Below are 72089 nucleotides of genomic sequence, written 5' to 3'. Positions count from 1 at the left end.
TTTGTTTTCATGGAAGCATTTTAGGATTCAAAACTAATTTGTTCTTGGTTTCCCTTTTTAGGATGACAAAGTTGAACAAACTCGATTTCGCTTCACTATGGACACTACTCGAGCATATGGTTGAAAATAACCCAAGAAATCTATGGATTGCGCTTGAAGAGCGCTTTGGGAATATCCAAGACTCCCAACTTTCGAATGGTGTAAGAGATGACAAAATCTCTGCCTTACAGACTATAAGTCAGTACTTGAGTATTATTCGGAAATCCTTAGTAATAGACCTATGATGCGATCCTGTAATCAGAATGTTATAGACGAGGAATTGCAGCAAGAATTGAAACCAATAACTCTCTAGGTATACCATGAAAAATCAGATAATAAGAAGGTGATACCTGACCATAGCAGAAAACTGAAACCAGGGGATAGCCATTCTCCATGGCTATGCGAACAAATCATCTTCTCGTCTTAAGGAATACTTTCTACAAAGTATGCAAAAGATGAGCATTAGACCTGTGAGCATTTATGTATAAGAAAAGTAAATAAAAATACAGGTCAAAGCAAGAAAGAAACAAAGAGTAACTGACAGAAACCGACCCTAGTTTCACCCTGAAACCCGACTACCAGTATGTGGGATCCACCTTAGGTGAAATTTTACCAAAAAATCGGCAGAACCTCCCCTAAAATGGACCAACCCAAAGTTTACAAAAAACCAGGACATGAACAAAACTAAACTCACAACCACAAATACATTCCAAATATTTACATTCCAGGTATAAATTACATTATGAAAATAACTCCACCTTAAAACCGTCAAAGCATTCAAGTTCTCAAGCACTAACAATTCCCTAAATTGAACTAGTTATCAGAGGAATTCTACATAATTAAGTTGATATCATACAAAGGTAGGTTAAGTGATAACCTCCGATCAAAATCCTAAGCCTCAAGTTCCTGGATGCGACCTCAGAAAATCTGAAATCTAGGCATTTAGAAAACCAAAGGACCCAGGGGAAAACATTTAAAAACGTTAGAGTCAGTGGACGAAAATAAAGTAGTTTACGAAACTAACTGAATGGATGCTTTCCCATTTCTCGTCATTTAAATCTGGCATGCAGTGAGGTTTGTAAAACATTTCTAAACGCGTTCCTTTTGAAATCAATCTTTCCATGAAAACGTTCGATGACTAGAGAGGGCTGCTGTCTAGTCATCTCATGCCATATGAGGGGAACTGCTGCCCAGATTACGCATCGGACTAGGTTGCCGATTGGAAATTAGGAGGCGGTGGTTAGAGGGGACTGCCGACTAACCATAGCTAGTTAGAAGAGACTGCCAACTAACTAACTCAGGCCACCTAGAGGGGACTGCCGACCAGAATTTAGTCTGGAGGGGACTGCCGACTAGGTAAGGAACGCATGCGCTGAAAAGTAGCCTCTTTGTCAACACGTTCCTTTTAAAACTCTTTTCTTTCAACAGAAATCACATTTAAAACAATTAATTATTTTCAATTTAATATTTATTCCAAGCATGAAAATCCAACTGCATGCATCATATTATTTAAAACAAAGGTCCACTCACAGGCGAGCCTCGCCGCTAATCCTGTTGCTTGCCAGTGTCCTCCTCGCTTGAGGGCTCAGTACGTCATGTATAATTGGCAACAGATAAATAACTATAATAAGGGAATAATTAAAACTCAAAAATTCATTCCCTCGAAAATTTAATAACTCGTTACTCATCAATTCCTCTAAAGAAAAATTGACTCTTCAATTTAGGATTTACAAATCTCGAATTCGGAATTCTTAACGATTTCAGCTTCCTTGAATTATCTCTAACCTTCACAAGTACTCTTTCAACATCTCAACCGATTTAATTTCGATTTCTCAACCATAATTATAACCACTAAATTATAAAATAAATTCCCTTCCAAAATTCTAAATTCTCACTTGATTTTCTTGATACACATTCACTTCTCCGACTTCCCAACAAATACAATTCAACACAAAATCATAACAACGAGTATTTAACCAAGAAATTCAAATCTTAATATTTGTAAAACCATATCCAACATCGAATTCTCGTGATATCCCTATAACCAAGCATTCTCATACCTTAGGTATAACTCAAAAATTAAAATAAGGCATTTTGAGGGGCTGACTGAGCCTCCACACCACCACCAGCAGTAGCGGTGCGTTGGCTTGACACGCCACCGCACCAACTCCCATATCCATGTGACCCAATTACACCAAAAGCATCACTACAAAAAACCCAACAATATCTATACCGCAACAACCAACAATTCTACTCTGTTTGGTCGGAAAAATCAACCCAAAAACGAAGAACCGGCTAGCCACTGTTCACGATCCCATTTACCTTTGATTCTTCCTCTACCGATCAAAACGAACTGTAAAAATTTAGTGATGATGATTAGCATCACCCCAGCAACAAAACCCCCAAGAAATCCAACCGGAAGCTGCCGGAAATAGGAGATCGAAGCAAATCTCCGATTTCCCATTTCTAGGAATTCCTCTTCTAATCTCCAAAATTAAAGCTACCCATGGTGAAAAACTTACATGGATAAGGAGAGAAGGAAGAGAGGATCATTTCATGGCAAGCAATGCGTCCTGGGGTGACCGGGCGGCGATGAATTCGCCCGAAGAAGGAGCACGAGTCTGGACGGCGAAAATGGGGTAATTTGGGATCGGGTTTCTTGATTTCTCTTTCCCTCTCTTCGTTTTTTTTCTTCTCCTTTCCACAATAGAAACTCACTTAAAAATAACCATGCTATGAATAGTAACTTCTAAATTTGGTCATAACTTCCCCGTCGTAACTCCAATTTAAGCAAACTACGTGTCTACGAATTCGATTTTTCGTGTGCTACGACATCCACAAGAAAATTTTCTAACTTAACGGACAAAAGAAAAAGTCAACTCTTCGTCCATTAACGGTAAAACGTAACTTGTAAACTAATAATGCCCTTTAAAAACGGTAACTAAAAAGTAAGTTAAAATTCTGGGGTATGGGGTATTACAATCTACCCACCTTACAAAATTTCATCCTCAAAATTTGTACCTGTCAAGGAAAAAGATGTCTGTACTGCGGCCTTATTTGATCCTTCGGTTCCCAAGTGGCTTCTTCAATAAGATGATTCCTCCATAATACCTTAATCAAAGGTATAACCTTATTTCGGAGTTCCTGTTCACGACAGTCAAGAATCTGAACTAGTTCTTCCTTCATAAGTTAGATCTTCTCTAAGTATAATGGGTTGAGCAGGTAACACATGTGAAGGATCGACTATGTACTTGCGAAGCATGGATATGTGGAAGACATCATGTATCCTAGATAACTGTGGAGGTAATGCCAAGCGATAGGCAACAAGACCAACTCGTTCCACAATTTCATAAGGACCAATGTACCTTGGACTAAGTTTCCCAAGTTTACCAAACCTTACCACACCCTTCCATGGAGATAACCACTGGAATACCCAATCACCAACCTAAAATTCAAGATGCTTCCTGCGATTTTCAGCGTAGTTCTTTTGTCTACTTGGAGCCGTCTTGAGCCTTTCCCTGATCACCTTAATTTTATTAATTGTGATTTCAATAATTTCAGGACCAACAAGTTGTCTTTCTCTTACTTCATCCCAACATAAGGGTGTCCTACACTGTTTCCCATATAAAGCTTCGTAGGGAGCCATACCAATACTCGAATGATAATTGTTGTTATAGGCGAACTCCATCAAAGCTAGGTGCTTATCTCAACTTCCCTTAAATTGTAGAACACAAGCTTTCAATATGTCTTCCAAAGTCTGTATAGTTCTCTCAGATTGCCCATCAGTTTGAGGGTGGAAGGCGGTGCTAACTTGTAGTTCAGTTCCCATAAATTTGTGGACTTTTCTCCAAAATTTTGATGTGAAGGAGGCGTCACGATCAGAAACGATGGACTCGGGTACACCATGAAGCCTCACAATCTCATCCACATATAGTCTTGCTAACTTATCTACACCAAATGTTTCCTTAACTGCCAAGAAATGAGCGGAGTTGGTGAGTCTATCCACGATCACCCAAATACCATCATTACCATCCAGAGTACGAGGTAACTTATAAGTAAAGTCCATGGTGAGATGCCCCCATTTCCATTTCGGAATTGATAAAGGTTGCAACAAACTTGATGGTTTCTGCCTTTCTACTTTCACTTGTTGGCACACCAAGCATCTACCCATGAAGGCTGCAATTTCTCTTTTCATGTTTGGCCACCAATAGTAATCCTTGAGAGTTCGGTACATTTTTGTACCACCAAGGTAGCTCAGTCACACTTCTTCAACACCACCACATCCAATCTAACCCTGCAAACAACATAATCAAATTTTCGATCAAAATTGACCGCCACTACCACCATAACCACCACCGAACTGTCCACCACCAAAACCACCCCTCTCACCACCCCAAACTTCAAAAACTTCAATTAAGCACCAAAATCAAACATCACCCCCACCAAAATCCAAGATTTTGGGTTCATTGAGTGTCCATACCCATATTAAATCGAACACCATACTCATACCTGTACCAGACCAGTTGCCGAGCTGCAGACCCGATGCTCAAAGACCACCACGACGTCTTCTCCTCCCGTCGTTCCTCGATCCAGACCATCGGTGCACTGACCACTGACGTTCAACCTAGATTTCACCGTACCAGATTGGACCCGCTTCTCTAGATCGGACCTGGCTTCTCTGGCGCCTGTGCTGACCCACCAAATCGGATCCTCCGACGTCGACAACTGCTGACACCATTTCAGTCACCGTTTCAGGCACTTAGTTTCAGTCGCCATCTTTACCTCCGATCAAACCACTACGACCTACCTTTGATCATACCAGCATCAGTCCGGCTTCTCCTGCGTCCCCATCACATTTTGACGACGACCTCAAGTCGATTTCTTTGCTGCCATGTTGTGCGCATACGAAGTTGGCATCTTGGCCGGTCTGCAATTTTGGTTTCAGTTTCAGTTTCATTGTGGTTCTCAGTTGGGCATTGTGGTTCCAACGTGATTCTCAGAAATTTGGGGCTAAAATTAGGGATTTGATCGATTGGGGAAGATGTAAAAAGGGTGTTGCTGTTATGCATGACAAGGTATGGATAAAAAGAAGGTTAGGGCTATTCTTAACATTTTGCTATCTACGTCAGCCTATTAACGGAGTAATTGGACATCGAGGACTTATTGGATGGAAATTATGAGGTCAGGGACTTTTTAGATTAAATTAGAATGTCAAAGACTGAAACGATTTTGGAGGCAAAGTATAGAGACTAAACAAAATTTAATCCTTATATATATTTATGATGTTTTCCTCATCATGCTAAGAAATGATGGAGAAGCTTGGAAATGCACTAAAAAGTCAATCTTCAGACATTTTCCTACTCCGGCTAGGAGAAACTGAGCTAGGCAAGGAAGGAGGAGTGGCAGACTGACCAAATGAACTCCGAATAAGTTGAGAATTTCCAGATCCATTTTATACATCCTAAGGATCATTTGTTATGAAGAGTATAAGAGCTATTTCAGAGTGGAAGGCCTTTAAAAGATCGGTCCAATTTTCTGCACTAGAAGATGAAAACTGTAAAACCGGACCTATAAGGATTCCGGCAGCATTTCCCGCCAAACCACGGTGAACTAAGCTCTGAAATTTTACCAGGACGATCTAAAGTCATGGAGGAACATTTGGTATGAAGAAGTCAAAGGCTAATTTGGAAGTATTGGTGGAGATCTAAGTGAAGGAAGAAAGGAGAAGAAATTGCGCAAACGGACAAAAAATGGGTCAACGGTGGTCAACGCCGGATTCCGGACATTTCTGGCAGAATTGGCCGGTCGAGAACATGTGTGGAGGACAAGGAAGAGCCGACTAGGGTTAGAGACTTTAGGTCTAGGTTATTTTGAAATTCAAAATTTGAAAGATGCAAGTGGTCCAATTCTTACACCTTACACTTTTGTCTCCCATTTATTACCATGTTCCCTTACACAATGGTCCTTCTACCCTTACTTTTTCTCATTAACCAAAATATCTATGGGCTTTCTAGATCATTTCTATGTAGAGTTAAAAACTAGATCCACATTTTGTGCTTACAAATTCGTCCATCACATCTCAGCATTGATTATTTTTTATCTTCACCCTTGATTTGAATTGCCTTGGCCTTTAAATAACCCATTCTTTCTCCCCAAAAACGTGCATCTCCTTGGCTCCCTCATTTTGGAGCATCAAAATCTCTCTTTTCTTTAGTTTCAGGTTAGTTTTTCATATCTTGTACATAATTCTTTGAGTTTGTGTGAGAAATAGGTGTGTAGGCACTTGAGTTTCACCAAGACTGAAGTTACTACACACTCTAAATCAATCACAACACTTTCTTTCACATATCCAAGCCCTTGTTCTTCCTTGGTTCTTGAGCTTTATGGATAGGTATGGTGTTTTGGGTTGTAAAAAATGAATATCCCATACCTTGAAGCAATTCTCTCATCATTTGACATCTTTGAGAGCTAGGTGGGAGGTTGGGTAGTTCTTCTCTTTTCTCTTTCTTCTCTCTTTAGTTTGATGTTCATGGCTTGTATTTGTAATAACATGTATTGTGAGTAGTTGGATTTGTGGCTAGGGCTAGCTCTAGCCAAACTTATGTGCAAATAATGTAAATTTCCATGTGTTTTGATGTTTATGCATGTTTTGAATATTTTGGCTACTATACTTTTATGTACCCTAAGTGTGTTTATAGATTTATCACCTAGAAGCATGCTTTAGAAAATTAATGAATCAGAAACATGAACTTGATAAACTCTTGATTCCGTGAGCATGTGTAACTAAATAGGTGGTGGCTTAGCTTATTCCTATGGGAAGAACTAAGTTGCTTGAATTTCTTAGCTTGAAATTAAAGCATGATGTTATGAGTTTAGGTTCCGAAAGAATTTAAGCTCACGACACCATAGGCCATTTAGGATCCGGAAGATTTGAATGGTATAAAGGTCGTGTAATTTAGCTTTGTTAAATTGCATGATTAGTTGGTTTCTTGGTAGCTTACCAAAGCACTAAGGGGAAGTTTGTCAAAGCATGTTATTACATCAAATATGGGTTACATTTTGTGCATGAGTAAGGTTAGGTGTAATGCCTAAGTCTCTATTCTTCTCTTCGATTTAGTCTCTACATTTTTATTTGTTTATTTTATTTTATGCATTTAATTTTCTTTATCCAAATTAAAATCAACTAAGCTGCTCACTACCACAATTGTTAATACCATCCTCATGATCTTTAGCTTCAAAAGGGCTATAAAAAGGTAGACTTTACATGTGTTTTCTAGGTTTATTTTCACGGTGATCTAGCTAGGGTAGAGTTGCTCAATCTCTTGGGTACGATACTCTTTACTTTTTCCCTTTACTAAAATTTGACCTCCTATACTTGGGAGTATGGCACATCATACACAAATTGCATACACTTTCATACTCGTGATGCACCCAACATTCAAGGAAAGTAAAAAATAGGAAATTGTTTGCTTTCACTTAGATTAAATATTCAAGGAAAGTAATTTGGATTAAATATTCAAGGAAAGTAAAAAATAGGAAATTGTTTGCTTTCTAATGTTTCACATGGTCAACTTCTTTCTCATGATATAGAAAATCAACTATAGAAATTGTAATTTGTTTTTGATCATGTGATTGTGGTTTTAATCTTTGTTCCTTACGTTTCATCTCCACTTATACATGTATTTTATGTTTTTATATTTGTTTCTTTTAATTTTTGATTTCAAAACTTAAACCCCCACCCCCCCCAATTTACGATTTTGTTTATTTTCTTTTATTCTTTGTTTTATTTTGTAAATTATACCTTACAGATACGTTAATTCTTTATTTGCTTATGCAATTACAGGTGTATGCTCAATCCCCAACTTGAACGATCCCTATTTATTATTTACTGACAACTACATTTTGCAGGGTTAAATTGTGTGCTACTTTTAACATTTCACCATGAAGGTAAGATGATAATGGTGTTGTGAACAATTCTTGATGGCGTCCCAAAAATCCAAAGCAACTCCAAGGTGGTGATGGTGGTTAGAGAAGGTGGTAGCTACGGCAATGCTTCCTCTGATGTGTGAAAACCGAGAACTAAAGAGAATTATGGATGTATTTCGAAATATGAAGTAGTAGGTAGAGAATGGTGTTCTACACGTCTAAACAAGGGGTTTATATAATGAGATGTCTAGCCTAGAGATGTAATCCAAGTCTACTATAGTTTTACAAGTCCAAAATGGAATATGTTTGCCTTTGTATTTTTGGACCAATTAAATAATTTCACATAATCAATTCTGCATCACCTCTTAAATTTCGTATTCTTCCTTGACCCTTGTAGAGTTGGATGGCGAATGATCTGCTAAATCCTTGTAGAATGCATGGCACCACTACAAAAAAAAAATGCAATAGCCACGGCGCCCTACCGTCGCGAAAAGTTATTTTGCTGTCACAAAAAAGCATTGGCGACGGCTCTGCGACGGCAAAGCTTTTGACCCAATTGGTGGAGTCGCCAATACTTTTAGCCACAGCAAAATGCTATCGCAAGATCATTAGCGACGACAAACCTCTGTCGTCGCACTACTTTTGCGACAGTGCAATTGCCGTCGCCAATACCATTGGCAACGCCACCATCCGCGACCAAAGTTTTTTGCCGTCGCCAAAAGTGATTTGCGACGGTAAAAATGCCATCGCAAAAGTGTTATTTATGAACAAAAAAAAAAATCTGGCATGCATATTTGCATGCCAATTTTTTTTTTTTGGGATAAAAATTGTACAACAAAGAATGAATCTTATATAAAAGAGAATGTTAACAGTAATTACGTATATCTCAGCAATGTTCAAAATTGACAAAATTATATTACTAAAAGCTCATATCTGATGCAAAGTATACATATTGAAGTACAAACTCTGAAATACTTGGTGATTGGAAAGCTTCTCTTTCTCCATCTTCACTAGATTCTGGGCACATGGTGCTTGCTCAGAATGATGGAGGTGTCCGCTTGATAACTCTCCCCTCTGTAAAGAGAAAAATACAGTGTTATGAAGTGAGTGGCTTCAGTACTCAAGTAAAGAAAAGCTTAACTGAACTATCTTCCATTTCTGAATGACAATTGTGTTACTGCCTTTGCAAGTGTAAGTTCTAATTTACTCCTTGAAATTTAAGATGGTGACAAGGTAAAAAACACAAATTCCAGCCTTACACTACAAATTTAACAAGAATTTTAATCTTCTTGGAAAATCTATTACATGACTCTGTTCCTAGTTTTCTCTAACTATGAACTATGAAGATGGTCGAAATACTATCTACTACTACATCAATCCCGACTCAAATAATATTTTCAGGAATTAAATGATGTGCTTATATGATGTTAGCTTTTCTGCAAGAAGATCATGAGCGTCATGAGCGATAGGGAAAATATCATGAACAAGAAGATCAATTATTCTAATGACCAAAAAAAAAGATCAATTATTCTGCAAGGCTATATAATTACTCACTACCATCATTAACAATATGAACACTATGTATTGAAATGAAACAAAAGAGATGCTAAAATAACTTCAACACTCGGAAGAAAATTAAAGCAAGCAATAAGTAATATTAGTTGGACAGAAACTAACATTAGTTCAGAACATGATTTACCTACAAGGGTATCTAAAGTGCCTCAATCTTGCAACAACAGCCAAACTCTGGAACAAAATTCATTGAGAAACTAGTTCAAGAATAACACATCAAGCCAATATACAACTCCTTCATAATTATAGCACACGTTATAGCATTTGTGTTTACAATTGCCAAAAACATAGTATCTCGGGTATGTACTTTACATAAGTATGACACTAAATTATAAGTGGTCATAATTCTTCAAATTTCTTCTCTAATTTCAAGATTATTGGATGTACTAAAATCATGACAAAGTTTAAGTTCAAAATCAATACCAAAAGCATTATTTAGTATTGTGAAGTTAGCCAAATTTCATTCTATGTTCTTTCACATAGAAAATATAACAAAAAGAAGAAGTTAAAAAAAAGACTCACCATGTGAAAGTGAATCTGGGCTCCCAGATTACTTCAAATTTGTCTAAGTGAATTTGTTGACCATACATATTGAAGGATTGATTCTGCAAGCATATATAGGAGTGGTTATAGAAATCACAAGGAATTTGAATTTGGACCACGATCTCATAAGATTCTTGATGAAATCACAAGGAGTTTAATTATATATGTACCGTTAAAGTTAATATAAGACAAACAGAAGAAAACTTTAACATCTATCGGTAGTAACCATGGTTTGTATGTGATCCCCATATTTGTGTACATGGTTTACGGGTATTTGAAAAGAAAATAACTTACTAATTTACAAACTAAAACTACAAAGAAGTAAATAACTCATGTTTGTGTACATTTTGACTAATTTTACTTTGTAGAACCAAGCAAATGGGCTGGAGATTCATCCACCTCAACTGGTCTTTATGTCCTTCTTCTAGCAACAGATATAGCATATCATCCTTCTAACAACAGATTAGCATATCATCCTTCTAGCAAACAACAAAGAATGGTTTTAACTTATAAAAATGCATTTCAAAAATACTATCAGCCATTGACAAAACACTAACCTTGATAAGACGACATTAGCTTATATTTTCCCTTTCATGCCCTAAGACTTCTAATAAAAAGAACAACAGAACCCACAAAAAAGAAAAAATGAAAAAAAGAAAATTAAGAATCTATTATTTGATTTATGATAAAAGTAGAGGAAAACAGAAAGATCAAATCTCAACTCTCACACTCGAAATTGAAACTAAGAAAGCCAAATTCTCAACTCGACTCCAATCGTGTACAAATTTTGGTTCTTTCTCAATATCCAAGTAACAAAATAAATCCCAAAGAAAAACATCAAACACTTCGTCCAGAATCAAAGACGAAACAAAACCAAAAACGAAGTCAGAAAAGAAAAAGGGTAGTATGCAGTCTTGTATTGAACAATATGACGGTGACTGCAAGAAACCCAAACCAGTATAAGAAAACAAGAAATCATATTAAGAAAGGTAAAATCATATATGAAAGCATAACCAGACTCTCAATCATCACTCCTCATTCAACAGAATATGCCAGTATATGCTAGGGTATATACTGTACACAACATGTAAAAGTTATGCATTTTGCCTTGCAAAATTGTTTTCAATGTAGAAAATGGAACATCATATCGGAATATCAATTTGCAAAACCGTTAACCCCAAATGTTACATTAGAACAAGTATAAGCTTCTATTGAAAATTAAATGCAGAAATCCATATAAAGAAAATTGCCTACATTAACGTGCATAACTTAACCTCTAAATGTAGCTAAAGAAGATGCAGATATAAACAAATTTCCAATGCTACAAGACTACAGCAGAAACCTGGAATGAAATTCAAGTAAACCAACCAAATTGAAGCACATCAATGCATTTCATAGCATATAATAATCAAGCAACAAAGACAAAAAGGACTCAACCTCACCTCCGTCTTCTTCCTCTGCATCTTCTTCATCAGTCCCGCCTTCAAAATTAACACCTATACCGTCCATTCAAATAATCCACCATCAAATCCAAAAAATTCAGCGTCTTGGGCTGTAGTATCCCATAAAGAGTTTATCCTGTTAGTAAAATCCCACCAAATTTAGCTTCAATGAAATACAAAACAGAGAGGCAACCTACCAATTTTTTGCACTCAAACAAAGACCACTGATACAGAGCAAGCATCCACATACAAATCGCGGATGTAATAAGGCAATTAAAACCCTAATTACTCCAATTGAGGTAATCGAATTAAAAAGAAGAAAACCTAAATCCCTAATTTGGAAAGAAAGTGGAATCCTGTACAAAAACAGATCTGAGAAAAGCGTAACAAGGAATTGGCGAACTGAAGAATAAAGAAAAGAGAAGAGGGATAGGGAAGAGGCACAGGCTGTGGTAGAGTCGAACCAGAGTCGCCATATTGCAGTCACCACGAAGGCAAAGGAGGTGAGATTGAACACACGTTCATGACCGTCTCCGCCTAAGGCTTGGCTTCTTCGCAAGTCTTAATTGGTAGTTAACTCATTTTGGAAATCTTTGCTTCTTCTTAGTGGCCATAGAAATAGTGAAAATTGAATTGGATTCAACAAAGAGAAAGAGGAATGACCAAATAGAAATTGAAATACCCAAAAAGAATAAGCCCTGGATCCAGATCAACCCAATGGACACCAAGTTCTACGATGCTCAATTTGTTAGGTTAGATCGAAAATGGAGAGAAAGAGAAAGAGGGTTGCGGTAAAGAACAAAGATTTAGGGAATAGGGTTAGGGCTTTTTTATTAGAAAATAGATTTACTAAGAGAATTGGGATGCATAGTTTGTTCTCACATGCGACGACACTGTAGATGCAGTAGCAAAGTAGTGAAACTTTGCGATGACTAATGTTCACCGAAGTAGAATATTAGAGTTTGGCTACCCCTATTGCCACCGTGCAGTAACTCAGTCGCAAGTTCTGCCACGGCGTAACTTTGCCGTAGAGAAAATCTAATTTTTTGCGATGGCAAAAGGACGCCGACGCTAACTGGTGAAGCCATTGCAATTTTTTTTTGTAGTGATAGATAAGTAGAATGCAATCAGGAATACTTGTTGAATAATTATTCTGTTTTTCACATTAGATACAGCTTGCATGATAGGAGCATTTTAATGCGATGTTTTAATAGTTATTTCCTTAAATAAATCAATTTCAATAAAGTTTCTAGTTTTAGGTACCTTGGAGCAAATGGAGAATAAATGAGCTTAAAGGCACATGAGAAGCAAGGGAACATTGGAAATGATAGAGGTAAGGCGCGAGGGCTGCAGAAATGAGCTGAAATGAAGAAATGAAGTTTTCTTGGTCCAGCCAGGAAATCCTGATCCAACCAGGAATTTCTGGTCTGACTAGGAAACCCAGTCAAAGTAGGAATCCTGGGTCAACTATGAAACACGATCGGAGAAATGAAGAAAAATGGCGAAAAATACAGAGTCCTAGTTGGACTAGGAGTTTTGAAGACATGAGGAGTCCTGATGAGGCTTGGAAACTTGAGAGCACTAGGAGACTATGCGGCTTCAAGATTACTCAAGAAAGCTCAAGAATATTCTAGAAACTTAGAATATTGCAGCAAATAAAGAGACCTAAGTATACTAGGGTTTCTTGGACGTAAAAGGAGTGAATTTTAAGTGAAATAATTGTTTTTGCCATGAGATATATAAAGGGATATAAAAAGTGACGTTTTGGGACTATCCTGGAGAATTTCAAGGGATTGCAACAAGCAGAAAGGTTGAAAACAGGTCCAGATACATTCCTTGAATTCCACATTCTTTCTTGGCCAAAATTGAAGAGATAAACCAGAAATTATTCATTGAAATTCGACAAAAATAATCTCCCTTAAATCAAGGTGTTATTTTGGAGGCTTCCCATTGGTTGGATGACACAGGAAGGATGACACAGCAAGCAGATAATTCTTAGAAATTAAAAGAAGGATCCAGAAGCCCTAGACGTCTCCTATATATAGATGCACCCTGCAACCCTCATGTATCGATTCTTTCATTCTTTTCACACACCAAAAATTCTTTCCATTCTCTAGTCTTTATAGTCTGCGTTTTCGTCCAAGGAGGAGGAGAAGAAGAAGCCATGAGCAACCCTAGCCGCCATCCTTCCACCTTGTGCCGTAGCTCTTGAAGAGCCTTGCTTTCTAGATCTTCAAGCTTCAACGTCTACAAGTTCATCATTCATCCTTCACGGTGTAAGTTTATCTTTTTCCTTGTGAACTTTTAGTTTTTCCTTGGTTTGATTTCATAAACTATGAATTCTAGTTAACAAATAACGTTAAGGGCAAAGTATAAAGCCTGTCTTTATGTTTGAATAAAAGTTGTGAATTATATATGTTGGTTTTTATGTTGCTTATGTGAGATTGTTTAATTGATTTTGGACTACAGAAAACTTTTATATGTATGTGTTCTTTGGTAGCTAATGTAATACCCTGGAAATTCGTTATTAATTCCTAAATACTTCCAGAATTATTAAAGTGTTCTTTGATATGATTTCGTGGTTCGAGGGTGGAGGGAAATTAGTTCGAGCAATTATTCACTCAGAAAGTTTCGATTCAAGGGTTGACTATTTATACGTTAGGATTATGTGAAAACTTCATTCACAAAAGTCGTAGAGTGCATCAATATGAGTTCGGAGACATGTGGAACGTTGAAATCGGAGTTCGTATGAAGAAGTTATGGCCATTGGAAAAAATTTCCATTTTGATTAAATAGGAAAAATTCTGAAAAAATATCTGAGTTTCCATTTTTGGAAACTTTTCTCTCTCCTCTTTCCCGACCCCGGTTTTGCCCTCTCCCTTCACCGACTGATTTCTTCACCGTCCGGCCACCAATTGACGAGATTCTTGAGGGGTTTTTGCTCGCCTTGCTCTCCTCTAGAGGTCTGTGGTAGCAATCAAGCGTGGGTCGAGGCGTAGGTCGAGTTACAATGCCGAGAAGAAGCCGAGACGAAGCCGGAATCTCCTCCAGTCGCCAGCCTTCGTTCTCCTAGCTCCGGCCACCTTTGGCCGTGGTTCCAAAAGGGATTTAGCACTTCAAGGGACGTAGATTATTTTCCCCAAGGTGGGTTGCATCGATTTGAGCTGTGGTGATCGATTTTGCACGATTGGGAAATTAGGGTTCATCCGATCTGGAATTTTTGTGAGGTAAAATTATACTTTTTGGCTTATAATCTGACCTTGGTGTAGTTATGAAAGTTGTAATTAGAGTTCAGATGAAGAACTTTCATGTTGTGAGTTTTGTCAAATTTTGACGTAGTTTCTAACCACTTTCGGCCACCCCAGGAACAGTTTATGTTCCTCTTTTTAATCTACACATCGATACGATCAATTCAATATATAGTTTGTAATTTTTGGAAATCATATGAGCAAGTTATGGATTTTCAAAGTTTTAGGGTTTTCGGTTTGATCAGTTTTCAATCCGTGAGGATTCGGCCGTCCGATCGACTTGTAACTTTAATATATTGATCGTATAAGTGTTCCGATGACTATGTGTGGTCTCGGATGAGGATCCAACTGTTGGATCATCATATAATTGTGTTTTTGTGAATTATGTGCTAAGTTTAGATTGTATGTGATTAGGTGTTTGACGGACTTGTTTTGGGCAAACATTTGTTGATTGTGTGATCTCAGCTATAAGAGAAGACGCAGCGGGATTTAGAGGTGAGTAAATCTCACGGTATTGTGGTTGATAAAGTAGTTATGTTTTAATTTAGTATATTTAATTGTTAGCATGAAAAATCGTATTTATCGAAACAAATTATTTGTTTTAAAATGTATGAACTTGATCGACAACGGTTCATAGGTAAGTTAAAACAATGTTTTAATATAAAATGATTTTCGAGAAGTATAATTTATAAAACTATAGTTGGTATTAGTGGCATCCCTGAGTGGATGACTACGTGTGTGTGTGTGTGTATATATATATATATATATATATATTGGTGGAATTGAGTGTGTAGTTTACTATTGTTGTGCAATTTGATGTTGAGGAAAATATATGGTTTTGGAAATAAAAGATGGTTTTGTTGGCTTTGAGTTTTGAAAGAAATAGGTATAGTTTTGGTGATGGTTTGAGTTGAGAAACAATATTTGGAAAATGATTTCTTTATTGTTTGAGGCTGTTGGAGATGAGGAAACAATATTATGTGATGATCTGTGTGATGATCTACGTGATGATTTTGTGTAAATGATGTGGGTTGTTGTGAGATGATTTATTTAAAGTTGATGGGTGATCATCGACTTTGGTGTTGATGGGTGATCATCGACTCTAGTGTGAGTTGTTGACATGTGTGGTGACCTATGTGGTGATCTGTGTGGTGATTGGCGTTATTAATGGATGTTTTTAGTAAACATTTCTATTTATTTCTATTTTTGAATTGTTTGTTTTCTTGGTAATCTACTGAACTAAATTCTATGCAGGGATTACTATGATTTTATTGATTGTTTTAATGTAATTCCCTGAACTATATTTTATCAATTAAGGGATTACTATGATTTTTCTTATTTGTTTTAATGTAACCTCCTGAACTAAGTTATATGCTGGGATTACTATCTTTTGAATTGTTTGTTTTAATGTGATCTCCTGAATTAAATTATATGCAGAGATTACCGCTTTTTGAATTATTTGTTTTAATGTAAATTCCTGAACTAAACTCTATGCAGGGATTTATATGATTTTTATTGTTTGTTTTTAATGTGATCTCCTGAACTAAGTTTCTATGCAGGGATTACTGATTTTACTTAATTCAATTGTAAGTGCGGTTGTGGTTTGAGATTTGTAGTGAGTTGTGAAATGAGTCGTGAGGTCATCGTTTTGACAAATGCTTTATGTTGAGGGGAAGTGAGTGTGATTTTCGTAGATTTGTTGTTGAGATGGAAAATGATTTGAAACGTCACTAAGGTGACAACTACTTTTGTTGAAACAAATGAAGGTTGATTTTGTAGTTTGTTGTGTTTTAAAATGTTTAAAAATAATTGAGTTTAATTGTTTAGTTAAAGTATTGTGAAATTGGATGCATGAGTCGAGAGTAAGATCATTTTGATTTTGATATGAGTTAACTTATGTGAGCATGATATGATATGATATGAACTTGATGTTTGGTTGTGTTTTGTGGAGTTAAATATTGTTGCTTTAATTTATCTCACGAGTTGAGAAATTATAAGCATGAGTGACGTGAGTCATTTTAATTGAGTTTACTCATATGAGCTTAAAAAGCTTACTGGGTTTGTAGTTTCAACCCGGTGCACTATTCTATGGTGTAGGGTTTATTGTGCAGGTTAGAATATCGATTAATCGTCATCAAAGCAGATGTCTACATTTGGTAGTGTTGACGTGGAAGGGTACTCTTAGTTTTAAGTATTCCACTGTGTAGTGAGTTGTGGTGGGTGTGTTTACTTATTGAATTGTTATTCAGTTTGATTTGTAAACTATCTGTAATGTAATATGTGACTCTAAAGAACGAGTCGGTATTAACATTGTGAGCTCAGTTTGTTTTGTTGCTTAATTTAAATGATAAATTTTATATGTGTTTTTCTTGTGATTGTTAAGTTATCGTGTTTCGGATTTGAATTTATTTATTCAAAATTCGGGGCGTGACAGCTAACTTAGGATATATACATGTAATTGGAGCTTGATTTAGGTAAACAATTCACCTAATAGTTTTGTGAACCTATTTTATAAGTAGTAGAGGCTTTGGACAAAAGTTGAAATCAATTAAGGAGGATTGCAACTAGATGAATTTTTTCATACTAGGTTGTGTACTTTAGTTGACATACTTTCTTTGTTTGTCATGCGTTGAATGTGTTCTTGAGTAGCTAGCTTTCTAGACTATGATTGCATGTTCAATAGTTTTAATTTAGGTGGTTTCACTTAGATTAAATATTCAAGCAAAGTAAAATATGAGAAATCATTTGCTTATTAACGTTTCACATGGTCAACTTCTTTCTCATGACATAGAAAATCAATTATAAGAATTATTATTGGATTTCTCGCATATGGATGTGGTTTAGATTTTTGTTCCTTGCATTCCACTCTTGTATATGTGTTTTTACGTTTCCTTTATTTTATTTCTTTTCATTTTCGATTTTAATCCTAAATCCCCCAATTTCTATCTTATGTATTTTTGTTTATTTTTTGTAAATAATATTTTACACTTATATTAATTTTTATTTGTTTATGCAATTACAGGTTTACCCTCAATCCCCGGCTTGAACGATCCATACTTATTCTATACTGACAACTACATTTTGCAGGGTTAAATTGTGTGCTACTTTTAGCATATCATTGCACGACTTCATCTTTTGCACATGATGTTGAACATCTTCTAGAAGCTTCATGAATCTTCTTTGACATCTCCTAATCCATTCAGGTCTCCTGGTATCATCAGGACTCCACATGCCAACAGGTTTCCTAGTCCAACAGGAACTTCTGGCCACAACTTTTCTAGATACTTTTGAAACATTCTCGAGAAATCCTTGTTCAACATGGAATGCTTGTGACACTAGGTTTAGGCTTCCTTATTCAAGTAGGACTCCTAATTCTAAGACATTGGGAGTTTAAATCCAAGTCAGCTTTTGATCCTATTCCAACTGAGATTCCTTTTTCTAATAGGATTGGGAGAACTTTCATTTCTGAGCCACTGTGCCTACTTGGATCGTTTTTGGTTTTTGAGACTTCATTTTGCTCGTGAAGTATCTCCACAACTACAATGATTAAGTTAAAGGAAATAACTTAGCAAATAATAGGAATATAGACATTATAAACGTAGCATTTTATGCTCTTATCACGTCCTGCCATTAATACTTAAGATTAATATAGATGACCACCCCCCCCCCCCCCCCCAAAATTACTGCGGTGTTTGCAGTTGATGGTAAGGTCGGAGCTATTCAACTCTATTTGACTTCATACTTGTTGTTTGGACCCTTGAGTATAGGTTCCGAAATCAGTGGATCCCCTGGCCAGACTGGTTGGGCTTTTTCAAAGAGTCTTCATCTTTATTATAAGTAATGTAGATTCTGAACCTATTTGCTCTCATCTTTACGAAGTCCTCCTAGCATTCATATAGAAATAGCTCAAGCAGGCGGAGCTGCTAAGATATGATGATTCCTTGTGATGGTTGTGTACGACTTCTTACTTGAGATATTGAAACTTCCAGGGTATTAGATTGAGCTGCCAAGCTGCTAGATTGAGTTATTTAGCTACTGAACTGAAGATCTTTAGAGAGTCAAGGTTTTGTGTGAGGTCAATGTGTTATGTACTGAGTACTCCATGGGTCTGTATAGAGGAACTAATCCTCACGTAGCCTCCATGATTTGGATCTTGGACTATAATGCAAAGTGACTATTGTCTTTAAGTTTGAACATCTTCCTTTCTGTTCACAACAAGTGTCGTGGACACTAGCTTGAAGGCTTCTGCTAGGACTGTCATTATTTTGGAGCCCACCCACTTTGATTTTTAGGGGTGCCCCTAAGCATCTCGTGTTTGAGACATGGTTTTCGCTTGCTATACATGTTGTGGAGCCTTAAATAAGAATTCTGTGTTGAATGACTCAAAGCTTCGAAAGGACTAAACTGCCCTTAAAGGAAACAGATCATGTCCACACCAAACCCGGAACCAAACTTGGTCCGAATAAAATGGAAACTCTTCCGTAACGTTTCCATGAGACACAAGCTTTGGCTCAGGCCTAATTTGCAATGGATTTGGACCAAGTCCAATAAACAAACACCTCAGCAACTGAGGAATGACCTAAGCCCAGTGCTGAGTCCCTCAAGCCCATGGGGAACATGCCATTCCCATCTGGTCCATCCAATCCGGATGAATGGCTATAAACGTGTCCAAGCATGTGGTGACTTGCTAAGTTTGCTCAACCATGTAGGAAGACTACTTCAGTCAGACTCCTATTACGGAAAAACTCCAAAGGAATCTTGGAAACTCTCTTGGACCACAAGGGAAGCCCATTAGGGTGACACGCCTCCTAGGGTTTTCCAGAACACAGTTAATATATATATATATATATATATATATATATATCCATCATTTTTCGTCACTCTAATAAGCAATTTCTAAGTTACACAAGTCATTTTATACTTTATACACAAACACTTTTCGTCATATAGGTCCTCACTCACAAAGATTTTCGATTCTCTTTCTTAATGTGCAGGCCGGTGATTGAGTCTACATCTCAGATGTAATAAAACTACAACAATTGGCACTCTCATTGAGAGCGGAATCTAAAGAACAGCTACCAGAAGGTTTTGCTCAGATCTAAACTTTACGATTCAAACCTATCACATATCAAGTAAAGAGCAATCTAGCATACATTCTTGAACGGCTTGCATCTGCACTAAAATTCTCTACACTCCACCATATTTTTCTCAATTTTTAAGGACATCATTGAAATCCCCACACACTAACTAGGGTAGCGATATCTAGACTGTAAGTATGTGCATCAGCACCTGTGTCTTAGGCCGGTCACCTATCTGTGCGCACCCATAGAGGCCAGTCAGTCACTACTCATCTGCAGAACCTTTGTCATCAATCCATACATCAACTTGCCTAGTTGAATAATCACTACTACAAAAATTGAATCAGACGACACCTCTCAGACGACGCATCATAGTTTTCCGTCGTCTGATTAATTTTTATTTTTTAAGATGTCGTTTTTAAAAAATCCGTCGTCTGATAAGGAATTTCGAATGAGTTCAGAAGACGTTTAAGGATAAAACCGTTGTATGACCCTAAAAAAATTGAGCGGCAAATTTTCCGCCATGTATGTGGTGCCAAATCTCATCTCAAACTCTACATTCCCCCCTAATAGGTATTAAACATTCGACGAGAAAACCCTCAAATTTAAATGGTTGCATTCAGACCACATTTTTACACAAATCTGTTGTGTCATTCCTTGTCCAAATTGATAGGGTCGAGCTTGAAACCCTAACACTTGAGTAAAAAAAATAACAAAAAGAACAAACATACCCAAAAAGCCAAAATCAAAACCCTCTCTCGACAGCGCCTCACTCTCGACTCGCCTCATTCTCGACAGACCCAAACTCAAAACCAAAACCCTCTCTCGACTTGCCTCACACTCGGCACTCACTGGCAACCCCAACACTCCTTCTGCTTGGCAAAACCCGACCTCTCTCCCTCTCGACAAACCTTTTCTCGTCAAACCCTATCTCTTCTTCTACAAACCCCAACCAAAGCTCTCTCTCTCTCTCTCTCTCTCTCTCTCGTCTCGACAAACCCAGACCAAAACCTAATGGGTTATTCAATTTGGGAAATAGTGAAGCCCTTCATCGATGTTGACCTCAACAACTCCGAGCTCTATTCCGACCGCGCTCAGGCCAATATCAAATCCAACAATCTCCGGTAACAACCCCCCTCTCTCTTGTAATTTCCGAGATCGGGTGTGTGTTTTTTGCTTTGTACAAAGTGAAAGAGAAAGAGATTTGGGTAATTTCTGGGCATTTGAAAAGCTAGCGACTCTTCTTCTTCTTCCTCCCATTTTCAGGCCAATCTCCACACAAGTTTGTGCATCTTCGATTCTCCTTAAAGCGTGAGTATCCATTTCAATTCTCTTCTTCAATTGGATACAGTATGGGGAAAATTTTAGGGTTAAACGCTCTTTAATTTGTAGTCATATTTAGGGATTATCTCTGCTATTCTTACTGCTAAGTTGATTCAATCTCACTGATGAGGATGTGAATAGATGATGCCTTGGTTCTTGGCCTTCTGGGTGTCTGTTTTGTTTGTTTAATCTTGAGTTGTTTTGTTAATTTGTGTAATCTTTAGTTCATCTTTTGGTGTTTGGTTCAACTGGAATTCAGTGAGATTCATGTACTGTGCCACAGCTGAATTCTATATTGGTTTTGGTGATCTTATTTATTTTCATCGTTATTTTGGCCTTTACATGACAACGATTTTTGGAATTAAGTTTCAGCTGCTTAGAGAAGCTAGCACTTCCGTTTTGGAGATACTGAAACTTGATGTTATCTCATTTTTGTACATTCCAATACAGGTACTATTTTAAGTTTTAAGTTTTGCAATGTTTGATTTCTTGAAGTATATATTCTTGCCTTGGTGTATCAGACATTTTGTTTTGTACGTAGGTTGTAGGGAATATTGCTCAATTGAACATATAAATATGAATCAGTTGTAGATCTGTTCATATACCATTGATATCAGCACTGTTAAGGAATTATTTGATCATGGTTTTTTTATACAGCTACTTATATATATATATATATATATATATATATTACTTTATGTCCTGCAAGTATATATAGGAACTTCTGATAGGGAAAAAATTGGTCTTTCTTATTTATTTTTAAGATTATGGTGGTGAATATAAAGGCGGTGTAATCAATTGTATCTAGCATATTGAGGTCTTTGTCACTTATTAGGGAGCTTTACTTTGGTGCATATAATCATCTTGGTACCAACCATATCATTAGTTTATGTCTGTGATGTTTTCTGTACGTTTGAAAAGCATGGTCCTAGAATATCAAAGTAAGAGAAGTTGATTCATTCCAAAATCACGAAAGGTAAGTGTTGTTATATTGTTCCCGTAGTGGCATAGTGCAGTTAATTACTTTTACTGCCTTACAGAACTTGCAAATCTGTTTTATGATTGCAGTCGGAAGTAATTGCCTTAGATGTTTTTAATCTATTGAAAAGAAAAATAGGATTGTTTTGGTTTCAATCTTCTCAGGATTATTTGGTTGGGAACAAAAAAACAAAAGAAAGAAAGTAGGATCAAGATGGAATTTTCCTCTCTGTTGTTATAATTTTCTCTTTGGTTTTGAATTTTTAACTTTGAAACTATGCCTCAGTGCTCTTATAATGGTTTCTGCAGTTTTCTCTTTGTTTCTTTTAAGTAAATATCTCTCTGTTATTGTTCTTGCATTAGTGTCTCTTTATATATGTCTGCTACCTAGCTTCATATTTTATACAAAGTAAGGTATAGAGCTTCCGCGGAGGCGATCAGCGATGCGTTTCGTTTGGAGACGAATACAGGGTATGATTCTAAATTGGGTTTATTTAATGCGTTTCATTTGGAGACGAATACACGATCTTAGCATTTAAATAAACCACATGAGGCCCAGTCTGTTGGGATGGGCTCACAGACAACCCGACCCAGAGAAAGAAGTCTTCTTTCCCCAGATTATTATTATTATATAATAAAGTAAACCCTTGAGCTTGAGGGAGCACCAGTGAGGGCTTGTTGAATTGAACTCTCTGCCTCTCGCGCTCTCAACTCTCAAGAAGCAGAAGAACCCTAAAGGTACACGATCTCGAAACCATTTGTGTTGCCTTAGTTAATTTGCTTATACCAATTCCTTGTTGTTCTTTTCATCTTTCAGAATCTAGGATTTTTTTTTTTTTTTTTTTTTGAACTCGCATTTCAGGGTTCTTCAATTTGAGCTATCGTATGAATAGGGCTAATTTTCGAAGATACATATTTTCCAGGAAAATGTGAAATAGACATATAACTCATTAAGAGCTTGAATGTGTCAAATTATTTCTATGAACAATTTTACCTTTCTGCAATCATGATTTACCAGAATTTAAGCTGGCTGGGTGCACTTAACACTAACAGTCTCGTAGTAAATTGGGTTGCCAAGGAGGAGCTGGATGAGTGTTATATGTTTATAAAACTCGTTTGCAGTATGTTAAATGACATCTTAATCACTCTGGTACGTCTCAGGACTTTGTAGTATCGCCCCTTTATAAGATGGTTTCTGATGGGGTTGCGTTAAGTTAGCTTTGGCTTATAGTCATAGAGCTAGGGATAGGCATCGGCTTAGTAATAGTCTGCTTTGTTTGAAAAGTTCCAAAACGGTGTTTTTCTCTATTAGTGTTCTAAATAATGTGTCAGTCTCATTTGTTAAGTTCTAATTATCTGATGCCAACAAGCTCGGATTCTTTGCTTCATTGTCAGTTCCATTTAAACTGTGGTTTTTGTGTTGCCGGGATTGATTCTTTTATGAGCATTTCAAACATATGAAATCTGCTTTAGTTTATGTTTTTGGTCAGCATATTCTATTGTTTTAATTCTCTTTTTCCATATCGTGTGACTTTCGTTAACAATTGACATCATTCCTTTAGGTGAAAGGCAGTCAAGAGTAAATAGTGAAAATGAGGGGAGCAGGAGCAGAGAGAGGATCTGGAACCACAAAAACTCCTGCAGATTTTCTTAAATCAATTCGGGGGCGACCGGTTGTTGTTAAACTGAATTCTGGTGTTGACTATCGAGGTTTGTATCTCTAATCAATATTTGACTGTCTATGTTTACTATTCAACAATTTTTAGTATTTGATACAGATACAACTTCCTTCTAAACGTTTCCATGCAAATATGCAGTAGGTTGTGTTTCTCCTATAAGAAATAGAAATGACAAAATAATGGCAGTACTCAGAAACTTTTGCGCAGCTCTGATGCAGCAAGCATGGATTGCCCATTTTGATGTGTGCGTTTCATTTGGATCCGGTATTTTCCCCATTACTGTCTTCCAGTCCACTAAGTGTGGTTTATTTAAATGCTAAGATCCTGTAAGCATCTGTTTTGCCATTGGTTATGTACTAAAGTACCTCTTTTGTTACATTTTGGCAGGAAACTTGTGGTGATTGCAAGGGTGAGAGAGAAAGGGAGCTCAAAAAGCTGCTGGAAAATTTTAATAGCAAAAGAAGGTTGGTCATCAACCCCACAATTGATTCTTTGATCTTGCTTAATTTAATGGGGTTGATAAGTTGTTTTGTTGAATGCTTAAACTTTGTGGAAGGATATAATATGGGTTGTTGATAAGAATTCTTTATATATATGTTGTGCAAAGTATCAGTAATGTAGTTACAACTTGTTTTTTTGCTTGGTTAATGATGGATTTGGATTTTGAATGTTGTGTATTTGTATATGTGTAGTGGAACAGTGTAATGATATAGTTTGCTGTTTGTTGTGTTCTTTATTTAGATGGAAGATAGGTCTTGGATGCATGCGGATAAAAGATCTTTAGTTTAAGTCTGTTGTTTCTTTTTTTCTAATCTCAGGTACATGATCCTAGCATTGATTGGTGAGAAAGGGTATGGCTGAATTGCAGATGTAACTAGTGTCCTGCCCATATCGATTCAGTTTCTGTTTTGGCATGTGTGCCCCTCGCTGAACTATTGATCTATATGCAGCTGGAACTACAGAAAGAGAGCCAAAAGCTCCTACACAAGCTTCCAAAGCTAGACTCCAATGAGGCCATGAGAGCAGCAAAGCTTGCAAAGCTAGACTCCTTAAGTAAATTTGTGGATGTATATTGCTAGGAAAGTAGTATTAGATGTACTCATTTTGTGGATGAAAGGTTGCCTTTGCACAATCTATTTTGGTGCATGATGTGGATTATATATAACAATTTCTTCTATGTATTGATCAACTACTGTTAATTTGATCATTTTTATTTCAGTTTCAGAATATACAATGCATTGAATTATTCTATTAGGACAATAATAAACACAAAAAAAAACTGTCGTATGTGCACAATAGTCACAATGGCCCAAAAATAAAAACTGTCGTCTGAATGTAAAATAGATAATGGATACTTTGAAAAACTGTCGTCTGAATGTAAAATAGATAATGGATACTTTGAAAAACTGTCGTCTGAATGAAAGTCACACAACGGGCATAAAATAAAGTGACCTCTGAATTGCCTTCAGACGACAGTTTCTAAAGTCGCCCGTCGTCTGAAGAATAGTCACGCAACAGCTAATGCTGTCGACAGGCTGCAGGCATGCTGCCGACATGCTGCGCCCCATGCTGCCGAGCCCTTCACACGACGGTTCCCTACAATTGATCTTCATCAGACGGCGCCTCGATAGACGACGCTTTACCTCCATATCAGACGACGGTTTTTAGCCGTCGTCTGATTCAATTTTTGTAGTAGTGAATTGCGGACATGCAATGGGACGTTATTCATCCACGATAGTGCGATTCATCTCGAGTATTCACCCTTTGGTTTTCCAATAATATTATTAAAGCCTACTTTGATTCTTAGTGTCTCCATCTACTTCGCATAGCACATCGTTTCAGATGGAAACATAATTCGCAAATTCTCTAGCTGAATCAGGTCAATCAACTCTCTACACCTATTGCTTCCTACAATCCCTTTGCAATTTCAGTCTAAAGTCCGGTAAGCCATGTCATCTTGGGTCACCCGCACGCACCACTGTCGTGGTTGGTCAAGAAAGTTAAGCTCTGCTTTATGTTTAATAATATGTCAAAGTAGCCTTGTTTTGGAAGTAAATAAAGAATTATAAATTGAATAATGCAAAAGAATTCAAAATGACACCTATTTTAGTGGAAATTGAAGTGAGGCTTTCGAGCAATGAATTTCTTCATTTTTTTAACAGAGTAATATAAAATTTCCAAGCTGAGAATGTCAAAGAAGAGAATTAGCTTATTGAAATTATAAAATTCACACTTTCATTTAAATTCCATCATTTTTTTCCCTCACCCAAACACACCCTAAAAATGTATTGAAATAGATTAGTAGATAAAAAATGCCTCTTTATATTTCAAGATAAATTAATTAATTAAATTTATACAGTACTTTGATCTTTGAAAAATCAACAAACCCCCACTATATGCATAACTCTCATTCTCTCATTTACATAACCAAGACAGCTGTAACAACTCCAAGGGCAACCAAGCCGGCTACATTGATCTTGTTCAAAACCATACCATTGTTGGATGGGGAAGGTGCCCCACCTGCCCCATCAGTTGGTACAGAGTCTGTAGTGGGAGGAATTGCCTGAGATTCAGAGGTAGGGGATGGAGGAGATGGTGGAGAGCTAGCAACGGGTGCAGTAGAAGGAGTAGCATCTGACGAACTTGGGGAAGTTGTTGGAGCAACTTGTGGTGAAGTCTTGGAAGAAGTAGGGGCAGCTTGTGGTGAAGTCTTGGAAGCAGTTGGAGCAGCCTCTGGTGAAGTCTTCGCTTGAGAAGGAGTAGCCGCAGGAGCTGTCTTCGATGAAGAAGGTGAAACAGTAGGCGTAGGAGATGTTGATGGTGGAGGTGCGGTAGCAGCCGCATTAGGTGTTTTAGCAGCCGCATTCGGGGATGCAGCTGGTGAAGATGATGGAGATTGTGCATTCGAGGAGGCTACCAAGAGTGCAGCCATTAGGAACACCACAACAGATCGTGCCATTGCCATTAGGGGAAGAGAGATAGAACTCTAAGAGAGTATTATTTAGGGGGTTTGAGACTCTAAGAGGCAAAGTGTAAATGATGGCTAAAGAAAGTATCAGGAGGGAGATTTTATAGAGGAACTCAGTTATAAGAAGATCATTGGATTATTGAAACAAATTGATACGAAAACCAAGGGACTTTAGTGGTGGAGATATTCTCATTGACCGTGTAAAGAAATGTTTGTCTCTTTTGAGCAAATTTAGTTGGTAGTTGCATGTAAAGCTAATGTTAGTAAAGTCTGTTTTTAAATGTGTAGACAGCAGAAAACCTTATTTCTAATGAAACAATTTTTTTTCACTTTTAATCATTAGACTGTCAAAAATAGTGAATATTTGGGTCTTGGCAAAAAGACACGTACTCTACAAATGACTTTTTCCGCAACCAGTATTGAATGGTTAGTTTGCTAGAATAAATTGGATAAATTGAGGAGGGAGCTTTTATAGAGGAACTCAGTTATAAGAAGATCATTGGATTGTTGAAATAAATTGATACGAAAACTAAGGGACTTGAGTGGTGGAGATTTTCTCATTGACCGTGTAAAGCAACGTTTGTCTCTTTTGAGCAAATTTAGTTGGTAGTTGCATGTAAAGCTAATGTTAGTAAAGTTAGTTTTTAAATGTGTAGATAGCAGAAAATCATATTTCTAATGAAACAATTTTTTTTCGCTTTTAATCATTTAACTGTAAAAACAAAATATATCTTGGAAAAAAGACACCTACTCTACAAATGACTTTTTCAACAACCAGTATAGAATGGTTAGTTTGCTAGAATAAATTGGATAAATTGAGATCCCAAAAGTGTTTACCAAATAAGAAATGCCAAATATTGTAGCAACTTACTATCTATAATGAAAGTACTTACGTGCAATAATCTTAATTAATGGAACTATGTTTAATATATATATATATATATATATATATATATATATATATATATGAAAAATGTTATGTTTGAGCAACCCAAAGAATCACTTTATATTACACTACCGGTAAACAAGTGTCATCTTTCATTCCAAGCAAAACATGAGACATGGGAATTGGACTAAATCTGAAAAATTGAGTTTCGTTTTGAATCAAATTGTAATTAGATTTGTGGATTCAATAATAAGTAGAAACTTTTTCCCTTATCAAAGTTTTAGTTTCTCTTTTTGGTATAATCAAAACCAAGCATTAGATTGCACTAAGAATCTGGCCAAGTAACCATTAAAAACCCTAGCTGCATAGAGAATGAAGCCAAGGAGAAAAACATCCGTGCTATTTTCTCTCGTTCGGCGACAGCCGTCGTCAACCCTAGATTTGCTTCGCCAACTGTAGGTTGTTGCCAGACGGGATTTGCTTAGTCTATTACCCTTTGGTTCTTGGGATCGGCTTGCTTGGGGTTGGCAGTGGGTGATTAGCTTCGGTGTCTGGTTTAAAGCATCTCTGTGGCAAGGGGTTTATGGACATCGTATCAAGGACAATAGTGACGTTGACGCCGACAAGTTGTGCAAGGGCTCCAAATTCGGTGGGGTTTGTGATTGGTGCACAGGTTTGTTGTCTTTTGTGTGATAGCATCATGGTGGTGTTCCTTGAGTCATGGTGTTGATGGGTGTGCACACGGTGGTCATGGTGATGAAGGTCGCAGTGTGCCTGCGACGCTTTCGTTAAGAGAAGTAAAGGTTGGAGCTAGGCTGGGCGAATCATGTTGGGCCTTAGGCTTTGTCTCGTCCCTTGGGCTTTGGGCTGCTGCTTTAGGGCATTTTAGGCTTCTTAGGCTTCCAATTAGTTAGTTGTTTCTTTCTAATAATTTTCTAATTTTTTGGGAGCTATGCACTTTTTATGTTTGTACTATGCCTATTTATTATGACGTAGTGATATCATAATTTACAAGCTCCTTACTTTTCTTAAGTGAGCGACAAATGTATAATGAGTAGATCTATCTCTATGTACCACTTTAGTAACACCATAACTTTTTGTTTGTATATAGATGACAGTAAAAGGGTATGTAATGACTATTCTGACTTTAGTATCAAGGACAAATCGATTTGACTTTATTCAAAAAAAAATAAAATATTAGATTGCACTAACTTTTGTGTAATTAATTGCACTTCTTATAATGATACGTGTCTACTATACCAAAATAACCATCTTTCGGTGTTCATTCTTATATTTATAAATTCAACCATCTACCATTGTGGATATATATGAATAACTATTTCTATTAAAAAAAGTTGTAATAAAATAAAAAACACTAATTTTTTATATCATAATTATTGAGGGATATTTTTGGTTTTATTATTTTAATTACTGATTTTGATGACTATTGTTAGGTCCATAATTACCTAGTAATTATTCCCGTAATCTTGCATTTTTGCTTAACCTCTGTGTTTATTTATATATATTTATTATGTTTTCCTTATCATGCTAGGAAATGATAGAGAAGCTTGGAAATGCACTAAAAAGTCAATCTTAGCACATTTTCCTACTCCGGGTAGGAGAAACCAAGCTAGGCAAGGAAGGAGGAGCGGCAGACTAATCAAATGAACTCCAAATGAGTTGAAACTTTCCATATCCATTCTATACATCCTAAGGATCATTTCTTATGAGAGTGCAAGAGCTAGTTGGGAGTGGTAGGCCTTCAAATGTTCGCCCTAAGTTTCTGACTAGAAGATGAAAACTGCAAAACCGGACCTGTACGAATCCGGCAGCTTTTCCGGCCAAACCACAATGAATTAAGCTCTGAAATTTTACCAGGATGATCTAAACATGTAACGCCCCAAGCTGCACCTCACCAGCTTAAGCACGTCACAGTGCTGCGAGCCTCTAAAACATAAACCGAACACTCGATTTACATTTTAGAGAACCGCTAGGCATTTTGTTTGAAAACTTTTCGTATAAACACAGCGGAAGCTACAAATATTTTGAGGTGAAAAATCCCTGAGTTGCTAAAATTTATTTCATTCGTCTAGAACTTGAAATAAATTCTCACACACGAGGTATGAACTTCAAGGAAATGAGAACTCAACCAAAATTGACACAAGGCTAACTATCAACAAGTCTCGGAATACGAAGTTCAAGAAATAGAATTTAGAATAAGGTCTAAATGACAAAATTTACCGAACTTGTTCCGCACACCCAGCTCTGTCCACTATTGTCCCGTCACCAGTGCACAGTACCTACATCCACTCTGTTGTAGGGGTGAGCTTTCGTCCTCGCTGCTCTTACAGGAACTCTACCACGACTAGGTTTGAAACCACTAAATATATATTTGGGATCCCAGTATGAAAACATGCTTAAACCAAATACGTTAAAGGAACGACAAACTTTAATGTTTTTCAACTTGAAAACTGATGCATGATGCTTAAATAAATACGGCGCCAAATCCAAGTTTTACCTGATGGCCGGTCCCATAGACCCACTACACAACCTTACCTCAAATTAATTTATCACCAGGTAAGTGTAGCGAGAGCGTCCGCTACCTAGCTACACACACGGATCGGGTCGTCATTACGATCGCTCACCGTCCGACCGGTGTAACTAACCATCCGGAGGTTTTGGGGATCGAACTCAAGGAAGTCAGAGCCACCCTTAGCTCTCAAGCCATCACATTTCTCACATGGTTTGGTTAGTATGCATTGCATTTGAACATGACCAAACCATACCAACTAACATGCATCATTTAATAACAATATAAGAAAATCACTAACCGAGGAGAGTCCTGAATCCCTACCTGGATTTCGATGCTTTCTCTCACGTACTCCGAGAGTCACGAACCTTCCGTTCCTTGGGTAATTGGAGCCCTAAATTCCGACATTTTGATAGTTAATATCTTTTGAACAATTATATGAAATCTCGACAACTTTTCCTAGTTTTACCAGGAGTTGACCAAGGTTTGACCAACCTTTCCTGATTTGACCAGGATTGACCATTTTGACAATTGTTTGACCAACGTTTGACCAATCGTAATAGGTTCGATAATTGACCCAAATTACCGAACATTTTACTTAAATCACTATATCGACCATATATATTAGGTACACCCGAATTTTACCAAGGCCACCCAATTTATACATTTCTTTTCTTTACTCACTATCATTTTTACAAAATGCTTATGCAAACCAAAGTTATAACAAATTCCCAACTTCATGAACAAATAAATTCGAGTATCCTTAGCAATTTCGTCACATAGTAATCGAAATTACTATGGACACCCAACCAACCTTATTCCATTCTCAATTAAGGTGTGCCCAAAATACTAAGGACACCCAAGATCACATTTGACCAATCTCACTCTTCCCAGCCATTTCCTTAATCACACAAAATTCAATCCACAATTGCAGTATCAACAACTCATTCACATGCTCCAAACACCCAGAGTAAGACAACATAACAGATTCACAGAGAGACATCAACATCACCGTACCAAGCCAATTTCAATTCCCTAACTTCCGATTTCTCCAAGAGCAAAACTTGATTCAAGATTTGAATTATACCTTCAAAGTTCCACTGCTATCAACTCAGTTTCCCGACACTCTGCCGGGACTGGTTTGAGGATAAACTGATGACTCCCCGAGCTACAACCTAGAAAGCTTCCTAATTTCCAGTCTACAAGTGCAAGCGATGTGGAAGACAAGCCCACAGGTGCCGGAGAGCTGCCGGCATCGAGGAACCGCGACGGAGGCAGAAGCAACCCAGAAACAAAATCGTCAGAACTCGATCGAATTGAAAAACTAAATACACAAATGTGTAGAGCATGACGAGGGGGTCGATTTTCATACCACTTGCGGCTCATACGGTGGCCGGAGTCAGCGGATTTTGCAGAAACTCGCCGGAGCAGTTGGATATTCTCAACGTCGATTCTTCATCCTCCTTGGGTGCATGGACGATCTGAGGCCACGACGATGAGAGGAAGAGATTGGTGGCCTTGCATCGTCGATCGGTGGTTGGACACCGGAGTTGTCGCCGGGCTGCTTTGCGGGTCGTCGGGTTTCTCTCTCTCGAGCCGAGAGAGCTCTAGCTTACTGGTTGCTCTAGAGCAATCTAGAGCCTTAATCTGATCATGGGGTATTTATACCTCAAATTTAATTGATTTCAAGGGCTGTGATGAAGCGGTGGGGTATTGGATGGCTGAGATCGCACCGCACAAGGAAATTTATGCAAAAATAATCATGCAATTAATGCAAAAATAATCTCCCTAGAATCAAGGTGCTAATTTGAAGACTTCTGATTGGTTGGATGACATAACAGAGTTGACGTGACATTATTTGATTGGTTGAAGTTGTGTGGCATGAGCAGATAATTCCTAGGAAATTAATAGAAGATTCATGAAGACTTGGAGACTAAGTTGCCATCCTCCTATAAATAGGAGCATCAATGACACCACTAACACACCACTTCACACACCTCTCTCCATCAGAAAATAAACATAAGAAAACTTCTCTCCATTCTCTAGTCTTCAGAAGCTCTGCGTCTCAACCAAGGAGAAGAAGAAGTCATGCAATACATCAAGATCCTAGCTGCCATCCACCCTTGTGTCGTCCCTAGAAGATTGCTTGCTTTCAAGAATCTTCAAGTTCTTTGTCTCAAGGCTTGTCATCCATCTTTCATGGTGTATTTCATACTTCTTTTGTTTTCCTTTGTTTAATTCGTAGAGTTATGAATTCTAGTTAACATGACATTAAGGGCAAAGTTTAAAGCCCATTTATATGTTTTGAAATAAAGTTGTGATTTCTATATGTTGATTCCCATGTTGCTTATGTGAGATTACTTGATTGATTTTGGATTATAGAAAACTTTTATATGTATGTGTTCTTTGGTGGCCAACTTAGGATATATTGTGACACCCTAACCCTGAAAACAGCAAATTTTTATTTTTATTTTTTATTTTATAATATTTTGAGTAAGGGTATGAATAGCTTTTAACAGCAGGCCGTGACCTTTCCTTTAACAACTACAATTGTTTTTGGATTACAATTATACTACATAAATTGAATATTACCTTGGTTAGTATATATTTATCTTCTAAGTTATTTATTGGTAACTCAATATATATATATAGAAATATTTTCACGGAGCATACTTATAAGTTGGTCGGTAAATAATTTTTTCATGCTTTATAATACTAGACATCTTATTATTATGTATGTACTTGGTTATGAAATATTTGTCTATTTACGTTTAGACATAAAATTAACTTTATTGTTAGAATACTATGCGATCTCAATTTTTTTCTTGAGTTAAGATAGCTGAGATGGAAGAACAATATGAAGATAACAACTCTGCAGTTATAGCTGCCATTCAAGATATGACAAATGCCATTAGGGGAGGAAATAATAACCACCAAGAAGATACTGGAAGTCGAGTCATGAGGATTCAAGGAGAATTTCGGAAATCTAGACCACCAGTACTTAAAGGCAAAATGGATCCTATGATGGCCGAGGAATGGCTATGTCAGATTACAAGGAGTATGAATAATGATACGCTTTGAGCAAACATATAATTTAACCCTATAAATATCATTAGTAGTATAAGCAAGTAGGGTTCGTTCTATTCCGGGGATTGAGGGTACACCTGTCATTGTAAGACAATTAAACAATTAAAATAAAAACAAAGTATAATATTCACACATATAAACACTATTTACGAATTTAGGGGGGTTTTTAGGTTTTGGTTTTCGAAAATTAAAAAAAAGAATAAAAACTAAGTATAAACAAAAACACAAATACAAGAATGAAACATAAGAAACAAAGATCAAAACCAAGTTTATAATTGAATTCGACTAAACCCTACATTGTTCTTCCAAGTCATGAGAAAGGAGTTGATCATGTGAAACATTTGAAGCAAACGATTTCCCATATTTTACTTTTCAATGCTAATTAATCTAAGTGAAAGCACAAAGACTAATCCTATCAAACATGCATTCAAGCTCTAGAAAGCTAGACAATCATAACATGTTTAACGCATGAAACACATAGAAAGGCTATCAACTCAAGTGCACAACTTAGTATGAATAAGTTCATCTAATTGCAATCCTTTTCAATTGAATTCGATTTTTGTCTAAAACCTTTACTACTTTCGATTCAAGTTCACAAAATAATAAGTTGAATCATGTTCTTAAATCTAGCACCACTCATACATAAACCCTAAAAGTTTCGAACCAATTAGAATCAACATATAAGAGATATCAATTAAGAAAATCCAATTGAACAATCACACAAAAGCAACGTTGGAATCACAACATAAGAATCGAAATACTCATTCAATCATAAAATTTCAGATTTAAACTTTATTCAAACATCAATGTTAACTAGAACAACTTCTAACGAAATCAAACATGGGGATTCAAAAGTGATTACAAGAAAGAAGGTTGAATTACACCGTGAATGGAGATGGTGATGAAGAACTCGAATGATGAACTAATGAAACTCAGAAGCAAGCTTCAAAACCTCACGGCTTCAAGGTGGAGTGGGAGAGGTGCTCACGGCTTCTTCTTGCTTCTTCATCCTTTGCTTGAAAACACAGAAGATGAACTAGAGAATGGAGAGAGCTTTCGCGTATGAAGTAATTTCTGAATTAGGGGCGTCTTGACGTCTTGGGGAGAGAGGTATATATAGGGGACTGCAATACTTGGTCTCCAAGCCGTGATATTCTTTTTATTTTCCGTGGGATTAATTTAATAATTCCACATAGCTTCCACTAATGAAAAATTGCCAAGTAAGCCCTAGTGTGTCATCCAACCAATCACAAAACTCCAAGATGATTCCCTAATATATTCTTGCCGAAATTGCTTGAATATATTCTGATTTTTCTCTTTTATTTTGGCCAAAATACGTTTAGAGAATATAGGAATGAATCTAGACGCCTTTTGAGCTGTTTCTTGATCCACACTTTTTCTTTCCTTAAACTCCAGCCTAGAAAATCTCTTGGCGTAATCTTTTATTTTCTTCTTGATTTTCACGCCAACTTCTCTCTTCCCCTTGGTATTTCACGGCAAAACCTCTCTAGGGTTTATTCTTTGCGTCACAAACCCTAATTCCATGGGCTTTTATGGGCCTTGATCCATTTTGCCGAAAATCCAAGTCAATTCATAGAGTTCTTGGGCCTTGTTGCGTCAACTTCAAGCCTTTTCATCCTCCAACGTCATGACACTTCATTTTTCCATTTCTTTTTCATGGTTGCGTTGGAAACTTGCTTGGTAAGCTCTCCTCCTTTTCGCAGGGTTTCCTAGTTGGAACAGGAAAGCTTATTTCTTCATTTCTGCTAAATTGTGTGGCTCTTTGTATCTCATTTTTGCTCCCCTTAACGTTCGCAAGCTCCTCTTTCCTTTCATGAGTTCATTTCCAGTTTTTAGCTCCGAGGTCCTGAAAATAGAAACTATCACTAAAAATAGAAACTTTCCTGAAACGAAAATTAGAAACTTTCTAAAAATGAAAAATAGAAACTACAAAAACGGAAACTTTCTACAATAAGGAACTTTCCCAATCGAAGAATGGAAACTTTCCAAAACCGGGATTTTTCAAGGAAATGACGCAGGAAATATTAGCAGTTAAAACGTCGCATTAAAATGCTCCTATCAAATTCCCCCACACTTAGCTTTTGCTAGTCCCTTAGCAAAATCACAACACAGACACAACTCAGACTAAACGAAAATTAAAAACTCTACACATAAAAGACTCTATTGCCCTTTAACTTTTTGTCTCAGCAATCTCTTACTTTCACAACACCAAGATTAACACTTCACCAAGAATCAATGTTCAGGCATTGGAGAGTTAATTAAAACACATAATTTACATATACACAAGTAGGACTTGGTTGGAACAATGGTGATGGTTTCTGTTAAGCATGCTTCAGACAAGTATGATTCAAATCTTCACAAGGTATATCCACTATTTCTTCTCTCAGATCATGGCAATGCTTAAAAGCTTATACACTCAAGTATATGTGAAAGATAGCAAGTATATCACATATTGTAAGAAACGAAAGCACATATGTATGTCTTTCTTTTAAAGATCTCATGAAAGATACCAACTACTTGCACAAATGGACCCAAGCCATAAGTTCAACTCTTGTAACTCATCTCCACATCAAGGGCTCTCCCATCTTAAGGATCAAGAAGGTCTTATCAAGGGTTGTAATGGGGCCATGGCTCAGGGTTTTAAAGAAACGAAGGGTAAGGAATTTAACAAAGTGTCCTAAAAACCTAGCAGAGCTCATGCTGGTGTAGAGAGACTTCTAGAAATCCATCAAGTATGCCAAAAACGTCATAATCCCATGGAGGCATTATAAAGGGGCCTAATGTCTTCACGTTGGGCCCAAACTTCACTCTAAACTTCTTTTAATCTCTAATGAGTTAGACAAAGGCCAAATTTTTCTGTAGTGGGCCTTTAATTCAAAGTAAACTCCGAACTCACCAAGTATGAGGGACTAAAATCCATTGACATTTCTTTCTTTCTTTTTCTTTTTAGCCGTGTAATTTTTTTCTTTTTCACTTTCTTTTTCTCGGCTTTTTCATACATTTTTCTTCCATGGACAAGTCTACCCCCACACTTGAACTTTCACCTCTTCTCATCCTTCATTATTGACGCAAAATCCTCTAGTACATTCTCAATTTAGCTCCACTAAGTTCTTAGAACAAAGTGTAGGGTTATAACTATACTAAGGTTCAGGTTAAAGATTTTGAGGGTGATGAAAGAAAAGGCTTAATGTAGGCTCAAAGGGGTTTATATAAGGGAGTCCCACGACGGGCACAAATAGGGACACAAGTTCATTTGGCAATGGTGGTAATTCCTAGGGTGTCTCTATCCTTTCCAGAATCAGGGCCATGTATTGATAAAACGTCTCAACAAGCACAAGAGCGAATTCTAGCATTCTCTAGTCCATCAAACTTAATCTATGGCAATCAATCAATCAAGTGAAAGAATAATGAGATCATCAAAACATCGCCAAGAAAATAAAAATTTATTTTTTTATTTCACTCCAAGAAAAAGGGATATGGGCTCAAATATTTTTCATATATATCAATTAACCAAAGAATACCATTTTAAAATCATCTGAATCTTGTGATCCTCTTTTAGCCATAATTTCAGAGATATAGAATCATCCTAGACAGTTGAAAGGGCATCCTAAGACTCAAAACAAAATGACAAAAGACAAAGACTCAATAGACACCAACTTTGGACTAGGGTTATTTCCTTTCTCCTTTCAGTAACTCCTTTGGGATGTGACCAGGTAAGGAAGGGAGCGATTTTGGAGGAGCTCAGCTCACTTGTTTAGCAGGGGATGAGACCCTTTGCTAGCACTTCTCGTATCCAAACCAGACCTAGAAATCACACCTTAATAGATGCGCCTACGATGAAGAAATTATTTCACCCAAAACATGACTCAATGACTCAATACAAGCAACGAAATTTTTGTTATTTTTGACATTTTTCGATTTTTTCAATATATATGACTCAAGATAAAAGTATAAATCCCTTCCCCCCTACTTAAATATTGCATTGTCCTCAATGTAATCAATTATAAGCATGCAATGAAACAATTAAGCATATAGGGTAGAAATTTAAGAAAAGATCTACTAAATTCAAAAAGAAAACATGAAGAGAAAGAGAAAGAGGGAAGGAGAAATCAAATTTGCGTGTGTAGACTCCTTCACAGCTACTTCTGAATTGGGTTGCCTCCCAAGCAGCGCTTAATGTTTATAGTCTTTCAGCCTAGACTTGTACCTCCGTTTAATCCTCAGGTTGTGGGGCATTTTGGAGGGGTACATCCTCCACTTCTTGCTCCACAAACGTCTCATAGTAAGGCTTTAGGCGATGACCATTCACTTTGAAATCGTTACCTGTTTGTTCACTCTTTATCTGCACAGCTCCATGAGGAAACACATTAGTAATAATGAATGGTCCAATCCAACGAGAACGAAGCTTACCTGGGAAGAGTTTAAGACGAGAATGGAATAAAAGCACTTTCTGGCCCACAATAAAAGTCTTCCTACGAATCATCTTATCATGAAATGCCTTAGTCTTATCTTTGTAAATCTTGGCACTTTCGAAAGCATTATTCCGTATCTTCCAACTCTTGCAATTGTAATTTCCTATGAAGCCCAGCCTCATCTAGATCCATGTTAAACTGCTTCACAGCCCACCAAGCTTTGTGCTCCAACTCCACAGGTAAATGGCAAGGTTTGCCATAGACAATTCGATATGGTGACATACCTATGGGAGTTTTATACGCAGTCCTATAAGCCCACAAAGCATCTTCCAAATGCAAGGACCAATCCTTCCTGTTAGGATTCACAATCTTCTCCAATATCCCCTTGATCTCACGATTTGAAACTTCAGCTTGTCCACTTGTTTGGGGATGATAAGGTGTTGAAACCTTATGTGTCACATCATATTTCTTCAAGAGAGCCTCAATCGTCCGATTGCAAAAGTGGGAGCCACCATCACTAATGAGAACTCTAGGCATTCCAAACCTGCTAAAGATGTTAGACTCTATAAAATCTGCAACAACCTTAGAGTCATTAGTTCGAGTGGCCTTGGCCTCCACCCATTTCGAAACATAGTCCACAGCAAGCAAGATATAGAGAAATCCAAAAGAGGAAGGAAAAGGGCCCATGAAATCTATTCCCCAGACATCAAATATTTCAACAGTTATGATATTAGATAAAGGCATTTGATCTCTAGAATTTAGATTTCCGGTTCTTTGGCATCTATCACAAGTTAAACAATAGGCATATGCATCCTTAAATAACGTTGGCCAAAAGAAACCAGATTCTAGCACCTTAAACGCAGTCTTCTTAGACCCAAAGTGACCCCCACATGCTTTAGAATGGCAAAAAGAAAGTATGACATTATGTTCATGTTCAGGTACACATCTCCTAATCAGTTGATCAGAGCAATATTTCCACAGATAAGGTTCATCCCAAACATATTGCTTAACAGTTTTCTTAAGCCTATTTTTATGAGCACGTGACATGGTATCATGAATCTTTCTAGAAACAATGTAATTCACAATATCTGCATACCATGGTTCACTTACCTGGATTCCAAAAAGCTGTTCATCTGGAAACGTCTCCACCAGAGGGAGAGGGTCTTCTGCATGCACCAAACGACTCAAGTGGTCAGCTACCACGTTTTCACTACCCTTCTTGTCCTTGATTTCCACGTCGAATTCTTGCAAGAGTAGTATCCATCTAATAAGCCTTGGTTTCACCTCCTTCTTGGTCATCAAATACTTTAAAGCTGCATGGTCAGTATAGATAATAACTTTGGTACCAAGTAAGTAGGAACAAAATTTCTCAAGTGCAAAGACAACTGCAAGGAGCTCTTTCTCTGTAGTGGAATAGTTCAGTTATGCATCATTAAGAGTCCTTGAGGCGTAGTAGATGGCATAAGGTCGTTTGTCCTTCCTTTGCCCCAAAACGGCTCCAACTGCATAGTCAAAGGCATCACACATCAACTCAAAGGGTAAGGACCAATCTGGAGGTAACATGATTGGGGCAGACGTCAACAACTCCTTTAGCTTGTCAAAAGCTTCTTGACACTCCTTGTCAAAAGTAAACGTTACATCCTTTTGGAGCAATTGGCATAAAGGTTTCAAAATCTTGGAGAAATCCTTGATAAACCTCCTGTAAAACCCTGCATGGCCAAGAAAAGATCGAATCTCCCTCACAGAAGTGGGAGAGGGTAAGTAACGCACAAGGTCTACTTTAGCCTTATCTACCTCTATTCCCTTAGAAAAGACAATATGCCCTAGAACTATACCTTGTCTAACCATAAAATGGCATTTTTCCCAGTTCAACACAAGGTTAGTTTCCACACAACGTTTCAAGATAATTACAAGATTATTAAGACAATCATCATAACTTTTTCCGAAAACGGAAAAAGCATCCATGAATACCTCTATGATTTTCTCATATAATCTGAAAAAATACTTACAATACACCTCTGAAAAGTACCTGGGGCGTTGCAAAGTCCAAAAGGCATGCGACGATAAGCAAACGTTCCAAAGGGGCAAGTGAATGTCGTCTTCTCTTGATCTTCATTGGCTATGGCAATCTGATTGTAGCCTAAGTAGCCATCCAAGAAGCAGTAGTAATCATGTCCAGCTAGTTGCTCAAGCATCTAATCAATGAATGGAAGAGGAAAGTGATCTTTCCTTGTTGTGGCGTTGAGCTTCCTGTAGTCAATGCAAACTCTGTGGCCAGTAACTGTCCTTTGGGGCACCAGTTCGTTCTCAGCATTCTTCACAACAGTCACCTCTGACTTCTTAGGTATGACTTGAACTGGGGACACCCATTTGGAATCTGAAATGGGGTAGATGACGCCACAATCTAGGAGTTTGATGACCTCCTTCTTCACAACTTCCATCATTGGAGGGTTGAGACGACGTTGAGCCTCTCTAGTAGGTTTTGTCCCCTCCTCAAGAAGTATCCTATGGACATAAGTGGTAGGGCTTATTCCCTTGATATCCGCCAATGTCCATCCTATGGCGGTCTTGTGTTGCTTTAGCATCTCCACCAATCTCTCCTCTTGTGAAGACGTCAGTGAGGAAGACACAATCACTGGTAAGGTTTCCTTGTCCCCTAAGTAGACATACTTCAAGTGGTCTGGTAGAGGTTTAAGTTCAAGTTCTGGTGCCTGAACCATTGAAGGTAGAGTCTTGTTAGCAGATAATTGAATGGACAAGGGTGGAGTAGACTTACCTATGAAGGGTGATGCCTCAAGGAAGGACACATTTGCAATGATTTTGTCCTCACAAGTTGCCTTGAGCACATCCTCTTGGATTGTGATGCCATCTTTGGTGTAGCCCACTCCTTGCTCGAGTGTAGTGACTAAAGTATCCTCATTCATGATATCAAACATTGTCTGCGCAAGATTATCCAGAATATCAATAGAAAAACAATCATGAACATCAAGAGGATACCTCATGGCTTCAAATATGTTGAAGCCAATAACATCACCATCGAATTCCATGGTGAGAGAGCCAGCATACACATCAATCTTTGTCCTGGCCGTCTTTAAGAAAGGACGACCCAATAGTAGTGGCGTTGAACTCACTGGAGAGTCCTCCATCTCCAACACATAGAAGTCAGCTGGAAAGAAAAGATGATTGACCTGCACAAGAACATCTTCCAACAAACCTCTAGGGTATGCATTGGACCTGTCAGCTAACTGAATGATAACATTATCAGATTTAAGTTCACCTAGACCTAGGGTTTCATAAACAGAATAGGGCATGACGTTCACTGATGCCCCTAAGTCTAACATGGCATTCTTAGATCTAGAGTTACCAATGGTGCATGGAATGGTGAAACTTCCAGGATCCTTGCATTTGTGGGGTAGTTTCCTCTAAATTAAGGCAGATACGTTCTTACTTACCTTTACCACCTCCTTCTCACGATTAATCCTCCTTGTGGTACAAAGCTCTTTAAGAAACTTGGCATATCTAGGCACTTGCTTGATGGTCTCAAGGAGGGGTAGGTTCACTTGCACTTTCTTGAAAGTTTCCAAGATAGCTTGGTCACTCTCATCCTTCTTAGATTTAGCAAATCTGCATGGGAAGGGCATACAAGAAGAAGAAGGGTTAGCAATAACCGAATTTGACAAGTTAGAATCATTACCTTTATGTTTCGGATTTGCTTTTGGAGGTGAGGACGTCCTAGTTTCTTCTTTGGACGTTGCAGGGTCCTTCTCAAGGTTTAACATGGTAGTTTCTTGGTCTTCCTCAACTTCAATAACCACTTGAGCTTCCTTGGATTTCTTAGGTTGATCCACTAACACTCTTCCACTTCGAGTAGTCACCACAGATGCATTCTCCACATTACCCTTTGGATTTCGTATGGTGTTACTAGGGAGCTTCCCAGTCTCATGAATCTTGCTCATGAAGTCCACAACTTGGCCCATTTGCGTTTTAAGATCTGCAATATCCTTTGTATGGGTCTGTTGTCCTTGAACCAAGGCCTGAGTTGAATTGGTGAGGGCTTCAAACATCTTGTCATAGTTAAGATTTGAGTTCGAACTCCCTGAGGCATGTTAGTTTTGCATATAAGGCCTTTGAAAGGGTGGTCCTTGAAAGGGTGGCCCTTGAGGACATTGAAAATTACCTCCAAGGGGATTCTGAGTGTTCTCATTGTTTGTCCATTTGAAGTTGGGGTGGTCCCTCTATCAAGGATTGTAGGTATTCGAATAAGGATCATATCTTGGACGTGGGGGACCCCTATGGTTCCCTTGGTATCCTCCTATGGCATTTAGGGATTCCTATCCTCCACCTTCTGTCAGTTGGGGGCATTGATCAGTCACATGCCCTTGCATCGAGCACACCCCACAAGCTTGCATAAGTCCCTTTGCGCTTACAACTTTGTCCATGAGAAGGGTGAGTTTGTTCAATCTTTCCTCAATGGCCGAATTAGTACCTATCTCATTCACCCTTCGAGTTGTAAGACCTACACCCTCATACTGTTGGGCATTCTTAGCTCGATTCTCAATCATGGCTTTCCCTTCAGCAGGTGACTTATCCACAAAAGCTCCTCCAGCTGCAGCATCTAACATGTCACGTTCTAGAGGTAGGAGACCTTCGTAGAAGCAAGTAAGCAAGGTTTCTTCCTTCATTTGATGTTGAGGACATTGGGCAATCAAGGACTGAAACCTCTCATAATAAGCGGAGTAATACTCATCTTGAGCTTGTTTAATTCCACTTATCTTCTTCCTGAGTGTAATGATTTTGGAAGCTGGGAAGTATTTCTCTAGGAAGGCCTTCATCATAGTATCCCATGAAGTGATGCACCCAGAAGGAATCTCATTTAGCCAATCTTTGGCACGGTCAGCTAAGGAAAAGGGAAATGCCTTCATCTTAAGGATATTCTCATCTGCTCCTTGTGGTTGCATGATGGTACACACAAACTGGAATTCTCGGATATGCTTATTTGCGTCCTCCATACTAAGGCCATGGAACATAGGGAGCCTATGAAGTAATCCACTCTTCAGCTCAAAGTCTGCAGTCTTCCCTGCAGCAGGGGCAGGGTACACAATACTGGTGGGAAGTCCTCCTTGAACCACAGATGAAGAGAGTTCTCTAATAGAAGCCATCGTTTCGTTCTCTTCTTTTTCAGGGGGTGGTAAACAAGGTGGTGTAGTCTGAGGTGAAGGTTAGTTAGACGAAACAATAGGTGATGCGAACTCCTCAGAAGGAAAGAGCCTCTTCCCTTGCTCGTTAAATATGTATTCCTTAAATGTCAGAGGAGAGGGTTTCCTGTACTCAAGTTGTGGAGGATTCTTCAAACGAGCAAGTCTCTCTTCAATTGCTTGTTTAGTAGGGAGTTTAGAAGGCTCGGTCATTCATGGAATCCTGAATATTATTAAGAATTAAAGAAGTTAGTAAATTGTATAGTAAAGAAAATACAAATTAATGATTTATACAAAAATGTCACTATTCACGATTTTTACAAGTATAAAGAGAAGTATAATATTCAAACTTTTCACAAAATACAACGTCACATATGTCTGAATTTTCGTTAGGATGTAATATAGTTAATAAAAGCTTGAATTCCATTATAAGCTCTTAACCAAAGTTTAGACGTGCAGCCCAAGGGCTCAATCCTTAATACTAGTCGCCTTCCTCAATCTTTTGGTAACTCTTTTCATATAGAGCCAGGTAGTAGAGGAACGATTTTGGCGGAGCTCAGCTCACTTGTTTAGTAGGGGACGAGACCCTTTGCTAGCACTTCTCTTATCCAATCAACCTAGACACCCTATGCTACTAAGGTGCGCCACATGACAGAGAAAGGTGCATGACCAATGTTAAAGACAAAGTCCTTCACCTATTCCGTTATGGTCAAAAACTTATAATAAAATTCATACTTTCATAAACCAATTTTTAAGAAAATTATGTATAATTATTTCTTTTCTTTTCTTTTATTTACAATTATTTCAACACTTAGGTACGAGAACAGGGAGTCTCGATGTGCCATGGGACTGAAACAGCTACCCTTTTCAAGACTATGTTTAATCCAATATACCTTAGTGTATCACAACATTTTCTTTTGTTATACATATCATTGATGTCGAACTAAATCCCAAGTGGTAAATTAAGTGGATGTGCGGCCCAAGTATAGTTATCTAGACACAAAGTCCCTCCTACATCCTTTGGGCAACCTTACTGAAATGGCCAGGTAGGGGAGGGCGAACACAAGAGGCAGAATCCATTTTGGCATGAGCTACTCCCACAATGTGGTTTAGGCCTATTTGTAAGCACTTCTGAATCCAAATCCCATCATGAACGTGGTCCCCTTCCTAGACACCATCCCACATAGGCTATATTTACTTAGGTGAAAAAGGTCCTAAGTGTGAAGACAGTTCAATAAATGTTAATAAAGACCACCCTCAACCTTAAGGGACCTGAACTAGGTACCAATAAGGGGTTTAGGTCGATATTAATAAACACGACTTCACCTATTCCTCTTTAATTTACAACTCACAATAAAACTCGTATTCAATAATATAAATAACAACCTAAGTGATTAACTAAATTTTCGAGCACAATATAAACAAGTATATGATATTTACGAAACAACAATATATCCAACTATTATTCACACTTCAACAAGTGATTTTTCAATCCCCGGCAACGGCGCCAAAAATTGATACGCTTTGAGCAAGCATATAATTTAACCCTATAAATATCATTAGTAGTATAAGCAAGTAGGGATCGTTCTATTCCGGGGATTGAGGGTACACCTGTCATTGTAAGACAATTAAACAATTAAAATAAAAACAAAGTATAATATTCACACATATAAACACTATTTACGAATTTAGGGGGGTTTTTAGGTTTTGGTTTTCGAAAATTAAAAAAAAGAATAAAAACTAAGTATAAACAAAAACACAAATACAAGAATGAAACATAAGAAACAAAGATCAAAACCAAGTTTATAATTGAATTCGACTAAACCCTACATTGTTCTTCCAAGTCATGAGAAAGGAGTTGATCATGTGAAACATTTGAAGCAAACGATTTCCCATATTTTACTTTTCAATGCTAATTAATCTAAGTGAAAGCACAAAGACTAATCCTATCAAACATGCATTCAAGCTCTAGAAAGCTGGACAATCATAACATGTTTAACGCATGAAACACATAGAAAGGCTATCAACTCAAGTGCACAACTTAGTATGAATAAGTTCATCTAATTGCAATCCTTTTCAATTGAATTCGATTTTTGTCTAAAACCTTTACTACTTTCGATTCAAGTTCACAAAATAATAAGTTGAATCATGTTCTTAAATCTAGCACCACTCATACATAAACCCTAAAAGTTTCGAACCAATTAGAATCAACATATAAGAGATATCAATTAAGAAAATCCAATTGAACAATCACACAAAAGCAACGTTGGAATCACAACATAAGAATCGAAATACTCATTCAATCATAAAATTTCAGATTTAAACTTTATTCAAACATCAATGTTAACTAGAACAACTTCTAACGAAATCAAACAAGGGGATTCAAAAGTGATTACAAGAAAGAAGGTTGAATTACACCGTGAATGGAGATGGTGATGAAGAACTCGAATGATGAACTAATGAAACTCGGAAGCAAGCTTCAAAACCTCACGGCTTCAAGGTGGAGTGGGAGAGGTGCTCACGGCTTCTTCTTGCTTCTTCATCCTTTGCTTGAAAACACAGAAGATGAACTAGAGAATGGAGAGAGCTTTCGCGTATGAAGTAATTTCTGAATTAGGGGCGTCTTGACGTCTTGGGGAGAGAGGTATATATAGGGGACTGCAATACTTGGTCTCCAAGCCGTGATATTCTTTTTATTTTCCATGGGATTAATTTAATAATTCCACATAGCTTCCACCAATGAAAAATTGCCAAGTAAGCCCTAGTGTGTCATCCAACCAATCACAAAACTCCAAGATGATTCCCTAATATATTCTTGCCGAAATTGCTTGAATATATTCTGATTTTTCTCTTTTATTTCGGCCAAAATACGTTTAGAGAATATAGGAATGAATCTAGACGCCTTTTGAGCTGTTTCTTGATCCACACTTTTTCTTTCCTTAAACTCCAGCCTAGAAAATCTCTTGGCGTAATCTTTTATTTTCTTCTTGATTTTCACGCCAACTTCTCTCTTCCCCTTGGTATTTCACGGCAAAACCTCTCTAGGGTTTATTCTTTGCGTCACAAACCCTAATTCCATGGGCTTTTATGGGTCTTGATCCATTTTGCCGAAAATCCAAGTCAATTCATAGAGTTCTTGGGCCTTGTTGCGTCAACTTCAAGCCTTTTCATCCTCCAACGTCATGACACTTCATTTTTCCATTTCTTTTTCATGGTTGCGTTGGAAACTTGCTTGGTAAGCTCTCCTCCTTTTCGCAGGGTTTCCTGGTTGGAACAGGAAAGCTTATTTCTTCATTTCTGCTCAATTGTGTGGCTCTTTGTATCTCATTTTTACTCCCCTTAACGTTCGCAAGCTCCTCTTTCCTTTCATGAGTTCATTTCCAGTTTTTAGCTCCAAGGTCCTGAAAATAGAAACTATCACTAAAAATAGAAACTTTCCTGAAACGAAAATTAGAAACTTTCTAAAAATGAAAAGTAGAAACTACAAAAACGGAAACTTTCTACAATAAGGAACTTTCCCAATCGAAGAATGGAAACTTTCCTAAACCAGGATTTTTCAAGGAAATGACGTAGGAATTGTTAGCAGTTAAAACGTCGCATTAAAATGCTCCTATCAAATAACCAAAGAGTTGCTGAAGATTTGAAAGTCATTATCGCTTGTACTTATCTGGAAGGACAAGCATATCATTGGTGGGAATCGATCTTGAGCATTTCAAACACTGAAATCACCACCTGGGATGCATTTGAGAACGTTTTCTTGGAAAAACATTTTCCTGACACTGTGAGAGGAATGAAAGTTCGAGAATTTATAAATCTTCTTCTGTGTGACCTATATGTGGCTGAATACCAAGCTAAGTTTGAAGAACTTATGCGATTTGCACCAACCATGATTTCAACTGAACTTACCAAAGCAAAACGGTTTCAGGATGGTCTGAAACCTACTATTAAGGAAAAGGTGTCAATTCTTAAGCTGGAAAGGTACGCCGAGGTGGTGGACCGAGCGCTTATAGCTGAACGGAATCTCAATGAGACTAAGAGAATCTGGGAGACTCGACAACCAAATGGAGGACAAAGAAACAACAAGCGCCAAAATTTTGGTAACTCTCAATTTCGGCAACAAAAACCATTTAGGATGCTCCAAGATACACGAAGTTGTTATCATTGTGGGCAAAGGGGACATGTTCAGAAACATTGCCCACAGAATCAAGCATATCATGCACCACTAATGCAGCAACCTCAGTTCAGACCTGCACAGCAACATGCTCCGTTTCAACCTCAACAGAACTGGCAGAGACCACCAACTGGGCAACAAGTACAACGACAAGGTGGACCATCTGCACCAAATAGACCTAAGGCACCTGTTGGAGGGAGGAGGCCAGGACAACTCAATCAAGGTCGAGTATATGTTGTAGGCCAAGTGATAGATCAAACTAATAATGCGGTGGTTGAAGGTACACTCCTAGTATTTAACACTTGTGCTTGGGTATTATTTGATCCTGGTGCAACACACTCTTTCATATCTACGTCTTTTGTGTCCATCCTTGAACTAGAGTCTAAATTCATGAGGTCATCTTTTATAATTGGATCTCCCTGTGGTGGTAGCATAAAAGTCGATAAAATATGTCGATCTTGCATAATAGAGATTTCCAATCATATTCTTATCTGTGATTTGATGATGATGGAAATGTTAGAATATGATGTTATATTGGGAATGGATTGGCTCGCAAAATACCAAGCAATCTTTGATTGTGGTAGAAAGAGTGTAACTTTACGTACCTGTGAAGATGAGACATTTACCTTTCAGGGAGATAAGGACATGATTAGACCCGAATTACTCTTTGACACTAGAAGTTATGGTTATTTAAGAATGATTGTGCACTTGTGGAGTGAGGAGATCATAACGACCACAATAGACCTCATCCCAGTGGTTAAAGACTTTGTTGACGTATTTCCAGAAGATCTGTCCAGATTACCACCGGAACGGGAAGTGGAATTTTCCATTGAAGTTTATCTCGGCACAACACTTGTTTCAATACCTCCATATCGCATGGCTCCAAAAGAATTGAAGGAATTGAAATTACAAATTGAGGAGCTACAGAGTAAGGGCTTTATTCGACCGAGTGCCTCGCCTTGGGGAGCACCCAATCTGTTTGTGAAGAAGAAAGATGGGACTCTTAGAATGTGCATTGATTATCGTCAATTAAACAGAGTTACTATGAAAAATAGGTATCCACTTCCGAGGATCGATGACCTCTTTGATCAGTTAAAAGGTTCCCAATTTTTCTCAAAGATTGATCTTCGTTCTGGGTATCATCAGCTTCGAGTAAAAGCAGAAGACATAAAAAAGACGGCTTTCAGATCCAGGTATGGACACTATGAGTTTTTGGTCATGCCTTTCGGTTTAACAAATGCTCTAGCGGCATTCATGGATTTAATGAACCGAATATTTCGACCTTACTTGGATCAATTTGTAATTGTGTTCATTGATGACATCCTCATCTATTCAAGATCCCAAGCAGAGCATGCAGAACACTTATCTACCATTTTACAGACATTGAAGGAACATCAATTATTTGCTAAGTTCAGTAAATGTGAATTCTGGTTAACTGAAGTGAAGTTCTTAGGACATGTGATTTCAAATGAAGGCATTGCAGTGGATTCTTCCAAGGTTGAGGCGGTACAAAATTGGAGTCAACCAAAGAATGTCTCAGAGATAAGAAGTTTTTTAGGCTTAGCAGGATACTATAGAAGATTTATAAAGAATTTTTCTCGCTTGGCTGCTCCAATGACGAAGCTAACACAAAAACGAGTTCCATTTATTTGGACCAATGCATGTGAAGAATCATTCCAAGAGTTGAAAACTCGTTTGACTACTGCTCCAGTGGTAATCATTCCTAAACATGGTGTAGGGTATGCAGTATACACCGATGCATCATTATGTGGATTGGGATGTGTACTAATGCAATCTGATAGAGTAGTGGCATATGCTTCTCGTCAACTAAAGATGCATGAGAGGAATTATCCAACGCATGATTTGGAATTAGCAGCTATTGTTCATGCTTTGAAGACTTGGCGACACTATCTTTATGGTGAAAGATTTGAGCTTTACTCTGATCATAAAAGTTTGAAATATCTTTTCACTCAGAAAGAACTTAACTTAAGAAAATGACGTTGCATGGAGTATTTGGAGGATTATGACTTTGGATTGCATTATCATCATTATCATTAGCCACCTCCTGTTTAGCTCAGTCAGTTAGATAAACATTGGGAGCAGCTTATTGCCAGCTCCTACTTAGAAAAATCATCTGAGGATTATCCCAAACTGCCAGCTCCTGCTTTGAGCTTGTTGCCTAAGTTTGAAGCTGCTCTAAGAGCGGCCACTTGCTGTACACACTTAACTTTATGTCTACATGTTCTTAATTGTGGTTAGAAGTGTGTACACATGTGTTTCCAACAAGCTACTAGGTGACACAACAGTTAAATAAAACAAAGTAACATTCTAGATTTTTTTTCCCTTCTAATGTGTTTTTGTGCATATGTTGCAGGTTTTAACAAGACTTCCAGCCAAAGAGACTCAAGAAGAGGGAACACAATGAGCTAGATAGCTACGAGTACTATATTTACATTAATACATGTTTCCAAATGGCACAATACATCAATTTCTTATTTATGTTTTGTACTCGTAACTTCCTTGACTTGCTGCCATTACATTTTGCAAAAGTGCAAAAATTTCCAGCAATTGTCTTTAGCTCATTGTGTTCCCTCTTCTTGAGTCTCTTTGGCTGGAAGTCTTGTTAAAACCTGCAACATATGCACAAAAACACATTAGAAGGAAAAAAAAAAAAATCTGGAATGTTACTTTGTTTTATTTAACTGCTGTGTCACCTAGTAGCTTGTTGGAAACACATGTGTACACACTTCTAACCACAATTAAGAACCTGTAGACATAAAGTTAAGTGTGTACAGCAAGAGAGCAGCTTAAAACTTGGGCAACAAGCTCAAAGCAGGAGCTGGCAGTTTGGGATAATCCTTAGATGATTTTTCTAAGCAGGAGCTGGCAATAAGCTGCTCCCAATGTTTATCTAATTGACTGAGCAGGAGGTGGCCAGTTTACATATAGGTTCTCATGATTACATCTTCTAGTATAAAAGAGGTTCTTACCTGCAGTAAGAAAACACAAATTAGAAAACATAGCAGAAAACAGTTTAGAGACTCTAGAATCAGCAAAGTCCAGAAAACAAGCTTTGAGAGGTCTAGAAACAAAGCCTCAGTTTTATTAAACCAGGTTTAAGGTAGGGGAAGTTTTGGGGAACCTCAAGTTTGATTATATCAGTCTATTGATATGATTTTGAGTGATATTTGCTAATGATCAGATTGTTTATGTTGTGTAAAATATTTGTTTAGTTCATTATCATGTTGTTTTATCTAATCCTAGCTTGAAGAAAGAGTGAAAATGGTTGTGTAGTTGAGTCTAATACTCGTAAGGGACCAGCAATGTCAGCCAATGGTATATACACTTGGGGAGAGAAGCCCCTTCAATTATTATTGACAAAAAGATCTATTGTTTGGCAAGAAGACACTGGTGACCGAGATTAGTACAAGATTACTAACAACCAGAGTATAAGAAGTTATTTTTTGTATTGCATCATCACTAGTTATATGTTTGAGGTTTGCTCTACTGAGCTTTAAGCTCACCCCTTTTATGATATTGTGCAGATCATGCTCTTGAGGGTTAGAATTTAATTTCTGGAAATCTGGAAGTAGGAGAAGGAGAAATAAATTTTTAGTTTACTGTTTTGTTTTATCTTTGTACAATAAAGCTTATTTCCTAAGCTTGCTTTTGTTTCTCTTGTAAGTACTTACTTATATAATAAAGAGTTCAACCACAAGTCACCTCTGATTCTCATTTTTTTTCAATATAGTTTTTATTTACCAAAGTATTTCTTATCTTTGACAAAAAAATATAAGGCATAAAGAATAAAATCAAAAGATAATGGAAACAGCTTTGTCTAGGTTAGGTAAGGAAAGGATAGATCTACTCCCGACCTCCCCTTCTCTTTGGTCAAACCCAAAAACTGGCCACAACAATTTCCTACCCTTTTAACTCTAGAATTCGATTCTTGCCCAGAATTCTTGCATCTTTTTACCCATTTAGAGTTACCTAATTGTTTACCCAGACAATTTCTCCACCAAATTGATGAACAAAAGGTCAAAGACGATGGAGGAGAGACTCCAATCCAGGGTTCCTACGATACTGCCATACTTGTCGTCGTCAACGCCTACCGGAGCTTCCATCCAAGACATGCATCCTCTCAGAACGCTGATAGCTTCTGGTAATCTTTCTTCTTCATGGTTTTGAAATTCTTTTTGGTTGGTAGTCATGTTATCTCTCTTGATTTAAATACTAGTGTAAGAAAAATTGTAGGAAGAACTAGTCAAGTATTACTGAATTTATATGCAAATCGATATGGCTAGCTACTTTCACAATGATACAACTATCTGAAAATAAAGTTTGAAAATGGTATACTTTGTTGGAAAGTTAAGAATGTTTATGTTCAGTATGTGAACAAGTCTGAATAAGGGAAACTATCAAAAACAAATGAAACAAACAGAAACATAGGATGAATTTGAAGAATTTCCTGATGCAGACCCTCAACTTCGAAAAATCATAACTTACTCTAGAAAACTCCTTTTCATGAGATTTCAATTTTAAAATGATCTTTTAGATGTCTACTTAAACTTTCATGAAGACACCAAGTTCAAATATCCAGCCAAAATGTACAGTTTTTTGTAAGAAGGTAACTGGGTCAAAAACTACAGAATACAGACTTTGGTCTTTTAGCCTTGAAATTAACCACTGAATCTTAAATGAAATTGTATAAAATTATATAGATATTAGGCCTGAAGTATAAGCTTTCAACACATGCAAATGGTTTTTGAAATGAAAGTCTAGATCAAAAGGCTATGGTTGCTCAAAGTTGACTAAATACATAGTGTAAATACAGTAGAAACCCTTTCTTTTATTTTATTTTATTTTATTTTTTTATGTTGACATGAAGCTGCCTTGCAAACATATATTTCTACTTACTCAAATAAAAAAAAATACTTATAGGACTTGTAGGAAAACTAACATACCATTAATACATATTATTCTTATCATGCTTATACAAACATTAAAGCTTAAACTTCCAACATAAATAAACAAAGAGTCAGCTCCCCCTTTTATTCTATTTACACTACCTCCCTCCAGACTTCTACTTCATAGGTTCTCCATTAGTTAACGATGTGGTATAGCCGGAGTTTCATTCAAAGGGGGTGGGTAGTTTGTTGAGTTCACTGACTCAGAATGGAGGAATAAATCTGGTAGGTTGGCTCCAACATAAATTCCAGCTATAGGGATTGGTATTAGCGCAGCAATGTTTGGTGCAGCCCCATTTGGTACCTGCACTTGAGGTGCACGTAATATATTCTCCCTCACCATGTTCCTTGTATAGCGATAATCAGCCTCATTTTCCTTCAGGTTCATTGCGCCAACAACAATGTCAAAGTGAGCTCTTAATCGATACCGCACCAACTCTCTTTGTGCTTCTGCAGTGAAATGCTGCCTTGTAGTACTAACTTGGTGAACCATGGATGCGAAAAAGTTTCTAGAGTCCACAGCTATGGCCACCTCATATGCCCCTAAGTTTAAAGGTTTTGCCCCTTGGGATCCGATGTGGAATCCTCCCCAACTGTCCATACTCTCTGAAGGTTCCATTTAATTCAAGAAACTTGCAGCTTTAGTTAAGAAAATAAATTTATAACACCATATACCCAAAATCATCCTATCCCTAAAAAAAAAATTTCAAGATCTGTTGCTGTAGCTATGAAGATCAGTTCCTATTCTTAGTCTTATGAACTGGTAAACACTAGGCTCTGATACCACTTTGTCACACCCTAACCCTGAAAACTGCAATTTTTTTTTTTTAATATTTTGAGTAAGGGTGTGAATAGCTTTTAATTGTCAAAGATAAGAAACACTTTGGCAAATAAAAACTATATTGAAAAAAAAATGAGAATCAGAGGTGACTTGTGGTTGAACTCTTGATTACATAAGTAAGTACTTACAAGAGAAACAAAAGCAAGCTTAGGAAATAAGCTTTATTGTACAAAGATAAAACAAAACAGTAAACTAAAAATTTATTTCTCCTTCTCCTACCTCCAGATTTCCAGAAATTAAATTCTAACCCTCAAGAGCATGATCTGCACAATATCATAAAAGGGGTGAGCTTAAAGCTTAGTAGAGCAAACCTCAAACATATAATTAGTGATGATGCAATACAGAAAATAACTTCTTATACTTTGGTTGTTAGTAATCTTGTACTAATCTCGGTCACTAGTGTCTTCTTGCCAAACAATAGATCTTTTTATCAATAATAATTGAAGGGGCTTCTCTCCCCAAGTGTATATACCATTGGCTGACATTGCTAGTCCCTTACGAGTATTAGACTCAATTACCATTACTAGAATTTTGTTCATAGACATCGGTTCTGGACCGATGTTAAACTAATTTTCGACCGATGTCTTAGTGGGTGTAGAGAAAAGTATAAACATCAGTATAAGTGCATTTTCAACCGATGTCCCAGACAACAACCAACATCGATTCTAAAAAACAAATCGATGTATAATCGTTATAATCATCATATTTTTGTATGTTAGGTATGTCTAATTCTTCATATTTTCACATTTTATGCTTAATAAAGTATATGTCGAACAATACCTACGTGAACATTTGCATCGATTTCTATTCCAGAAGCGATGTCCAGTACACTTGTAGACATCAGTTCCCATGAGTATTGTTTGTTCGTGGCCATTTTTACATGTAGGTTGCCACATTATTTTCCTAGGAACGATGTCTGTATCTTTATTCTACATCGTTTTTTTATTCAAAAATGATGTTCACCTTTTGACCACACATCGGTTTGCTCCATGGTAGGTGATTTGTATGTTCATAATAGATTACGGTTTGGTGATTAGAAATTGATGTGCAGTAGTTTTGATTACATCGGTTTTGAGTTACAATTCGATATATTGATAATCATAGGACTTCAATTTCATTTTTGGTACTGATTTCTAATCCCTCAACTGACTTCCTTTTCCTTGGCATTACTGTTTTATTATGCTTTAATGTACTTCACTTCATTTTGACAAACATGATGTGAAAAGTTTGCATTTAGCTATTGCTGGGAAAAAAATTGCATTTTTCATCATCCAAAATAAGGGGTTTTCCCATTAATTTTCTTTCCAAATTCATGATTCAACATAATTCACAAAATAAACCCCTAAACTTACAAAAGCTAGCTTGGAAACATATGAGCAACAATGTACAAAAGTTCTACACCAAGCTTTGCTTCAAAGCCAAAACTAGCTAGCCTTACTCAAAAAACATCTTGGCAGTCACATTCCTACATCAAACTCTATATATAATCAACCACTTCAATGCGCACCTCGTCAATTTGATCAGGGGATGTGACACCATTGATAGGGTCAGAAAACTCTGCTACAAGTTCATCTTCAACCTGGAATACTCTAAACTCTTAGACTTACAATAAGATTTCAATGAGAACTTGTATAATCTAAAAAATTGAATGGCTGTAACTGAGCTAATGCCACTTGCATGCAAATAATACAACTCCTCAAAGGATTGACCATGAAATGAAGGTATATTATAAGTTATAACTTCTTACAGCTTATCAGTTAATAACAGGAAGCAGGTTATTTTCTCAATCTTAAACCATGATCTATACCATGATCTATGCCAAAATCCTGTCTACTTTAACTGTCTTTGCGACTATCAGTAGCTTGCTCACCCCAAAGTCTGCAACTTCAGATGCCCAGAATCATCCCGCAATATATTTCTGGTATATATCTTACTCACAAACAATTAAGAAACTTCAACCATTTAGTTATTGATGTGCATGATTCAAGCCAACATATAAGTACATGACGATTTACATGCTCAGCAAATATGAATAAAATCCACACTGTTAAAACAAATATAACGCAACTAAAGAAAAAGAGCCAAAGAAAGACAAGAAATTATCAATTTGTGCCCAAATTGACCCCCACTCACTTTTGTCTAAAACCTAATAAACAAATAATTATGGGTCACATTCTAGTTGTTCTTCAAGAATCAAGACCTAAAATTAACAAATTTCAAATTAATTAGGCAGTATATAAATTCAACTATGTTGGTTCACATCTATTAACCACTACAGCCATGATACATGATGAGAGAAAAAGAGAAAGATCATACGAGGGCTCAAGATCTTGATGAATTATTGCTTCAGGTTTATGCTCATGCAGATAATTCATCCCCCTGCAAGATATACCAGTAAAGTGCTCATTAAGCTAACAGAACACGTGAATAACTATTCAGCTATAGCATGTAAAATCATGTACTTCCCACCACTATCACTTGTGGAAACAAAGAACTTAATTAAACCATATTGTTGGAGAAACACAAGAAGTACAGTATTTATTTATCAACACAAAGATCTAGCATGACCACCCAGTAGATAAAATGGAATTGGTTATATCTTTTATAAAGAATTAAGGATTGCGCCTAATTCAACCAAAAACAAAATACAACAGAAATTACCCCCTAGAGATAAATGACCTCCATAGGGTATAGAGGCGTAGTCTTGGCTGTAGTTAATGGGAGGTCTAAGAGTAGCTGTAGGAATAATAAAAGGAGAGCTGTAGAGAATAGAAAGCGTATTGTCAGAGCATATGTAGCTTTTGATATTGGAGTTGGAGCAGGAACACGAGTAGGGACTCATATATATAACATTCTTATGGATCATGGCATTCCTTGTTAGAGTAAGGTATTTTAATTGCTTACTTGTTAGAGTAAAGGAGAACGAGAAGCAGAAACCTTTTTCTGGCAGCAAATGATGCGATTGAAGCTAGCAACACAGGCATTTTAGGGCACTTGTATCTTTTTTCGTCAATAAAAAGGAAAAAATTATAAAGCAAAGTCTTGAGAACAGTTCAATCCAGTTGAAAGGGTTTAGGGTAAGCCTCACTAGAAAAAGAAGGCCAGATTAAGTAGTGATTAATTTTTGTATCGAATATTGGGGCTTCTAATACCTGCATTAGATCTTCTACACTACATAGCTTCACAGTTCACACCGACTAGGCTTAACCTTCCAAGTTTCAACACACTTTCTCCTATTCCTCCTAAAATCCAAAACTAAGCCTCGGACAATGAAAAACAAGGGAACCAAGATAAACTAACCCTTCAAGTTTCAATTTGCTTGATTTGTATGGTTCGCAGGTGAGCAGATAGTTTGATACTTTGATATCCATCCAAATCCCTTACGCGATGCAGGTGTCAATGGATCCATGTTACCGGAAAGTAAATGAATGATAAAAGATTAAGGAACTCTATTTCAATTGATCCATCATATTTATTTAATCTAATAAACCAATTTTCTTGACAAAGTAGATCATCGTTATGTAGCAAAGATTATGACTTGTACAAGTCTGGGATTATATAGCAATATTGAACTGGAGGAAAATAAAAACAGAGCAACTAATATTGCTGAAGGCCATACCTTCTGTGAAAGAAACCAGATTTCCAAGCCTATTGCAAGCAATTGAAACCGGATTTCCAAGCCTTTTGGGAGCAATTCAACCTTTGAAAACTTCACCTTTTCCCAATCAGCCCAACCAACAGCCCAAAACCTCTACCTGTAGAACATCACTATATAAGGAAGCAATGTTTGAGGCCTCTTCTGCTAGTGAGCTTCATAAATCACAATCAAATCAATACATCACACAACGAAATCCAGTTACAATCAAATCAAATTGCTCACATATTATGTATAGCTTCAATTCCACAAAAGTCAATCACATAAACACAAAAATCGAATCACCACATCAAAATAGATCTATCCTTTACATATATAAAGCTCAAGATCAATCAAACAACTAATAAGAACAATCATGAACAACTACAAAGTAGTTCTAGATTAGATTTTTATTTTCCTAAAATTAACACCAAAAACTAATCCAGATAACAAAATCTCTATACAAATAACACATACATGCCAAGCAATTTTAAAATTCCAAATATTTCAGCGAAACGGAGCAGAGCAAAATCTTTGGGGCTTTAAAGACAGAAGAAATCTGAGTGAGGCCGAGAGTGATGTGAGCAATTGTGTGAGCCATGTGCTTCTTTCCACTCAAGGGCGTGACTGCAAAACAAAGTCACAGACTCGGCGAGTGCCTTAGTTTCGTTAAAAACAAAGAAGAATAGGAAGGTGAAGAAGATGAAGTGATTGCGATAAAGGAAGAATCCAGTGACACGACATTGGCCACCATTGGAGTCCCATCGGTAAGGACGTGAGGTAGTCGCCTGGAGTGTTTGGGATGACGTGGAAGAAGAGATCGAGGCAGGGGTTGCCCGTGGAGAGAAACGTGGCAGAGTCGTTCTCCGTCAGGCCCATTGGGAGGTCATGCTTGGTTCCGACGTCGTTGAAATTCGCCACCATCAGGTCCACGAAGGATTCACCGGTGGTGGGTTTGGAGTCGGGTTTGGATTTGGGTTGGGTTAGCGCGCGGAGCGGTGGTGGTGGGTGAGGGTTTGTGGAACTCGGGAGGACCGAGAATACTGGGAGGAGCCATGGCTCGATTTGTGTGAGCTAGCTACCTGTGAAACTAGGGAGGGAGAGAGAGGGAGATGAAGGAAGCAATGAGGAGCTCCAGAATGGCGGCGAGTTCGAGTGAGCTTAGGGTCCAGAATGGAGGTCGAGTTTGGGAGGAGATCCAGTTTGCGGTGAGTTCAGAATGAAGGAGTCGAGCGAGAGTAACATTAGGGTTCTCGATCTGTTTCTATTTGGGCGCAATTTTTTTTCTAAGTGTGAAAGTTTTGAGTTTTAGTCCCCGCTTCTTCATTTCACTTAAAAACTTAGCGTTTTTTGCAAAAATAGGTTCCCGCAAATTTTCGAACTAAACTTTTAACACCGGTCATTTTAAGAACTGATATTAATGACATACATTTAAATCGGTATTTTCGTAAAACGATGTTAGATTACTTTTTTACATCGTGGGCAAGTCTGACCGATTTAAAACATGCGATGTCTATGAACAGATTTCTAGTAGTGTACACAACCATTTTCACTCTTTCTTCAAGCTAGGATTAGATAAAACAACATGATAATGAACTAAACAAATATTTTACACAACATAAACAATCTGATCAGTAGCAAATATCACTCAAAATCATATCAATAGATTGATATAATCAAACTTGAGGTTCCCCAAAACTTTCCCTACCTTAAACCTGGTTTAATAAAGCTGAGGCTTTGTTTCTAGACCTCTCAAAGCTTGTATTCTGGACCTTGCTGATTCTAGAGTCTCTAAACTGTTTTCTGCTATGTTTTTTAATTTGTGTTTTCTTACTGCAAGTAAGAACCTCTTTTATACTAGAAGATGTAATCATGAGAACCTAAATGTAGACTAGCCACCTCCTGTTTAGCTCAGTCAGTTAGATAAACATTGGGAGCAGCTTATTGCCAGCTCTTGCTTAGAAAAATCATCTGAGGATTATCCCAAACTGCCAGCTCCTGCTTTGAGCTTGTTGCCCAAGTTTTAAGCTGCTCTAAGAGCAGCCACTTGCTGTACACACTTAACTTTATGTCTATAGGTTCTTAATTGTGGTTAGAAGTGTGTACACATGTGTTTCGTACAAGCTACTAGGTGACATAGTAGTTAAATAAAATAAAGTAACATTTTAGATTTTTTTTTTTCTTCTAATGTGTTTTTGTGCATGTGTTGCAGGTTTTAACAAGACTTCCAGCCAAAGAGACTCAAGAAGAGGGAACACAATGAGCTAAAGACAATTGCTGGAAATTTTTGCACTTTTGCACATGTAATTGGAGCTAGATTTAGGTAAACAATTCACCTAATAGTTTTGTGAACCTATTTCATAAGTAGTAAAGGCTTTGGACAAATGTCGAAATCAATTAAGGAAGATTGCAAATAGGTGAACTTATTCATAACTAGGTTGTGCACTTTGGTTGACATCTTTTCTCCATGCTTCATGCGTTGAATGTGTTCTTGATTAGCTAGCTTTCTAGGCTATGATTGCATGTTCAATAGGATTAATTTAGGTGCTTTCACTAAGATTAATTATTCAAGGAAAGTAAAAAATGGGAAATCGTTTGCTTATTAACGTTTCACATGGTCAACTTCTTTCTCATGACATAGAAGATCAACTATAGGAATTGTAATTGGATTTCTTGCATATGATTGTGGTTTTGATATTTATTCCTTGCATTCCACCCTTGTAAATGTGTTTTTATATTTTTTCTTTTATTTATTTTAATTTGCGAAACCCTAATTCTTAAACCCCCCTTTTATTTCGTTATTTGTATATATTATTTTTGTAAATAATACTTTTTAATACTTTTATTAATTCTTTATTTATTTTTGCAATTACAGGTGTACTCTCAATCCCCGGCTAGAACGATCCCTACTTATTCTATACTGACAACTACATTTTGTAGGGTTAAATTGCGCGCTTACTTTTAGCGTATAACTTGTGTTTTCATGTAATCTTTCATACTCTATATACTTGCTTAGTTATTTATACACTATACTTGTTTAATTATTTTTACCTGTAATAATTACTAACTTTCTAATTATATTCCGTCCGGCTGACGAAAGACGTTAAACTCAAGCGCTGCATGGGAGGCAACCCATTTCAACTGTATCTGTGGAGGAGATCATCAATGCAGATTTGCTTTCTTGAACTCTCTCTACATTAATTTTTTTATTCTTATTTTTGGTTTTTAGGTTTCTTGCGTTAACTCTATGCTCTCTATACTTTGATTGTTCGTTGCATGCTATAAATTGTTTTACATTGAGGACAATGTATGATTTTAGTGTGGGGGATGGGTTTAACGATTTTGTGTGTTTTTAGGTAGTTAGTTTTGTGGTTATATATATGAAAAATACAAAAAAAATAAATTAAAATAAATAAAATAAATGTTTAAAATAAAAAAAATTTGTGTTGTCTTTTGTTTTTGTTCTCGTTTTTGTTTGTTGTTTTTGAGTCTTAGGATGTCATTTCAATTGTCTAGGATGATTCTATATCTCTAAAATTATGGCTAAAAGATGATCACAATATTGAGATGATTTTAAATGGTATTCTTTGGTTAAGTGAGATATATAAAAAGCATGTGCATTAGTGGATATGGATTTCGTGACCTTGGTTTAGAATATGAGCATGTTAAGATGAGTTTTGATTCATAAAAGCCCATATGAGATATTTGAGCCCATGTCCCTTTTTCTTGGAGTGATAAATGAAAAATATATTCTTCTTTTCTTGGCAATGTTTTGATGATCTCATTATTCTTTCATTTGATTTATTGCTTGCCATAGATTAAGTTTAATGGACTAGAGAATGCTAGAATTCACTCTTATACTTGTTGAGACTTTTATCAATATATGTCCCTGATTCTAGAAAGGATAAAGGCACCTTAGGAATTACAATCATTGCCAAATAAGCATGTGTCCCTAATTGTGTACACAAGATGTACACCCCCTCAGATAAACCCCTTTGAGTCTACAATTGTAAGCATTTTTTTCCATCACCCTTAAAATCCTTAACCCTGAACCTTAGTATAGTTACAATCCTACCATTTGTTCTAAAAACTTAGTGGAGCTATCTTTTGAGACCTAATACATGATGGCGACAAGGATGGAGATTGAGAAGAGATGAAGGTTCAAGTATGGGGGTAGACTTGTCTATATATATAAAAAAAATGTTTATGGATTTTAGTCCCCCATACTTTGTTGATTTGAAGTTTATTTTGAATTGAAGGCCCACTGCAAAAAAAAAAATGGTCTTTGTCCAATTCACAAGAGTTCAAAGGAAGTTTAGAATAAAGTTTGGGCCCAACATGAAGACATTAGGTCCTTACATTTTGCCTCTATGGGGTTATGACGTTTTTGTATGCCTTGGTGGATTTCTAGAAGTCTCTCTACATCAACAAGAGCTCTACTAGGTTTTCAGGATACTTTATCAAAATTTCTTACCTATCGTTTCTTAAAACCTTGAGCCTTGACCCTATTATAACCCTTTATTAAGACCTTTTTGATCCTTAAGATGGGACAGTCTTTGACCCTATTATAACCCTTTATTATGGCTTGGGTCCATTTGTGCAAGTAATTGATATCTTTCATGTGATCTTTGAAAAATTATATTCACAAAGTACTTTTCGTTTCTTATATATTGAGCTATTTAATTACCTCATAATATTTTCTCTCACATATACTTGAGTGATTATAAGCTTTTAAGTATTGCCATAAATTTGAGAGAAGAAAGAGTAGATATATCTTGTGAAGATATGAATCATGCTTGTTCGAAATATGCGGAGCTCCATCCCATCACCATTGTTACAACCAAGTCCTACTTATGTATATGTGGATTATATGTTTGAATTAACTCTCGAATATCTAAATATTGGTTCTTGGTTGAGTGCTAATCTTATTGCCTTGAAAGTATGAGATTTCTAAGACAAAATTTTGAAAGGCAATAGAGTCATTGTTTGTTGTAACGTCTTTGTCTCTTCTTTCTTTAAGTTTTCGTTGAGTCTAAGTTTGTGTCTTTATTTTGATTTTGCTAAGAGACTAGCAAAAGCTAAGTGTGGGGGAATTTGATATGAGTATTTTAATGCGACGTTTTAATATTTAACTCCCCATATTTTGCTTATTTATTTTCTTTGCTCAATAATTTTTAATTAGCTTTTTAATTTAGTTTCTATTTTCTAGTTACATCGGAGAAAATGATAAGGAAATGAGCTTAAAGACACATGAGAAGGATGTGAGACGTTAGAAGTGACAAAGGCAAGGCACAAGAATGCAAAAAATGAGCTGAAATGAAAAAAAATGAAGTTTTCCTGGTCCAGCCAGGAAATCCTGATCCGACTAGGAAATCTTGGTCCGACTAGGAATCCTGAGTCAACTAGAAAACATGTTCGGAGAAATGAAGAAAAATGCAGAGTCTTAGTTGGACTAGGATTCCTACTCCTGCCAGGAAAAGGAATCCTAATGACACAAGGAGTCCCAGTTGAACTAGGAAAGCAAAAGAAGATTCCAGAAGGTTCAAGAATATTTCATGTGAAAAGTCCTTGTTTGACTAGGAGTCCTGAAGACATAAGGAATCCTGATGGGGCTAGGAAACTTGAGAGCACATGGAGAAAAAATGCACAAAAGGCCAAATCAGGAAATTTGCCTGCTCAAGTTAAACAACTTCAACATATCATTGAAAGCAGCTAAGAAAGAACTAGATGATGATATTTATATTGATGGAAAGCCTCGAATGTCTAGTTTCCAGATCTTTTTACGGCTTATCAATATCATTTTTTTAGAAAAAGTTATGGCCGATTTAGTAGAGGAATGTGAAGCTGCACGTGAATCAGACTTTTAATGGGAATTTCTGTTTTGAGGCCCAAATCACATCGGGAAGCCCATAGCAGGAATTTCTGCTTCATATTTCAGATAATATTGCACATGGGATGTCCTAGAGGCTTCCAAAAGAGTTTGCCATCATCCTTGGAGAGTTTTAAGGGATTACAACATGCAGAAAGGATGGAAACAAGTCCAGACGCGTTGCTTGTTGCTCACACCCCTTTTTGGACGAATTTTAGGGGATAAAATAAGAAAATATTCATGTTAATTCTGCAAAAATAATGTCCCTAAAATCAAGGTGCTATTTTGATGGTTTCTTATTGGCTGGATGACACAGGAATGATGACATGGAATTATTTGATTGGCTAATGCTGTGTGAATCAATCAGATAATTCCTAGAAATTAAAAGAAGGATCCAGAAGCCTTAGACATCTCCTATATATAGATGCACCTTGGAAGCCTCATTCATTCATTCTTTTCTCAATGCCAAAAATTCTCTCCATTTTCTAGTCTTCAGAGTTCAGTGTCTTCAAGCAAAGAGGAGAAGAAGAAGAAGCCTCCCAAGCCGCCATCCTTCCACCTTGTGCTGTGCTATTGAAGCGTTGCTTTTAAGATTCAAGATCAACGTCTCAAGCTCTTTATCATTCATTCCATTCATGGTGTAATTCCATCTTATTCCTTGTAACCTATTTTGGTTTTCTTTGTTTGATTTCGTATGTACCATGAATTCAAATTAACATATATGTTAAGGACAAAGTTTAAAGCCCGTCTTTATGATTTGAATAAAGTTTCAATTTCTATAGTTGTGTTATCTATGTCAATTTTGTGGGTTTTCTCAATTGATTTTGCATGATTGAAATCTTTTATGTGTTAATCTTGATTGGTTCGAAACTTTTAGGATTTGCATGTAATTTGTGCTAGATTTAGGTTAACAATTCACCTAATAGTTTTGTAAACTTAACTCAAAAGTAGTAAAGGCTTTGGATAAAAGTTGAAATCAATTAAGAAGGATTGCAAATAGATGAACTTTTTCATATTAGGTTGTGCACTTTGGTTGACATCCTTTCATTGTCCTTCATGCGTTCAATGTGTTTTTGATTAGCTAGCTTTTTGGGCTATGAAATCAAGTTCAATATAATTGATTTAGGTGCTTTCACTTAGATTAAATATTCAAGGAAAGTAAATTATGAGAAATCGTTGGTTTATTAACGTTTCACATGGTCAACTTCTTTCTCATGACATTGAAAATCTACTATAGGATTTGTAATTGGATTTCGTGCATATGGATGTGGTTTTGATATTTGTTCCTTGTGTTCCATCCTTATATATATGTTTTTACAATTTCTTTGTTTCATTTATTTTAATTTTTAATTTTATAATCCTAAAACCCCCTAATTTCGATCTCATGTAATTTTGTTTATTTTTGTAAATAATAATACAGACTTTTTATTAATTCTTTATTTGTTGATGCAATTACAGGTATACCCCCAATCCCCAGCTTGAATGATTCCTATTTACCATATACTAACGATGACATTTTACAGAGTTAAATTGTGTGCTACTTATAGCATATCAGGTGATGGCAACATACTTCTTCACTAAATCAGCTGAGACCCTAGACCCCGTCAACGTTAACAAAGATCAAGCAACCTCTAGATCATGAGCATTAATATTTGCTCCATCTGTGGGAAACCTTTGATCAAAAGGCTTCTCACTCATCACTACAGTGACTAACGAAGACGAGGTAGCCTCTCAACCCCAAGTCATCAACCGTGTGCGCATTGGAATTCAAAACACCGCTGATGAAAAACGTCATGTCGTCACTCCCAAAAATGCTTTGCTCTAGTCTACAGTTGAGAATGCACCAAGCAGGAGTTGACAATGTGTACCTAGTCAAGATCATGAGGCCAAGCTAGAGATAGGGTTGCGGCCCTACACCAAGCAAATAGAGAACAAGAGCAAGAACGCAAAGCAAAGGGAGCAGCTCAACGACAAGTTGCCGAGCTATTAACAAAGTTTGATGAGCTGAAAAGGGCACTAGGAGCAAACGATCACCCTCCGACAAGTGTGTACTCACAGAGCGCAATCCTAGACCCCAACGTCATATAAGAAGTAGGCGTGAGGCCTGAAATTCGAGTCATACAGATGAAGCTACATCGCACTGAAGGCTAGCCAACAAGCAAGTTGCGGACTCACACCCTAACACCTTTAGCTGGCTAGCGACAAATCAAGTTCTATTACATTAATACCGCTCGTTATTAACCATGCTCATTCCCACCCTACTGTTGACTTACACTTTGCTTGTCCTCAAGTAAAAACATAAACTAAACTAGCACAAACAAACTAAAAGGCTCGCTTACATCCTTGGGATTTTACCATTTTCCCTTAGAAAACCATGACTTAGTGGATTGACTTTCAATTAAGCAAGCTTAGAAACCAAATTTTCAAAATGCAAAGCTAGTAATTGGATGGAAAGTCATGCTCAACATAATATATAGAATGCATATGCCTTGCATGCCACCATAAATGATTCACATGGGATTAACTTGAACCACATTTGTCTAACCATCAAACTCACATGGATATCACTCATTTTCACTCAAGTGTTTAATGGTTAGTGTTTGCACTAAAAAACAATTCAATTGACATGCTTTCCATAGGCTTGCTCTTCCATCTTTTCTCTACATGATCATTGCATAAGTTCTCTTGGATCACAAGGTCTTTTATTTAGGTTGTAATGGGGTTTAGGTGAGGGGTTAAAGAAATGAAGGGAAAGGAAATTACAAATTCTAAGCCTCCTAATAAGCAATTCTTTTGTTGAGCTTCTTTTTCACTAAGACTCTAGGTGCTTTGTAAAACCTTCTTTTTTCTTTTCACAACCCCAAAAACTAAAGGACTACTAAAAACTATTATTCCCCCTTTTGTGCAACCCACACTCTTTTTGTATTTTTTTTTCACTCACAACAATTTTTCTATTTTCTTTTCTTTTGGTGACCCTAGTCCATATTGACTTTGAATAATTCTTTTGATATTTTGAACATGTTTCTAGGGTCACCTTTTTCTTTTCATGGCTACAACTCGTAGCTCTCACTCTCACAATATCCTACCCACCTCACACTTATTCTTTTTTAATTCCTCAAACCCATTTACAAGCACCAAACTAATAATAGGACTCACATTGCTTACCACTTGGCCTAGAAAGGGTAGGAAAAGTGTACAAGTTTAAAAAGGGTAGACATTTGTGGTGGTGAAGAAATGAAAAGGCTAACACAATTTACTTAGGCTCAAATTGGCTTACTAATAGATTTTCTTTTTGAATGACAAAAGCTATTTGGCCATGGTGGATTCCTAATGTCTTGGTCTTCCCCAATAAAACTCATGCTTTTGATATAAAGTCTCGAAAGATTTAGAGCAAGTTCTAGATTACATGCACAATGAAAGAACTAGTGCATTTTGACTATGTATGCACTCTCTTAGGCTCAAAACCTCACATAATTAGGCATAGATAGTTTTAACAAATTTAGTCCTCATCTTTCCCACATGAATGCATCTAAAATGTGATAGGCGATTTGAGTTTGAATGCATGAGAGCACAAAACGCCAAATCTATTTATTAAATAAGCATTGATCTTCAATCGCTAAATATGATCAAAATCGACCTATCCAATTAGACAAAAGTTCGATTTCATCATCGGGTTATTTCGTTTAAGGAACCACGCAAGCAAGCCAAAAATTTTTTGCATTTTTCAAAAATTTTCAATTTTTATGAATTTTTCAATAAGGGTAACAAATGAAGAAAAGGATAAGGAATGTAATTACTTAGCCTTAACACCTCGCACTTAAATCACACATTGTCCTCAATGTGCTGTTATGAACACTTGTGAATCATGTGCAAAGCATAGGACCAAATAAAAACTTCCTAATGCTAGTCAACATAATTTATTAACAAACTAAACATTGGCTTAATAAGCACCTCACACTTAAAACATCATATAGTCCTTAATGTATAATGAAGCTATTAAGATCTTATCAATGTTTTGGGGAGCATGCATCATAAAAGGCCAAGACTAGCATCAAAACAATTAAACTAACTACAAGGAAAAAGAGATAAGATAGCCACCTCACACTTGAACTTTGGATAATCCTTTCAATAAAAGCTAAATCTTTTGTGTCTTATCCATTGACCAAGGGTGAAATATCTATCCAAACCTCTTGAAGCCACAAATTTATTAACATAAAAACACATAAACGCAACTAATCACGCTTAGGAAAGATAATAGTGAGAGATTAGAAAGCGCAAACTCTTTGAAGGTCCTCCGATTAGCTACATAATGCATGTCATGCTGTCGACCACTTCACCCTTCCAAACTCTTAAGCTTCATCTTGGTTTATTTTGTCTTCGTCTTGGAGTCCGCCAATCCGGGTTTAAGTTTAAGGACATTAACAAGGTCCATAATGCCTCAACTTAAAACTTTAACTACTTCTAGAAAATTAGAATTTGTAATTAGAAAAGCAAAAGGGAAAAGAAATCCAAATTTGGGTGTTGTCTAACACTCAACAGTTCGGTAAGTCCTCATGAAATACGACTAGGTAAGAGTAGGAAGAGATTTTGGTGGAGCCGAAGCTCACTTGATTACACTTCTCTCATTCAAATTTTACCTAGAAATCGTATCCAATTAGATGAGCCTACTTGTGAAGAGTGAATAAACTCGACGTTACAAAGATGGAATCCTAATCCTATTTACTTAAAAACTACAAGCTCTAATCAAATTCCAATTGAAAAGAAATAAGTCGAGGCACTATTTATTTAAATAACAAATTTTAAATAAGTAACAAAAAGGTGAAATTGCACAAGTAACAAGCAAATAGCAAATAGGCAAGACTATCTTACTAATTTCAATATGCTCAATTTAGTCTTTTTCCTACCATAATTTACAAATTTACTTACCCAAAGTACTTATAGCAATTTTGAAAATTAAACTACCACACAAAAACTACCAAATAATTAAAGAAAAAAAAAAGTAAAGGTAGACTACAAAAATTGGGTTCTCTAGTCCCACGGCAACCTAATAGGGATTGAGTTTTACCTCAATCCCCGGCAACGGCGCCAAAAACTTGTTGGAGACATCATTGAGTGTGAAAATATGTGCAAATTTGTGTATGATGTGCCCTACTCCCAAGTATAGGAGATCAAGTTTTAGTAAAGGGAAAGTGAGAGTATCGTACCCAAGGGATTGAGTAACTCTACCCTAACTAGATCACCGTGAAAAGAAACCTATAAAGAACATGCAAAGTCTACCTTTTTACAAGTTCAATAGTTTTGGCCATTTGGAAGCCTAACTACCAATAGTGATATCAACAATGGATAGTAGTGAATCGGCTTTTGAATTAATTTTAACTATATTAAAATTAAAGTGCAAATAAAGCAAAATAAACTAACAAAGTGTAAGAGGTTTGATCAAATGAGATAAAAGGGGTTGTAAGGCATCACACCTAACCTCCTTTGTGCAAATTCTAAGTAACCAAATCTAACATGCTCATGCCAAGATGGAATCCCCCTCGGTTCTCTGGATTATCGAGTAACCAAGAAATAATTATACTAGAGAATGTATTGAAGCTACCCCTTGATTATCGGACATAACTCTCCTACAATCCTTTTAGTTTCTACCCATTCCTTGATTATCGGACACAAGTAGACCTATGTAGATGCAAGTTAAGATCCCTTGATTATCGGACACCTAAGCCACATCCACATGATAAACTCAATTGAAAGGACCCAAGCAACCTTATTTGATTATCACAAGATTACCATTTCTACATTTGCAACATGCTTAAGTTTACTAAGTTTGTCAAGCCTAGCATACTTCCATGAAATTATCAACATTTACAAACCTTAGGTGACAAGTCTAAGAAGCATAAATGATGAACAATTAAACTAGCAAAGTAAAAATTCATGGCTTGAGCAATATTAAATTTAATTACATAGTTTGTACACAATACCCCTAGCCCCAAATTTATTCTACTCACAACTCATAGTTCCATAAATTAAAGCCATAAACTTGTAAAGCATCAAGTTAGGAGAGAAAATAGTAGATAAATGAAGGAATACCCACGGGTTTGGTTCCAAAAAGAACCAAACTTTTGGAACCAAACCATACCACTAAGAACACTTTCTACCCTCCAAGATGCAAAATAAGGTGAGAAATGTTTCCTAGCATGGTATTTTTGGTTTCTAATAAGAGAAAGGAACCAAAAACACCATGCAACTCCACAAAGTCTCTTAGAAGTATGATAAGCAAGACTCGAATATATGAAACTAGAGTTGTGTTTGATCAAAAGTGTATAGATACTTCGGTTTTGGTAAGGAAAAACCAAGAACCCAAGAAGCTATACACCTATCTCTACACAAAACTAAGAAACTATGAACTAAAGCTATGAAACTAAGAGAAATGTGTGAAGAGATGTGTGAGAAAGTGAGAGGAGAACATGAAAAACGTCCACCATGAGGGGAGGGTGTTTTTATAGGCCAAGAGTGATGAATGGAGGGTGGAGATCAAAGGAAATGAAGGGCTAGAAGTAAAGAACAAATGTGTAAGCACAAAATGTAGATCTAATCTTTAACTCCACATGAAAATGACTTAGGAAGCCCATAGATATTTTGGTGGAGGAGATGAAGTAAGGGTAATAGGGTCATTAGGAGACAAATGCGTAAGATGTAAGAGGAGGACCATTTGTCATCCTCCAAATTTTGAATTTTAAAATAACCTACACCTAAAGTCTTTCCATCTAAACTCTCTAACCCTAATCAACAGCTGTTCCAGGCCCTCCACACATGTCCTTGGCTGGAAATGGTTGGAAATTCGGCATTGACCTCCATTGACCCATTTTTTTGTCTGTTTGCGCACTTTCTTCCTTCAATTGAATCTCCACCTAGACTTCAGAATTGGCCTTCGATTTCTTCATACCAAATGTTCCTCCATGAGTGTAGATCATCCTGGTAAAATTTCAGAGCTTATTTCACCATGGTGTGGCCGGAAATTCTGTCGGAATCAGTACAGGTCCGGTTTTACAGTTTTCGTATTTTAGTCAGAAAGTTGGATCGATCTTTTGACAGCCTTCCACTCAGAACTAGCTCTTTCACTCTTCATAAGAAATTATCCTTAGGATGTCTAAAATAGATCTGAAAATTTTCAACTCATTTGGATTTCATTTGGTCAGTCTGCCGCTCCTCCTTCCTTGCCTAGCTCGGTTTCTCCTTGCCGGAGCAGGAAAATGTCCTAAGATTGACTTTTTATTGCACTTCCAAGCTTTTCCATTATTTCCTAGCATGATAAGAAAAAACATAATAAATAGATATAAATGGACACAAAGGTTAAGCGTAAGTACAAGATTAGGGGAATAATTACTAGGTAATTATGGACCTAACATTGACACAACATCCCTGATCCTCGAAAGCACCCCAACGCGCGAGCGTCAACTCCACTTTTTTCTGCCCACCTTGGCACATTCATGTATAGAATTCTACAAATAGTGAGACAATATTGTCAAATACCCCAAAGACAGCCAAATATTGTAGTCTGGCAGAACCCTTTGTGCACATGGATATCTTCAAGAAGATCACAAATAACAAGGGCTTCAATGATGTGTAGGTGAATGAACGACATGCTCGTCAAGAGTGTAAAAGCTAGTGGATAGGTAGCAAAGTTGAGCATCATCTTTGCCATCTTCCTAGCATATGGCATGCGCTTCAACCCTGCGAAGTGCTTCTTTGGCGTCACCACCAGTAAATTTTTGGGGTACATCGTTAGTGAGTGAAGTGTTGAAGCCAATCTAGACAAAGTGCAAGCTATCATCAACATGAAATTACCAGTCAAGAAAGTAAACATACAGCACATTCAGGGGCGAATAACCACTCTTTCTCGTTTCATCTCCAAACTCACATATAGATGCTTGCCACTCTTCAAGGCAATGAAACGCTCATACTGTAGGGAGGTTGACTGAATGCTAGACTGCGAGGAGGAATTCCAAAATCTCTAGAAGTACTTAGCGCACTTTTATCCATTCTAGTACCCAGCGAGGTGATATATATCTACTTGGTTGTCTCCGCGTCATCAATAAGTTGGGCAATTTGGCGCAGGGAGAAAGCAAAAGAGATCTTAGTATTTTACGCGGGTAGGGGAATGAGTGGCACAAAGACAAGATATATTCCACTCAAAAAGATGGCGCTATCGCTTATCGTTGCCACTAGATGCTTACGACAATACTTTCAAACTCACAAAATCCATGTCTTAACTAATCAACCACTTAAGCAAGTAATGTAGAGTTATGAGCACTCAAGACGACTTAGTAAATGGGCCAGCAAATTCAGTGAGTTTGACTTTGAATACAAGCCAATAACCGCGATGAATGGTCAGGTAGTTGCTGACTTCATAGTAGAGTTCACGGAAAGACAAGGGGAGGATACACACCCAACAGGTGACGTGAGCATAGAAGGCTTGATAGATGACACCACCATGGTAGCTACCCCAGTTAATGCCACCCTAATGACTAGCCCAGAGCAGTCAAATTGGAATTTTCACATTGATGACTCATCGTGAGCTAAAGCAAGTGGAGCTGGCATCATCCTTAGGGACTAAATGTAGAGCATGCACTCAAGCTCAACTTCAAAGCATCTAACTACATGGCGGAATATGAAGCACTACTAGCTGGCTTACTCCTCGCCATCGATTATGGGGTAGAGAGCATCAACATCTTTAGTGGTTCATAATTGGTCGTTAATTCGGTTAACGGCAGATTCCAAGGAAAGCATAGATATTGGGCAAAGCTTGCCTTTTTTCATCGTGATTCTTAAATTGACTCCCAAGAAACCCAATTAGACTAGGTTTCCTTCACTGTTGAAATTCACAGAGTCTTCTAGATTCTTCTTGTACATTCTTGAGTCATCTTGAACCCACATGGTCTCTTAGTGCTCTCAGGTATCCTATCCTCATAAGGACTCCTCATGTCATTAGGACTCCCAGTCAAACAAGGACTCTTTGATTGAAATATTTTCTAGATGTTTCCGGAACCTTCTCGAGCTTTCCTTGTTCAACAGGGACTTTTTGTATCATTAGGATTCTTTTTCCTGGCAAGAGTCAGTTTCCTAGTCCAACTAGGACTCTGCATTTTCCGCTATTATAGTAGTGTTGTTTCCTAGTTGTGAGATTCCTTTTCTCAGTAGAATTGGGAATACTTCATTTCCTGCTCATTTCTGCATCCCTTGTGCCTTCTGATTGTCATTTCCAACGTCTCACATGCTTCTCATGTGCCTTTTAAGCTCATTTCCTTGTCATGTGCTACAATATACCTAGAAAATAGAAACTAAATTAAAAGGATAATGTAAAGGAAATAACTTAGCAAAATATGAGGAGTTCACTATTAAATGTCACTGTTTACCTAAATTTTTCAAGGCCAAAGTGCAAACAGGTGGTTTGGGCTCAAAAGACATTTTTTTTCCTAGGATGGCGGTTCAAAGGCCGCAGCTAGTTAATAATCGAGGATAAATGGTTGCGGCAAAAGCAAGGACGGGGGTTGAATGAAGCGGTATATTGAACCATGGTTAAATGACCATGGAGTAATGAGCTTGAAAATGTGCCAAACGTTGAGAGACATCAGCAACATTAGGCAAGAAGCGAATAGAGCGCACCTTGTCAAATGAGCCCG

General features: G+C 37.1%; 1 protein-coding gene and 2 long non-coding RNA genes across 3 annotated transcripts; 2 read left to right on the top strand and 1 right to left on the bottom strand.

The window, feature by feature from the left end:
- The first annotated feature begins 24620 nt into the window (after nucleotides 1-24620).
- On the top strand, nucleotides 24621-25005 carry LOC112174640. The gene is made up of 2 exons (XR_005801247.1): nucleotides 24621-24679; nucleotides 24779-25005. It is a non-coding gene; the product is annotated as an uncharacterized LOC112174640 (long non-coding RNA).
- A 1242-nt stretch (nucleotides 25006-26247) lies between these two features.
- LOC112169007 (classical arabinogalactan protein 4) lies at nucleotides 26248-26787 on the bottom strand. Its single transcript, XM_024305946.2, has one exon. The coding sequence runs from the start codon at nucleotides 26785-26787 to the stop codon at nucleotides 26248-26250; it is 540 nt and encodes a 179-aa protein (XP_024161714.2).
- A 24174-nt stretch (nucleotides 26788-50961) lies between these two features.
- On the top strand, nucleotides 50962-59896 carry LOC121050196. The gene is made up of 3 exons (XR_005802317.1): nucleotides 50962-51260; nucleotides 58753-58863; nucleotides 59416-59896. It is a non-coding gene; the product is annotated as an uncharacterized LOC121050196 (long non-coding RNA).
- The last annotated feature ends 12193 nt before the right edge of the window (nucleotides 59897-72089 follow it).

Source organism: Rosa chinensis, chromosome 6 (assembly GCF_002994745.2).
Source record: "Rosa chinensis cultivar Old Blush chromosome 6, RchiOBHm-V2, whole genome shotgun sequence".
NCBI lineage: Eukaryota > Viridiplantae > Streptophyta > Magnoliopsida > Rosales > Rosaceae > Rosa > Rosa chinensis.
The sequence above is the reverse complement of the archived record's forward strand: the minus strand, read 5'-3'. Positions and strand labels throughout refer to the sequence as shown.

Coding starts and splice junctions, on each gene's coding strand:
- LOC112169007 (XM_024305946.2), bottom strand. CDS start 26,787: ATGGCACGATCTGTTGTGGTGTTCCTAATGGCTGCACTCTTGGTAGCC.